Here is a 72,089-nt window from a genome sequence, read left to right on the forward strand (position 1 = left end):
CAAATTGTTTTCAACAGCAGCTGTTCATTTTACATTCCCACAAGCAATATATGAGATTTCCAAATTCTCCATATCCTTATGAACACTTGTGTTTGTTTTTTTTTTTCCTTTTATTGATTGTAGCCATCCTAGTGGGTATGAAGTGGTATCTCCTTGTGGTTTTGATTTTTTTCTAGTGATTGATGTTGCTGAGCACCTTTTCATATGCTTGTTGGCAATTTGTCTATCTTCTCTGGAGAAATGTCTATGTAACTCCTTTGTCCATTTTTAATTGTATTATTTGTCTTATTGAGTTATGAGTTATTTATATATTTTAGATACTAGATGCTTATCACTTATGGGATATATGATTTAAAAATATTTTCCCACATCTTGTAGCCTGTCTTTTCATAGTTGATAGTGTCCTTTATGCACAAAAGCTTTTAATTTTGATAAAGTCAAATTTATCTATTTTTCCTTCTGTTGCTTGTGGTTTTGGTGCCATAAGTAAGAATCAATGTGACACACTCACTGGAGAAGCTGAAGGTCTGTTTGTGGGAGAAATTTCTGACTTTACCTGGAGCTGAGTCAAGTTAGAGAGCTGAGTCAAGTTAGAGAGCTGAGTGAAATACAGGGGTAGAGGAAGCAGCAGAAAGGCCTTGGGAGCTCCCTGCATCCCCAAGCAGTCCATTCCTGCCTAGCACCACAGGGATCCATCAGGAGGATGGCCAGAGGAGCAGTGGGTAAAACTCCACAGGGAGACAGAATTCTCTAGCTGAACTTTGTAACAATTTGAATGGGATGCGAAGCCTCCTGGCCAGAACTCAGGGGAGGGCGCAGATCAGGCATGCAGACTTCACAAGTCAGGGAAGAAATAAAGCTCTTTTCTCTCAGAGCTGGAAGGCAGATAGCCTCAGGCAAGTTTTCAAGCCCATCTTGCCCACTGCCTAGAAAGAGACTCAGGGCTACTGCGGGCACGATGGGAATGAGACCGGCCCTTCGGTTTGCGTGGGAGCTGGGTAAGGCCTATGACTGCTGGCTTTCCCCCAATTCCCTGATGACCTGCATGTCTCAGCAGAGGCAACCATAACCCTCCTTGGTACACAACTCCAGTGACCTGGGAAACTCATCCCCATCCTCTACAGCAGCTGCAGTATGACCCACCCAAGGAGAATCTGAGCTCAGACATGCCTAGCCCCACCCCCACCTAATGGTCCTTCCGTATTCACCCTGGTAGAGGAAGACAAAGGCCATATAATCTTGAGAGTTCTAGGGCCCCACCCACCACTGGTCCCTCTCCACACTGTGCAGCTGATGCTTCCTGGAAAGTGCCACCTCCTGGCAGGAGGCCAACCAGCACAAAAATAGAGCATTAAACCACCAAAGCTAAAACACAAGACTCCTCATGGAGTCCACTTCACCCCCCTGCCACGTCCAGGCACTGGTATCAATGGCTGAGAGACCCATAGACGGTTCACATCACGGGACTCTGTGCAGACAACCCCCAGTACCAGCCTGGAATCAGGTAAACTTGCTGGGTGGCTAGACCCAGAATAGAGACAACCATCACTGCAGCTTGGCTCACAGGAAGCCACATCCATAGGAAATGGGGAGAGTACTACATCAAGAGAACACCCTCTGGGACAAAAGAAACTGAACAACAGCCTTCAGCCCTAGACCTTCCCTCTAACAGAACCTACCCAAATGAGAAGGAACCAGAAAACCAACCCTGGTAATGTGAATAAAACAATGTTCTATAACACCCTCCCCAAATCACACAGGTTCACTAGCAATGGATCCAAACCAAGAATAAATCTCTGATTTACCTGAAAAATAATTCAGAGGGTTAGTTATTAAGCTAACCAGGGAGGGACCAGAGAAAGGCGAGGCCCAAGGAAATCCAAAAAATGATACAAGAAGTGAAAGGGGAAGTATTTATGGAAGTAGACATCTCAAAGAAAAAACAATAAATTCAGGAAACTTTGGACACACTTTTAGAAATGTGAAATGCTCTGGAAAGTCTCAGCAATAGAACTGAACAGTAGAAGAAAGAAATTCAGAGCTCAAAGACAGGGTCTTCGAAGTAACCCAATCCAACAAAGACAAATTAAAAAAAAATAAGAAAATATGAACAAAGCCTCCAAGAAGTCTGGGATTCTGTTAAATGACCAAACCTAAGAATAATCAGTGTACCTGAGGAAGAAGAGAATTCTAAAAGCCTGGAAAACATATTTGGGGAAATAAGGAAAACTTCCCCAGCCTTGCAAGGGACATAGACATGCAAATACAAGCAGCACAAAGAACATCTGGGAAATTCATCACAAAAAGATCTTCACCTAGGCACATTGTCATCAGGTGTTCCAAAGTTAAGACGAAGGAAACAATCTTAAGAGCTATGAGACAGATGCACCAGGTAACCTATAAAGGAGAATCTATCAGATTAACAGCAGATTTCTCAGCAGAAATCCTACAAGCTAGAAGGGATTGGGGACCAATCTTCAGCCTCCTCAAACAAAAGAATTATCACTAACAATTTTGTATCCAGCGAAACTAAACATCATATATGAAGGAAAGATACAGTCATTTTCGGACAAACAAATTCTAAGAGAATTCACCATTACCAAACCACCACTACAAGAATGGCTAAAAGGAGCTCTAAATCTTGAAACAAATCCTGGGAACACATCAAAACAGAACCTCTTTAAAGCATAAATCACATAGGACCTGTAAAACAAAAATACAAGTTAAAAGCAAAAACAAAAAACAAAACCCAAAGCACACAGGCAACAAAGAGCATGATGAAAACAACGATACCTCACATTTCAATACTAACATTGAATGTAAATGGCCTAAATGCTTCACTTAAAAGATACAGAACTGCAGAATGGATACAAACTCACCAACCAACTATCAGCTGCCTTCAGGAGACTCACCTAACACACAAGGACTCATACAAACTTAAAGGGGGGGGGGGAAAGGCATTTCATACAAATGGACACCAAAAGTGAGCAGGGGTGCCTATTCTTATATCAGACAAAATAAACTTTAAAGCAACAGCAGTTAAAAGAGACAAAGAGGCAAAGTATATAATGGTAAAAGGCCTTGCCCAACAGGCCAATAGCACAATCCTAAATATATGTGCACCTAACACTGAAGTTCCCAAATTTATAAGACAACTACTAATAGACTTAAGAAATAAGATAGCAACAGAATAATAGTGGGAAACTTCAATACTCCACTAACAGCACTAGACAGGTCATAAAGACAAAAAATCAACAAAGAAACAATGGATTTAAACTATACCTGGGAACAAATGGACTTAACAGATTTATACAGAACATTTCATCCAGCAACCACAGAATACACATTCTATTCAACAGCACATGAAACTTTCTCCAAGACAGACCACATGATATGCCACAAAGCAAGCCTCAACAAATTTAAGAACACTGAAATTATATCACTCTCTCGGACCACAGGGGAATAAAACTGGAAATCAACTCCAAAAGAAACCTTCAAAACCATTCAAACACATGGAAATTAAATAAGCTGCTCTTGAATGAGCATTAGGTCAAAAAGGGAATCAAGATGGAAATTAAAAAATTCTTTGACCTGAATGACAATAATGACTCACCTTTCAATATCTCTGGGGTATAGCAAAGGCAGTGCTAAGAGGAAAGTTCATAGGCCTAAAAGCCTACATCAAAAAGTCTGAAAGAGCACAGACAGACAACCTAAGGTCACACCTTAAGGAACTAGAGAAACAAGAACAAACCAAACCCAAACCCAGCAGAAGAAATAACCAAGATCAGAGCAGAACTAAATGAAATTGAAACACACAAAAAATACACGAGATAAATGAAACAAAAAGCTGGTTCTTCAAAAAGATAAATAAAATTGATAGACCATTAACAAGATTAGCCAAGAAAAGAAGAGAGAAAATCCAGATAACCTCACTGAGAAATGAAACAGGAGATATTACAACTGACACCATTGAAATACAAAAGATCGTTCAAGACTACCATGATCATCTTTAACACATAAACTAGAAACCCTAGAAGAGATGGATAAATTTCTGGAAAAAATAAAACCCTCCTAGCTTAAATCAGGGAGAATTAGATACTGTATACAGACCAACAACAAGCAGTGAGATTGAAATGGTAATTTAAAAATTGCCAACAACAAAAAAAAGCCCAGGAGCAGATGGATTCACAGTAGAATTCTACCAGACATGCAAAGAAGAATTGGTACCAATCCTTTTGATGCTATTCCACAAAATAGAGAAAGAAGAAACCCTCCCTAATTCATTCTATGAAGCCAGCATTACTCTAATACCAAAACCAGGAAAGGACACAATCAAAGAAGAAAACTACAGACTGATATCCTTGATGAACAAAGATGCTAAAATCCTTAACAAAATACTAACTAACAGAATCCAACAGCATATCAAAAAGATAATCCACCATGATCAAATGGGTTTCATACCAGGGATGCAGGGATGGTTTAACATACACAAGTTAATAAATGTGATACACCTCATAAACAGAATTGAAAATGAAATAATCATCTCAATAGATGCAGAAAAAGCATTCAACAAAATCCAGCATCCTTTATGATTAAAACCCTCAGCAAAATCGGCATGCAAGGGACATGCCTTAATGTAATAAAAGCCATCTGTGACAAACCCACAGCCAACATAATACTGAATGGGGAAAAGTTGAAAGCATTCCCTCTGAGAACAGGAACAAGATAAGGATACCCACTCTCACCACTCCTCTTCAACGTAGCACTGGGTCCTAGCCAGAGCAATCAGATGAGAAAGAAAGAAAAGGCATCCAAATCGGTAAAGAGGAAGTCAAACTGTCACTGTTTGCTGAGGATATGATCGTTTACCTTGAAAACCCTAAGGACTCCTCTAGAAAGCTCCCAGAACTGATAAAAGAATTCAGCAAAGTTTCCAGATACAAGATTAATATACACAAATCAGTAGCTCTTCTATACACCAACAGCAACCAAGAAGAGAATCAAATCAAGAACTCAACCCCTTTTACAATAGCTGCAAAAAATAAAAATAAAATACTTAGGAATATACCTAACAAAGGAGTCAAAAGACCTCTGCAAGAAAAATACAAAACACTGCTGAAAGAAATTATAGATGACACAAATGGAAACACATCCCATGCTCATGGATGGGTAGAATCAATATTGTGAAAATGATCATACTGCCAAAAGCAATCTACAAATTCAACACAATCCCCATCTGAATATCACCATCATTCTTCACAGAATTAGAAAATACTAAAATTCATAGGGAGCCAAAAAAGAGCCCGCATGGCCAAAGCAAGACTAAGCAAAAATAACAAATCTGGGGGCATCACACTACCTGATTTCACACTACCTGTAAGGCTAACCTGGATACTTACTGATCTTTGACAAAGCAAACAAAAACAAAGTGGGGAAAGGACACCCTTTTCAACAAATGGTGCTGGGATAATTGGCTAGCCACATGTAGGAGAATGAAACTGGATCCTCATCTCTCACCTTATACAGAAATCAACTCAAGATGGATTAAGGACTTAAACCTATGACCTGAAGCTATAAAAATTATAGAAGATAACATTGGAAAAACTCTTCTAGACGTTGGCTTAGGCAAGGATTTCATGACCAAGAACCCCAAAGCAAATGCAATAAAAGCAAAGATAAATAGATGGGACCTAATTAAACTAAAGAGCTTTAGCATGACAAAAGGAACAGTCAGCAGAGTAAACAGACAGCACAGAGTGGGAGAAAATCTTCACAATCTATACATCTGACAAAGGACTAATATCAAGAATCTACAACGAATGCAAATCAGTAAGAAAAAAACAATCCCATCAAAAAGTGGACAAGGACATAAATAGACAATTCTCAAAAAAGATATACATACACAAATGTCCAACAAACATATGAAAAAATGCTGAACATCATTAATGATCAGGGAAATGCAAATCAAAACCACAATGTGATACCACCTTACTCCTGCAAGAATAGCCATGATCAAAACATCAAAAAACAGTAGATTTTGGCGTGGATGCGGTGAACAGGGAACACTTCTACACTGCTGGTGGGAACATAAACTAGTACAGCCACTATGGAAAACTGTGGAGATTTCTTAAAGAACTAAAAGTAGAACTACCATTCGATCCAGCAATCCCACTATCGGGTATCTACCCAGAGGAAAAGAAGTCATTATCCAAAAAAGATACCTGCACATGCATGTTTATAGCAGCACAATTCACAATTGCAAAATCGTGGAACCAACCCAAATGCCCATCAATCAACGAGTGGATAAAGAAACTGTGGTGTGTGTGTATGTGTGTGTGTGTGTGTGTGTGTGTGTGTATGTATGTGTGTGTATATATATATATATATATATATATATATATATATATATATATATATGATGGAATACAATGCAGCCATAAAAAGGAATCAACAGCATTTGCAGTGACCTGGATGAGATTGGAGACTATAATTCTCATGAGTGATGTAACTCAGAAATGGAAAACCAAACATCGTATGTTCTCGCTGATATCATATTTTTGTAGAGATGGAGCTAAGCTATGAGGACGCAAAGGCATAAGAATGATACAATGGACTTTGGGGACTTGGGGGGAAGAATGGGAGGGGGTGAGGGATAAAAGGCTACAAATATGGTGCAGTGTATACTGCTCAGGTGATGGGAGCACCAAAATCTCACTAATCACCACTAAAGAACTTACTTATACAATATATGTCATCTGTACTCCAGTAATTTATGGAAAAAAAATAAAAACTTAGGACAATAATATTCCTCCCAAAATGCCAGATATAAAGTTATTAAGATTTAGTCCTGTGCTTTCTTCTAAGAGTTTTATAGTTTTGTCTCTTACATCGAGGTCATCGTTCCATTTTGACTAAATTTTATTGTGTGAGGTGGCTATCTTCATTCTTTTGCATATGGATATGATCTAGTACCATTTGTTATAAATGGTACTATTCTATCCTCATTAAATAATCTTGCCATCCTTGTTAAAAATCAGTTTACCACAGAAGTGTAGGTTTGTTTCTGGACTCAGTTTTATTACATTGATCTATACTGTATGTCTATGCTTATGTCAGTATCATGCTGTTTTGATTACTGTAACTCTATAGTAAAATTTGATATTGAGAAGTGTGATTCCTCTAACTTTATTCTTATTTTCAAGACTGTTTTGGCTATTTGGGGCTTTAGCAATTCCATATAAATTTTATTATTATTTTAGAGGCAGGGTCTTGCTCTGTCACCCAGGTGGGAGTGCAGCGGCATAATCATAGCTCACTGTAGCTTTGAATTACTGGGCTCAAGAGATCCTCCCACCTCAGCCTTCCAAGAAGCTAGGACTACAGGTGCATGCCACCACACCTGGCTATTTTCTCAAATATTTTTGTAGAGATGGAGTCTCACTATGATGCCCAGCCTGGTCTTTAACTTTTGGCCTCAAGTGATCTTTCCGCCTTGGCCTCCCTAAGTGCTGGGATTACAAGTATGAGCCACCACACCTGGCCTCATATGAATTTTAGAATGCACTTCTCCATTTAGGCAAAAAAGGTAGTTGGAATTTTAACAGTGATTGCACTAAATCTAGAAATTCATCTGGGGAATATTGTCATCTTAACAATATTGATTCTTCTAATCCATGAACATAGGATTTTTTTTTTTTTACTTAAAGTTCTCTTTTATTTCTTTCAACAATGTTTTGTAGTTTTCAGTGCACAAAACTTGCACCTCCTTGTTCCAATTTTTTTCTTAAGAGTTTCATTCTTTTGGATGCTACTGTAACTGGAATTGTTTTCTGAATTTCATTTTGAGATTGTTAACTGCAAGTGTACATAAATATAACTGATTTTTGCATGTTGATTTTATATCCCAAAACTTTGCTAAATTTATTAACTCAAATGTTTTAAGCATTTTGAGGGCATATTTTCCTATGTAAGATCATGTCGTCTGTGAGTAGAAATAGTTTTACTTCTTCCTTTCCAGTTTAGCTGCCCTTTAATTCTTCTACTATGTTTGCTTTAGGTATAACTTTGAAGTGCAATGTTAAATAAAAGTGATGAGAACCAGCGTCTTTATTCCTGATCTTAGGGAAAAAGCTTTCAGTCTTTCACCATTAGGTGTAACGTTAGCTGTTAATTTTATAGATGCCTTTTATCCAGTTCAGGAATTTGTCTTGTATTTCCAGTTTTTCAAGTGATTTTGTCATAAAAATGGTTGGATTTTGTAAAATGCTTTTTCTGTGTAAATTGAGATCACATGTTTCTTTCTTTTCATTCTATTCATATGCTATATTATATTGACTCCTACTTCCTCCTGGGGGACCTTCTGCTTCACCTGACACCTGATCTGCATCATCTCACACATCATGTTCTTTGTAGGTAGAAGTAGGTGAGAAGGCTCTGCAGTGGCTCATGGGTGGCTGATCCCTGCAGGCGAGCTCAGGTGCCTAGCAGCCTGGTGCTAGTGATTGCAGCCCCAGTCACTAAGGCCTGCCCAGCTGTTTTTCATTTTTAAATGTGCTTACTCTCTCTCAAATAATTGCTCTTGGAAATCCTCTCTCCAGTTCCAATCCCAGGCTTGGTTCCTCTTATTTTGCAACTCATCTTCTTTAGTGTTCAGGACGGTCTCTTTGGGAACATGATATTTGAGCTGAGACATATTAGGTGAGAAGGGCCAAGCAATAAGAAATTTTAGGAAAAGAGGGTTCCAGCAGTGGCCTTTTCTCTGAGAGCTTTGTTCTAAAGCTTGGAGAAGTGCTTTTCTCTTGGGCACCCTTCATATTATCTGTTTTCTGCAAACTAGACTTGAGGAACTTCCTTGAGTCAAGTTTTTTCAGAGAATAAAAATATTTTCAGTCCTCAGTGATAATAAGTAGCTCTTAGTTATTAGACACATTAAAAAGAAATGATGGAGAGGGCAAAAAAGAGTAAGGAAGTCATATTATTCAAAGAAATTGGGAGATTAATAAAGTGTAAGGGAAGGAGAGCCAGAGAGATGTACACAGTGAAGAAATGCCCATTGTGTTGAGATGAACCCATATTATGAGCAATGGTAGATTTGGGCTGACAATTTTCTCTCCCTCCTAAATGAGTGTCACAAAAACGTTCTTAAAAATGACACTTGAGTCCTCTACAGATATGGAAAGAAACAGGCTAATTTACAATTTCTAATCCAACAATGTGTCAGTCTTTCTATTTGAAAAATGCAGTAAAGGAAAGTAATGGCTTTTGCTGTGTGCCTGAAAACTTTTCTAGCTTGCCAAGATTATTCTCTTTTTCATTCTTCCTTTCAGATGAAATCGGTGTCTTGAATCTGAGTTATTCTTATTCAGATTTTTAATGGAAAGACAACAAAGAAGCATGAAAAAATCCCCAAACTATACAAACAGAAAAAAATGACCAAAAATGAAACATAGCTCATTAAAATCTCCATCTGTGTCAAGACAGAGCTTATTGAGAAAGTTGGCTTTTATTTCTCATGGGTTTCCAACCATTAATTTTTATCGCCATATACTGCACTTTATTCCTTAAAATCTGTAGTTTATCCCATTCAAGGTCAGTAAAATAATTCAGGCAAACAAATGGTAAATTCAGGACTATAGGTTGAACTACAAACTTTTGGTTGAATGATCTAAGATAAAATAAAACTCGTTAATTTTTGACAATTTATAGAATCTTGGAATTTTAAGGTTATAAGCACCTTTAGTGTCTTCTAATTACTATTTCCTATTGGAAGTCTTATACTATATCTGAAATGAAACAATTATCCTTGTTGGTTGTGACAAAACTGCTCTTCTGGTCAACCTGATTTCTTCTCAATTCTCCCTGTAATTTTGACCATTAATTCTACTTAGAAAATATTCTCAGTACTCATTTTACACTTTAAATATACAAGTGTACCCCAGTTGATATCACTACCCTGTTCTGAGCATGAATGAAACTCCTGACAAAAAGGATAGCAAATAATGGTGACTCACAAATCACACTACAAAGGTAGAATTAACCAGTCTTTGTAAGTTACTAATTAAGAATATAATATTCTTAATTAGAATACCGCAACTCCAGGTTTCTTAGAATAGACAAGTTGTAAAGTCATAAACGAGAGTAATAAACTTTTGAAAAGGTTCAAAACATGTCCCCACACAATATGCCTCTCTGGCATACTGGTTATTTTGAGCTGAAGGGTCTTGTAAAGCAGCAGGTGCAGATAAGGATCTCTTACATTGCCTATCTATCTAAAAGCAGGTCATAACATTCTTAATCAGAAAGGTGCCCTCCCTGTACCAGAAAGAAAATAACATTTTTATCTCAGGAGACCAGGATTCATGTTGAAATGGACTTGTACAAACAAACCTACTAAAATAACACTTATCTTTCATTAGTTTTACCCGTGTATTTTCTAGTCACTGTACTGTCCCTAACCCAAGCCCATGTGTTCTGTCACATTTGCACAATTTATGCTTCTTTGTGTTAAAAAGGTATAAAGGCGGACTTTGTGTTATTGTGCTTTGTTACTGCACTTCATAGATACTGTGTTTTGTTTACAAATTGCAGATTTTTAGCAACCCTGTGTCAAGCAACTCTATGGCACCATTTTCCAATAGCATGCGTTCATTTAATGTCCCTGTGTCACCTTTTGGTAATTATTGAAATATTTTAACCTTCCATTATTATTATGTTGGTTGTTGATATGTGTGATCAATGCTCTTTGATGTTACCAATGTAATTCTTTTAGGGCCCACAAATTGGGCTCATATAAGACAAGAAACATTATCAACAAATGTTCTGTGTGTTCTGATTGCTCCACAGATTGGCTGCTCCCCAGCCTCTCTCCCTTTCCTCAGGCTTCCCTGTTCCCTGAGACAGAACAATATTGAAATTAGGTCAATGAACAATCCTACAATGGCTTTCTAAGTGTTCAACTGAAAGGAGGAGTCGCACATCTCTCACTTTAAATCAAAAGCTAGAAATGACTAATACTAATGAGGAAGGCATGATGAAAGCTGAGATAGGCTGAAAGCTAGGTCTCTTGAGCCAGCTAGCCAAGTTGTGAAAGCAAATAAAAATTTCTTAAAAAAAATAAAAAGTGCTACTCCAGTGAACACATGAATGATAAGAAAGTGAAATAGCCTTAGTGCTGATATAAAGTTTTAGCAGTCTGGATAGAAGCTTAAACCAGCCACAACATTCCCTTAAGACAAAGCCCAATCCAGAGAAAGTTCATAACTCTCTTCAATTCTGTGAACGCTGATGGATGTAACGAAGCTACAAAAGAAAAGCATGAAAGTAGCAGAGCTTAGCTCATAAAGTTTAAGAAAATAAGCCATCTTCATAATATAAAAGTGTAAGGTGAAGTAGCAAGTGCTGATGTAAAAATTAACTGTAGCGAGTTATCCAGAAGCTCTAGCTAAGGTCATTGATGAAAGTGGCTATAGTAAACAATAGATTTTCAATGTAATTGAAACAGCCTTCTATTGAAAGAAGATGCCATTTGGGACTTCCATAGCTAGAGAAGTCAATGTCTGGCTTCAAGTGACAGAATGACTTTCTTATTAGGGCCAAATCATCTGGTGGCACTAAGTTGAAGCCAATGCTTGTTTACAATTCCAAAAATTCTAGGTCCCTTAAGAATGATGGTAAATCTACTCTGCTTGTGCTCTGTAAATGGAAGAACAAAGCCTGGATGACAGCACATCTGTCTATTGCATGGTTTACTAAATATTTTAAACCCACTATTGAGACCCACTACTCAGAAAAAATATTGCTTTCAAAATATTACTGTTCATTGACTAGGCGTCTAGTCGCCCAAGAGGTTTGATGGAGATGTACAAAGATATTAGTGTTGATTTCATGCTTTCTAATTCAACATCCACAGATCAGGGAGTAATTCTGACTTTTAATTTTTATTATTTAAGAAATACATTTTGTAAGGCTAAAGCTGCCATAGCTAGTGATTCCTCTGATAGATCTGGGCAAAGTAAGTTGAAAACCTTATGGAAAGGATTCGCCATTCTAGATGCCATTAAAAACATTTGTCATTCATGGGAGGAAATCAAAATATTAAAAATTAACAAAAGTTTGGAAGAAGTTTATTCCAGCTCTGATGGATGACTGTGAGGAGTTCAAGATTTTAGTAGAGAATATAATGCAGATGTGGTAGAAATAGCTAGAGAACTAGAATTAGAAGTGGAGCTTAAATGTGATGCATTATTGTGAGATCGCTGCAATCTCACGATAGAACTTGATTGGTTGAGGAGCTACTTTTTATGAATAAGAAAAGAAAGTGGTTTCTTGAGAAGGAAACTACTCCTGGTGAAGATGCTGTGAACATTGTTGAAATGACAGAAGATTTTGAATATTACGTAAACTTAGTTGATGAAGCAGCGGCAGGGTTTGAGAGGGCTGATTTCAGTTTTGAAAGAAGTTCTACTGTGGGTAAAATGGTACCAATGGCGTGGAATGCTACAGAGAAATTTTTGTGAAAGGAAAAGTCAGTCAATACAGTGAACTCCACTAATGTCTTATTTTAAAGAAATTGCCACTGCCACCTCAACCTTCAGCAGCCACCACCCTGATCAGTCAGCAGCCATCAATATCGAGGCAAGACCCTCCACCAGCAAAAAGATTACAACCCTCTGAAGGCTTGGATCGTTGTTAACATTTTTTAGCAATACAATATTTTTAATTAGGTAGGAACAATTTTTTAAACAATGCTATTGCACACTTTAATAGACTGCAGAGTTCAAACAAGACTTTTATATACAGCAAGAAACCAAATATGTATGTGACTGGCTTTATTGCAATATTTACTTTATTGCCATGGTCTGGAACCAAACCTGCAATATCTCTGAGGTCTGCCTGTATAAGCTTTGGGGTCTAATAGTTTCTTTGGGTCTTCCTTTTCCTTCTAAAGACTCTTGTGTATACATAAAAAAAATTTGTATGCTTTTCTCCTGTTAATTTGTCTTATATCAGTTTCATTCTTAGGACCAGCCATAGAACCTGAGAGGGTAGAGAAAAGTTTTTCCCTCCCATGCATGGTTCTGGTTTGAGAGCACTGGTTTCATGGAGTTGATGCCACTACTAAATACCTGAAAAAAGTTTGTTGCTACAATTTAGAAAAAACTCCAAACAAACATAAATTAAATATCAATAGTAAGTGTTTGTGAATTGATCTCTTCTTTCACATATTAAAGGCACAAGAGATATTTGTTGGAGGCATAAATGAATCTCTGGTAAATATAACAAGTTTCCCTATTTTCTAAAAGCTGTCTTGTTGGAAACATAAATGCAATGAGTCGCAAATTTCCTAAAGCAGATTATTCCTTCAACTCAATATTCTTCTTTAGTAGGATTTCATTTTTATTACTAAATGCATCTTTCTGTTAGAGCACGTTATTGAAACAATATTGTCAATGCCAATAGTTGCTTTTACTTAAATTTACAATTCATAAAAGAAACTGACATTTTCTTTAGGTAGGGAGCATGTCTGTTGTCACTATTTTATGTGTCTAGTAATGCCAAGCTTGTTTTAAAAATATAACATTCCATTATTTACCCATCTATTTCATTTTTCTCTATCTTTAGTTCTCTAACTCTATTCATACATTTTAGTATGGCTTTGATTTACACAGCTTTCAAACTCCCTATATAAAAGAAAATGTCTTCCTACCGTTTTCACTTCTATAGGGCTTAAAGAGCACAACTCTTGATTTTCAGGTAAAATCCTTTGGCTACTATTTTTCCTATAGGATCTCACTGTTGGAGATTTCCATTTTAAATGTGGCTTTAATCACATTTAGGCATTGAATCTCAGGACTGCCTTTTGCAAACTCATCCAGTAGAAAATTTGCATATCAATACTTCTTATGAAAGCAAATGTGCTAAAAATGAAAAATGTATATAAATTTGAAAGATCTGCTTTGATCATTTGTTCATGGTAGCTGGCAGAATTCTTTGTTTTTGTTTTTGTTTTGAGACGAACTCTTATTCTGTTGCCCAAGCTGGAGTGCAGTGGCGTGATCTCAGCTCCCTGCAACCTCTACCTCCCAGGTTCAAGTGATTCTCCTGCCTCAGCCTCCCGAGTAGCTGGGACTACAGGCATGCACCACCATGCCTGGCTAATTTTTTTTATTTTTGATAGAGATCGGGTTTCCACTATGTTGGCCAGGCTGGTCTTGAACTCCTGACCTCGTGATCCACCTGCCTTGGCCTCCCAAAGTGCTAAGATTACAGGCATGAGCCACCATGCCCGGCCAGAATTCCTTATGTTTAAACTGAAGAACATTTATTTCTTTTCCTTTATAGCTATGGTAAATAAGAATGTGTGGGACTGTCTCATTTACAGTTAAAAACCTAGAAAACATCTTCCCTATTCATCTGGTAATATGGCTATTATTACTTATTCTACATTGTGAGGAAAAAAGACAAAGAAGAGAAACATTGAAACAGTCCAAAGGGTTTAGGAGACAAAAAACTAAGGGTATAAAATAGAGGAGAACTTGCCAAGAGGAGGAGGAGGAGGGTAGGTAATCTTCTAAGGGGACTGCCAGTTTATCAGTTATACATCCTGAAATTAAGATATAATATTCACATTGTAGTGCTTCAGCATTATGCAGATACACATTTTTTTGACTTAAAATTCAGAGACAAAAATAGGACATGCAGGTTTGTGAGAGGGGTATGCGTTTGGCATTTAATATTCTTGTTGGCTTGATTTGACTTGGTATTTGAGCCCTATAGACAGTTCCTAATTGTTTATGCCAGTAGAGGGACTCAGTGATAGGGGTAATTTAAAAATCATTTGTTTTTATTTTTTAATGAGCATTTTTTTTTAAAGTAAAATGGGTAAGTCACCTTCTTCTAGAATTTGGAATTCTTCAAGCAAAATATTTACCTCTATTGGCAAAACTCATTTTTGAAAAATTAATCCTCTCAACTTTAATCCTGTTTTCAGCTCAAATGTTGAAAATGCCAGGGTTGGACAGCATCATATTTCACTTATTTTGATTCCAAGCCATCACTAAGTAATGTTTATCTCCCTTTAAGCTCACTGTCTCTTTAATCCACATTTGTCTGAGTGAGGGCGAGGAAAACTCACTGGTTTTGGCTGGCAAGGTTGTCCTTGTAGTAGTGGCAGTATATAATCTATGCCATGCCTGCCTCTCATGAATTTTCTTTACCTATCTGCTGCTTCTATAATATAGTAGCTAAAAACATCATTTTTTCTTATGAAAAATTTTGCACACATAATTCTAAGCACAAATAACCTCAAATAATACTCTTCTCTATAAAGAATATTTAATGTCTGCAGTTACTATTTCTTTAGCAAATGTGAGCTGAATGCCTGTGCCAGGTGCCATTTGACTTATGGGGATGCAGCAGTGGCTAGAACCTGGCCCTAGCTCACCCTGAGCCAGCACCTGGTGGGAAAGACAGGCAACACACACTCAGAACAAATAACTGGAACCTAATTAAACTAAAAAGCTTCTGTACAGCAATAAATAAGTAAATATATAAATCATTAGAATAAACAGACAACCCACAGATGGGGAGAAAATATTTGCAAACTATGCATTCAACAAAGGACTCATATCCGGGATCTACAAGGAACTCAAACAAATCTGCAAGTAAAACACAAATCTCATCAAAAAGTGGGCAAAAAACATAAATAGACATTTCTCAAGTTATACATATGGCCAAAAAATATGAAAAAATGCTCAACATTACTAAGTATCAGGGAAATGCAAATTACAACCTCAGTGAGATACCACTTTACCCCTGCAAAAAATGGCCATTATTGAAAAGTCAAAAAAAAATAGACAAATGAAGTGCTTATACACTCCTGGTAGGAATATAAATTAGTACAAACTCTGTGGAAAGCAGTATGGGGATTTCTTAAATAACTAAAAGTGGATGTACCATTTGATCCAGCAATCCTACGACTGAGTATCTACCCAAAGGAAAAGAGTTCATTGTATCCAAAAGACACCTGTACATGTTATTTATTGCAGCACAATTCACAATTGCAAAATATGGAACCAACCTAAGTGCCCATGGACCAATAAGTGGGTAAAGAAAATGTGGCATATACACACTATGGAATAGTACTCAGCCATAAAAAAGAATGAAATAATGTTTTTTGCAGTAACTTGGGTAGAGCTGAAGAGCATTATTCTAAGTGAAGAAACTCATGAATAGAAAACCAAATACCATATGTTCTCACTTATAAGTGGGAGCTAAGCTATGTGTACGCAAAGGCATGCAGAGTGGTATAATTAACCTTGGAGATGCAGAAGGGGGATTAAGGGATAAAAAAGTACATACTACTTAGGTGATGGGAGCACTAAATCTGACTTCACCAATATACAATTCATCCATGTAACCAAGAACCACTTGTACCTCAAAAGGTATTAAAATAAATTAAACATTTTTGATATTATACTCATAAAAAATGAATCTTCGATATCAGGGTGAGAAATGATAGAGACAATTAAGCATGGGAAGGCAATGAGTGACTGGATGGGACAATCTTTTAGAAAAAAATGATGCTTTGGATACTTTGAATGCAACGAGCAATGAAACTCATGGATGTCTGGGCAAGATTATCACCATAAGAGGAAAGAGCGTGTGAACAGGCCTGAGGGGAGAGGAGGATCTTGTGTTAGGTAAATGGCACAAAGAAGGTGGGGATGGAGCTCCTGGATCCCAGGAAATGAGGCGCAGCATGAGCTCGGCCTAATCATTGAGAATCTGATAGGGGAATGGGAGGATCTGGATTTTATTCTAAGAGGGATGAACCATCATTTAGAGTTTTAAGAAAGGAAATGACACCATCTGATTGACGCATTACAGTTTACATTTTAAACTCTACTGGGAGAGTTTAGAAGACTTGTTCAGTATCACACGGAAAATATATGACTCAGCTAGAGTTAACTATTGAATTCATTCAATGAAATGTGGTAGTGAAGTAAATTTACAGATAAACTTATTCATTGAATTTCAGAACCTCAAGGTTGACTTCAGATTAGTCATCTGTTACTTGAGGTCATTCTTTTTTTTTGTTTTGTTTTTTTAAGACCAGGTCTTGTTCTGTCATCCAGGTTGCTGAAGTGCAGTGCTGCGATAATATCTTACTGTGGCCTCAAACTTCTGAGCTTAAGTGATCTCCCACCTCAGCCTCCCAAGTAGCTGGGATGTGAGCCACCATGCCTGGCTCACTTGAGGTCATTTTCTATTATTTCTGCCAACTGCTTTTGTAACCTTTTCCTAAACGCAAGACGGGGAGTTTCACATCACATTAGAGGGAATTTAAAAGCACTTTTGTCCTGTCCTGAATGTGAGATGTTTCTTTTTTTTTTTTTTATACTTTAAGTTTTAGGGTACTTGTGCACAACATGCAGGTTTGTTACATATGTATACAAGTGCCATGTTGGTGTGCTGCACCCATTAACTCGTCATTTAGCATTAGGTATATCTGCTAATGCTATCCCTCCCCCCTCCCCCCACCCCACAACAGGTCCCGGTGTGTGATGTTCCTCTTCCTGTGTCCATGTGTTCTCACTGTTCAATTCCCACCTATGAGTGAGAACATGCAGTGTTTGGTTTTTTGTCCTTGCGATAGTTTGCTGAGAATGACACTTCTCAAAAGAAGACATTTATGCAGCCAAAAAACACATGAAGAAATGCTCATCATCACTGGCCATCAGAGAAATGCAAATCAAAACCACAATGAGATACCATCTCACACCAGCTAGAATGGCGATCATTAAAAAGTCAGGAAACGACAGGTGCTGGAGAGGATGTGGAGAAATAGGAACACTTTTACACTGCTGGTGGGACTGTAAACTAGTTCAACCATTGTGGAAGTCAGTGTGGCGATTCCTCAGGGATCTAGAACTAGAAATACCATTTGACCCAGCCATCCCATTACTGGGTATATACCCAAAGGATTATAAATCATGCTGCTATAAAGACACATGCACATGTATGTTTATTGCGGCACTGTTCACAATAGCAAAGACTTGGAACCAACCCAAATGTCCAACAATGATAGACTGGATTAAGAAAATGTGGCACATATACACCATGGAATGCCATGCAGCCATAAAAATGATGAGTTTGTGTCCTTTGTAGGGACATGGATGAAGCTGGAAACCTTAATTCTCAGCAAACTATCACGAGATGATTCTTTTTTAGGTTGATCTGTATATTGGTTTGTTAGGGTTGCCATGACAAGTGCTGTAACACACTATTAACAGAGATTTATCTTCTCACAGTGTTAGAGCCTAGGAGTGCAAGGAGAATGTGTCATCAAGGTTGTTTCTTCTGAGACCTCCCTCCTTTGCTGGTAGATGGCCATCTTCTCTTACTTACATTAATGGTCTTCCCTCCATGTGTGTCTATATCATAATTTCTTTTTATGAGGACATCAGACATATTGGATTAGGACCCACCTTAATTACCTCATTTTATTTTGATTACTTATTTTAAAGACCCTATCTCCAAACAAAGTTATATTTGGAAGTACTGGGGGATAGGGCTTCAACATATGAATTTCAGTGAGACATGATTTAGCCTATAACAACCTGTAATCAGTATTTTACTTACCCCATACTTGCTAATCAGGGAGCCACATGGAAAAACATGAATGAGCCACAGCTTCCTCATTTTCAAAGTAACTTTCTGGCAGTATATGTAGGGAGGCGGGGGTGTCTTGTGTCCATTCCCAAGTTCTCCACTTGGACATTTTTTTCTTTGGGGCTCTTTCTCCTGCCAATTCCCTACCCCTCTTTACTTCACTGCTCTTCCCTACATAGAACTCCAAGGAGGTGCAACAGAGGTGCTAACCTGGGTTCAACCCCACTTTGGTCTGTTCCCCATGAAACTACCATACAAGGCCATATAGATATATTACCTCTTGTGGGAGAGGTGAACATAACCCCAAAGCATCACCATGTAGGAGGTGGGAATGTAAAAGTGGTCCACTCTGGACGATATTCCAAGAATTCAGAAGAATGAAAGCTGAGGGCAGTACAAACTATGCCAGATAGTTGTAATTCTATAACTGCAATGACATAGTGCAAAATGGTAGAAGCCAGCACCTAGAATTCTATCATCCAGAAGGCTGCGGCTGCTGCTGGGGTCAACAGCCTGAGGGGCAGAAAGAAGTGTGATTCAGCAGGTAAAAAACCATCTAAATAATAAGGCAAAAATATCTCACTGAGGCTCGGTGTGTGGACAGTGTTGCATGGCAGGTGAACAATAGAAAGCATCTAAGATAAAAGCCTTTCTAATCTTCATCCCTGGCAAGGATGAGAACAGAGATGCTCACATTGTCAGGCAGTTTTTCAGAGACAGGCAGGAAATGTCTGTCTGGACAGACATTTGTTGGATTGCTAACAATGGATTGTTAGCAGGCAGCAGGCAGTAACATCAGACAGCAGATAGCTGGCTTACAGTCACCCTAAATCCTGGAAGGCTGGGGCATACAGCAGATAAAAAGATCAGGGAACAAGCCAGAAACCCAGTCACCAGTGCTTAATGCTGAGACGCAAAGAGAGAGTGGATAATTAACATGGGTAATTTGATGGCATCTTTAAGAACCACTGCCTGAGGTCCTGTTGCCTAAGCCTAGGCTTGTCTTTAGTCCTGGGATAAAGCTGGACCTGTGTATGGGCTTCCTAAGTGAATGAAGGAGAACAACAGAAGTAGGGAGGCAGACACAACAGGATAGTAGACCCTAAAATAGGAGTAAAGAGAAGTTCAAGGCAATGGCAATTCATATTAATATCTTGATACCCAGTAGGTTATCTGTTCAGAAGATGTGAAATGGCCAATACTGAAACAAGTTAAGGTTGCATTACATTGCAGGAAAATCGAGCATCAACTCAGGTGCCTGGGTTTGAGTTTTGGAGTCCAGGAAAAAAGTAGGAGTAAGATTGTCATCCCCTTTTCTAAGGGCATTGTGATAATGTGCCTAGTTTGCTTTGTGCATATTTTGGAATTGAAATCTAATCATGTACAAGCTTAATGGTGTGTTTCTTAAGCATTACAGAAGGAAGTAGATAAAAAAAATCATTTGATGATTAAATTTGTACAAAAAAGAACAACCACAAAAGCACTGCAGGCTGTAGCTCTCCGCACCTGTTAGCAATTCAAAAAGAGCATCGAGGGGGGCAGAGAGGGAAATATCACACTGGAATCACAGCTCAATAAAAGTTAGACAGCTTGAACACTGCAAAAATCATTTAAACCCACCAGCCATGGGGGTTTAAAGCATACCCTATAAATGCCAAAACATTGTTACACCATCCACTTACACCAAACCGACTCATCACCTCCTTTTTTCCTGCTGACAATGTATCCTCTGCCTAATGAGTCATTTCTCGCATTACTTTGTTCAGCTGAACTAAAGCAAGCATTCTGAATTATTAATATTTCTATATATTTCTTTTGTAAACTACTTACTCAAATACACTTGTAGAACAATTTTACTTTAATGCCAGAAATGGCCATTGAATGTTTCATACTTAATTATAATTTAAATGTCGCACAGATGGGATGGTGGGTTACTTATGAAAAATGCTTCACTGCAGACCAGACAGAATTAATTAATATATTTATGATGCCCTAAAAAAAAAGAGATGCCTTGGTGCTCTAGGAAAAGACGTAATTATCTCTGTTCTTTCCTAAAGGGCAGCAGTGTTGGTGTGAGGTTAGTTTATGTTGCCCTTCAGAAAGAAATATAGCACCAATTCTGCTATTTATTTTTTACTTCTTTGTTCTTTGAAGGCCACACTAAAAACTCACAAATGTTAAATTTGAGAGTGGAAATAATTTTGGATTTCTAGAATCATGTGTCGTTGAGGTGAGGTATTTTAGGAAGTTCCATATTGATGGGTTTTAACTACTGTATTAGTCAGCATGGAAGCTAAGTCCCTCAACAGACCATCTGAAAGCTGGAGACCCTGAAATGCCAGTGTAGCTCAGTCCAGGTCCAAATGCCTCGGAACCAGGGAAGTCAATGATGTAATTTTCAGTCTGAGGTTAAAGGCCTGGGAACTCAGGAAGGCCACTGGTATGTAAGTCCTGGAGTCCCAAAGCCAGGGAGCCTGGGGTCCTAATGTCCAAGGTCAGAAGAAGAGTGTGTCCTATCTCCAGGAGGAGAGGAAACCTTTTCCTCTGCCTTTTTGTTCTGTGCAGATCCCCAGCCAGTTGTTTGGTGCTCACCCACATGGAGAGCAAATCTTCACCTCAGTCCATGTGGACCCAGATGCCAACCTGCTCTGGAAACACCGTCTCAGGCACACCCAAAATAATGCTTTACCATTTCTCTAGCTAGTCCTTAATCCAGTTAAATTGACACTTGAAATTAACCATCACGTGTACTTATTCCTAGCTATGTGCGTCCGGGCAAGTTACTCATCCTCGATATCCCAACATTCACTCTGTAAAATTTTAGGAGACCATAATACTTATCTAAAGGATGTTGCCATCATTATAGCAGCTAACTCATTAGAAGTGCTTAACACTCTTAAGTCAAAAGAAGTGCTCAGTAGATGTTTGACACTTTCAAAAGTATTAACACAATTTTACTGCTATTGTGTATATTTGGAAAATGATAAGAAAATTCTGCAATAGAGAAGCAAGAGTCCCTGAAGATTAAGATCCTCTGCAGTTTAGATCTTACCTCTTCAAACTATTACTCTTCCTCAGTTAGATTCTACATTTAGGCAAAGCCAGTTCATTATTCTCTGAATCTGATGTGCAGATTGTCACATCCACTGTTCTTCTACTCTGTTCCCTCTGCCAGTCTAGGTTACCCTCTCCTTCAACCCCTCAAGCAACCTAATCCACTCTTGTCTATCATTTTCTGGGGTGTAAAAGTTGTGACTGTCACTCCTTTGGAACATTTAGATAGAAACAGAAAAACAAATTATTAAAATTTTTTAAAAGGCAACAAGCTATCTACCAAGTTAGACTGCAAGCTTCATGCAGGCAATTTTCTTGTATCTCTTGGTACATGTGACACCAAACATGATAAACCACACTCTCAATGCTGATGATGATGATGCCTCTGCTCCTCTTGGTCTTTTCCTATAATGACTTTACTTCATTTCCTTCATTTTTGCCAGTTTTTTTGATTTGGAAGTACCAATATCTCACATTTGAAAACTGTTACTTGACTAGCAATGGAATCAAATATTACACTAATTCAATGTCTGAGGACATTTAGCATGGAAACATTGAAAACAAATATTAATGCTGTCTTATCTTCTAAGAGATTTTTATTGACTAAATAGCAAATTTTATATTTCAAAAAGTTAATCTCAAAATATAAAATATTGCAAAAACAGATTTTGAACCTGAAGTACCTGTTTAAGATGACTCACTTTTTTTTTTTCTAGTAGAGAAATTTTTCCTGGTGTTACCATACCAAAATCTTTCAGGAAGTAGGCAAGTTTGAACCATTGTTTCTATCAGCTGATTGAGTAGTCAATAACCGGAGTGCCTACATGAATAGATAAACACAAAATAGCCCTGGAGCAGCAACCAACAGCCTTGAATTCTAGATGTTCCTGGGAAGGTCAAAAGTATAAGATTCAGCATACAGACTTACTCTCAGCTGACTTCATATATCTGGTAGTTGCTGGGGGTGGAGAAGTGATTCTGAAAAGTCTCCAGAAGCTTTTATTGGTAGGATCAGCCCTCCACATACACGACATCATAGTATCTTGGTGGATCTTTGCAGCGCTAGATTAGCTCAAGTCTGTAACACGGAGGCCTATCCCCGAGTCTACAGAAGGATTCTAGATTTCTAAATACAGTGGTGTCCCTGGTTGCTTCTGGGTTGTTCAGTATAACCAAAGCTGGAGTGAACAACCATGGACCTTTATCTAGCTTGGATTTTAGTATGCTTGGTATTATGATACCTTCCTCAAGGGAGCTAAGGGCATCATGTTCTTTTCTAACGGAACACGTTTGAAAAACTAATAAGACCCCACAATTCTTGTACATGCAAACTAAGGTAAATGTAGCAAGTAATATAAAAAGCAGGAATAGTCAAAATCAAATAGAAAAATGATTTAAAGAAGGGGAAGTGAATTTTAAATCCTGATCCATAAGGTGATTTGGGTCAGGGCACTCTTAAAAGTGCCCTGTTGATTTTAAACATTAAGCTAAATGTTGCTTTATAGGAACTAGGGATTTCAAGCACTTCCATAAAGTTTTAGCTCATTAATTTTTATTCCCCTTGGGAACTAGCTTTTGGCTGATTTATCTAAGTCAGAACTTTTTGAATATGATATTCTTTTCACATTCATCTCATTACGTTTTTTCAAGTTCATCTTAAGCCATATATATATATATATATATACACATACATATATATATATTTTTGCCATTTTGTGTAAATGTGTATGGCCCTTGGAAGTCCTTACCAGGAAAGAGAAAATTTGAGATGTTAAGGAGCTTAAAATTTAGTACTCAGGATTTTCATAGAAAAAGTTATCACCACAGACTGTATTCATTTGATGACCACACATAACAGATTTTCCAGTTCCAATTTGAAGACCATATCCTACATCTTAAAATTTTCCTCCTTCATTTGCCTCCTTCTCTTTTATTGCTATGCTGTTAAGGCATGATTAAGACACTATTAAAAAAATTTTAGTGGTTAACACTGATAATGTTTTCTCCCTTTCAGAAGATTTTTGCTAAATCATAGAACACAATGGATTTTTAGTAAATGCTCATTCAAATGGCAGAACATTTTGGTTGCCATATTTAGGCTTGATTGAAAGTGAAATTGGTCATGGTTACAAAATTCATCTTTTCTTTGACTTCCTGAAGCCTACATTTCCAGATCGGCCACTACTTGCTTTGAGAAAAAAAATCTAATATTATACCCTTGATAAAAAGAAAGTAAATAATCTGTCATAAAGCATCAGTAATTAAAACTGAAAAGTCCTTAAAAATTCTAGATCAATTGCATCATGTGAATTTGTTTTCTCATTTATAAATGGCTTATCAATAAGTGGAACAAAACTAAAAGTGAATGAATTACTCCTTAGGAATAAGTATTACTCTGTCTTAATAATCAAAACAGAATGTGTAGTTTAAAAATGTGAGTTCAGATGTGTTGATACCAAATGTTGAAAAAATATAAAAATAGTATTTTATAGCTCATTTATTATTTGTGATAGCTACATCAGAAAAAACACTATACAAACATTGGATATGGTTTCCACCAGAGTACATAATTTTTGTGTTTTTTAAAATTATAACTAAGAATTTTTTAAAGAAACTGTAATATGGTTAAACTGTTAAGAAGGATTATAAAAATTAGTATAAAATATAAACTCTGTTCTTGCTTGACTTAGAATCTCATTGAATAAAAGGAGACCCACACAGCAGTAGTGAGTCAGTACTCTCAAAACTCACTTCAAACATATTTGTCTGTGTAGCGTTAATATCAATGTTTCTGTATAGAATCTCAATTCCCTTATTTATCACGTTCGACTATCCTTTTTTTCTACCCCCCCCCCCCCCCCCGCCCAAAAAAGATGAGGTCTTGCTCTTTTGCCCAGGCTGGAGTGCAGTGGTGTGATCACAGCTCACTGCAGTCTTGAACTCTTGAGCTCAAGTGATCCTCCCACGTCAGCCTCCTGAGCAGTTAGGACTACAGGCATGTGCCACCACGCCCAGCTAATCTTTTTTTTTTTTTTCTTTTTTTTTTTTTTATTATACTTTAAGTTTTTGGGTACATGTGCACATTGTGCAGGTTAGTTACATATGTATACATGTGCCATGCTGGTGCGCTGCACCCACTAACTTGTCATCTAGCATTAGGTATATCTCCCGATGCTATCCCTCCCCCCTCTCCCCTCCCCACCACAGTCCCCAGAGTGTGATATTCCCCTTCCTGTGTCCATGTGATCTCATTGTTCAATTCCCACCTATGAGTGAGAATATGCGGTGTTTGGTTTTTTGTTCTTGCGATAGTTTACTGAGAATGATGGTTTCCAGTTTTATCCATGTCCCTACAAAGGACATGAACTCATCATTTTTTATGGCTGCATAGTATTCCATGGTGTATATGTGCCACATTTTCTTAATCCAGTCTATCATTGTTGGACATTTGGGTTGGTTCCAAGTCTTTGCTATTGTGAATAATGCCACAATAAACATACGTGTGCATGTGTCTTTATAGCAGCATGATTTATAGTCCTTTGGGTATATACCCAGTAATGGGATGGCTGGGTCAAATGGTTTTTAAAAGATTAGCTGGCTTCCACTGTTGGTGGAAGCCAGCTAATCTTTTAAAAACATGTTTAAAGATGGGGCTTCACTATGTTGCCCAAGTTGGTCTCAAACTCCTGGCCTCAAGTGATTCTCCTACTTCAGTCTCCCAAGTACTTGGGATTATAGGTGTGAGCCACTGTGCGTGGTTGCAGCATCTTTTTATAGCACCTCCTCTCATTATTTTATCTGTACCTCTCATGTAACTTTTTCTTTCTACTCCCTGAGATTTATCAGCCTGAAATTCCTTTGGTAAGTTAGGGCTTCTCTTCTAATACTCTTATTGGAAACTGCATATTACTTTCTCTCAAAGCACTTTCTTCCTTCCTTTTTCTTCCTTTCCTTTCCCTTTCCCTTCATTCCCCCTTTTATTTCTTCCCTTCCTTCCTCCCTCCATTTCTTTCCCCATTTCTCCCTCCTTGTATTATATCCCAGGCATTATTCTAAGCACTTCACGTATATTGACTCTTGTAATCTTGTTAATAACCTGTAAGGTAAGCATGTAATTTTTTCCATTTTATAAATGAGAAAATGGAGGCATTTTGTTATCCAGGCCCCAGGCCTGGTTAGTTCTGTGATGCGGTGATGTCATCAAGGCCCAGGTCCTCTCCATCTCAGGCTTCTGCCATTCTCCTTGATGAAGGCCTATTTGACATTCAGTCTTTAACTCTACTTTTGTCTTTGAATCTGATCATCTTCCTTTTATCCAAAACAATCACATGAAAGCAAGGCTCTGTTTTCAAAAGTTTCTAAGACACTATGTAACAAAATATTTAAATAAAAATGTAACAACATAATGCAGGACAAAATTACCTAAGTGTCACAATGAATAAATCAAGCAAAAATAAGCATTCTCTATGACTTCAGTGGAAGTGGTCTGTATGTTGATAAAGGAAGAAAAGCTAAGTTCAATCAGTGTGTATCAGGGATACGTGTGGATAGTTGACCCCTCTGCTCCCATCCTGGAGAAGAATTTAAATAAAAGATCAGTTCAGCCAGAATCTTGTTCAAGTACAGCCCTCTGTCACACTTGGCCATAACTCTTTGTGTGTGTGCATATGTGTGTGTGCATGTGGTGTCATACTCCTTGCTTTTTCCCATTCATTTTCTGCAATCACACTGGCTATCACTGATGCCTGAGAAGATCCTTCTTACCTTTTTTCTGTGCACAGTAACAGCTGTAGGTGGTCTCAGCATGCTTCTGTGGGGTTCTGAAGTCTATCCCTGGCAGCTGGGGCTCCAGCTTTCTTGTTTGATATGTAGGCAGACCATCTATGAGTGGATGGCTCCTGCTTAGAGAGAAGTAAGGCTCACTCCATCCATGCATCCGTGAATAATAGATACTGCACCAGGTAGGACACAGTGGCTCAAGTCTGTAATCCCAGCACTTTGGGAGGCCGAAGCAGATGGATCACCTGAGGTCAGGAGTTCAAGACCAGCCTGGCCAACATGGTGAAACCTCATCTCTACTAAAAATACAAAAATTAGCCAGGTATGATGGTGGGCGCCTGTAATCCCAGCTACTCTGGAGGCTGAGGCAGGAGAATTGCTGGATCCTGGGAAGCAGAGGCTGCAGTGAGCCGAGATCATACCACTGCACACCAGCCTGGGTGACAGAGCAAGGCTGTCTCAAAAAAAAAAAAAAAGAAAAGAAAGAAACAAAACCACTGCCTGCAGATTCTTGCTCTGGACAGAAAAGGGTGAGTGTGCCTAGACTTTACTGCCACTGTCCTTAGCCGAGCTAGCTAGTCATCTGTTATCTGGGGTGAGGGAGATGTTTGCATTTCAATTTCATCTCCTGGTGTTTTGGAAGGGTACAGTTCCTAAGAAGAGCTCTTCACAGAACTACTTGTTGGCATAATTAGGACAACATTAACTCAGTCAGAAAGGTAACAGTTATGGAAAATTATGGGAAAATGATTTAGCTGTACTATTGAGTTTTCAATAAATATTCAGTATTTTCAACCTCTTAGTCTGTATTGGTTCTTTGTCTCTGTATATAATCTTCCTTAAAACTTACCCATTTTGAGGAAATTATCTCTTATTACTATGTGCTTCATTCTATTCAGTGCAGCTTGTTAGCCGAAGAATCTGTATTCTGTTTCTCTACTCCATCTCCCATTCTACTTCTATGTTCCCAGATGAGCCTCAATCAATCTGATGTTGGCTTCAACATTTTACTGAAAATTGGCTCTTCCTCTCATGTTTCATATTTCTAAAAAGTCATTTCATCAAAATCTCAGTCTTCTTTGTAATTCTATTCTCCAATAAATACATTAAATTTCTAGTTGTAAAATTTTCTGAACGCCTGTTTTTTCTTTGTGAAATGATTGACAACTAATTCCTTAAAACTCACTCCTCCTTGGGCTTGAATCATATTGTCACTCTTTCTAGTTTTACCATTACTTCTATAGTCATTACTTCTTGGCCTGTTCTTTGTTCACTAGCCCCTTAAACACTGCTATTAACAAAGCATCTAACTTTAGCTTTTTTCCTCCTATTTTTACATTTTCCCTTCTTTATTCGTTCATCCAATATCTATCCAGCTTTTATTATAGAAAAGTTCTAATCTAGGTATTTAGAATTCTTCAATGAACGAATCAAAAGTTTCCTGCCTTCACAGAGTTTTAGGTCTAAGTGGAAACAAACAGACAAAAAATATTATAATTTGGTAAACTATGTGATTTGCTAGAAGGCATTGTGAAAAAAAAATTTGAAAAGATCAGGGGAATATGGAATGTTGGGCTGGTACACTGAGTTTGCCTTTTTAAAAAGAATTCTCAAGGTAGGTTTCAAAGAGGAGACATCTGAGCAAAAACTTGAAGGAGATGAAATAGTTAGCTATGTGCATATCTAGGGTATAGCTTTCCAAATAGATGTAAGAGGCAATGCAATGTCCCTAAGGTAGGGCTGCTTGGCATGTTTGATACAGCCATATAGACCTCCTTGCTGTTCCTTGGAGTAAGAGAGAAGTTTTGGATAGAAAATCTAGGCATTCAAAATAGACTTGTAAGTCTGGGATTTCTTTTAGAAAGCCAAATAGAGATGTTCAGAAAATAGTTGAGTAAGTAGGTCTGCTATTGAAGAAAGCTATATAAATTGAAGATATAAATTTAGAAGTCTTTAGCATAGCCATTGTATGAGTTATAGAAAGCAATGCATTCCATACTATCTGTGGTAATGTGGGTGTAAGCAAACCCACTGTATTACCAGTCATATAAAAATATATAGCACATGCAATTATGTACAGTACATAGTAATTGATAATGGTAATCAACAATTATTTATGTATTTACTCTATTTTAATCCTTTAGAGTGCACTCCTTCTACTTATTAAAAAAAAGTTAACTGTAAAACAGCCTCAGTCAGGTGCTTCAGAAGGTATCTAGAAGAAGGCATTGTTACCATAGGAGATGCCGCTCCATGTGTGTTATTGTCTCAAAGAGTTGAATAAGATGTGAAGATGGAAGACAGTCATATTGATGATCCTGACCCTCTGTAGGTCTAGGTCAATGTCTTAGTTTTGGTTAAAAAAACTAAGGCCTATGTTTGTGTCTTAGTTTTGAAACAAAATGTTTGAAAAGTAAAAAAAAAAAAAAAATAGTAAAATGCTTATAAAATAAGAATGTAAAGAAAATATTTTTGTATAATTGGACAATGTATTTGTGTTTTAAGCTGTGTCATTACAGAAGATTCACAAAGATAAAAATATAAAAGGCTTATAAAGTAAAAAGTTATAGCAAGCTAAGGTTAATTTTATTATCGAAGACAGAAAACATTTTAAATAAATTTAGTGTATCCTAATTGCACAAGTTTTATAAAGTCTATAGTTGTATACAGTAATGTCCTAGGCCTTGACACTCACTTACCACTCATTGACTCACCCAGAGCAACTTCCAGTCCTGCAAGCTCTGCTCATGGTAAGTGCCCCAGAGAACTGTACCATTTTTGTATTGTATTTTTAGTACAGACAGGGTTTCACCAAGTTGGCCAGCATGGTCTCGATCTCTTGACCTCGTGATCCGCCCACCTCGGCCTCCCAAAGTGCTGGGATTACAGGCGTGAGCCACCCTGCCTGGCCCTGGATAACTTTTAAAAGTGTTTCCTCCAGACTCATCTGGCTCATTAACCTTTCTTTTTTTGTTTTTCTTTTTGTCTTACAAGTCTCTTTGATTTTATTAAGTGACATCATTTTTTTGTTCTGTTATGAATGCGTGCTGTTCAATAAGCCCATCATTTATTTTCACCGTGTTGTCTATAGACACTTTTTCTGCATTGTAAACATCATCATCATCACTATTGTCACAATCACCTTGCTTCAGAGCTAGGCTACCTTACCCTAGCTGACCATCAGTCAATGAAGGAACAATAGAAACCCCATTATTGATGTTAAAAACTTCTTTAATGTCCACTTCCAGATTGCTGACAAACTCTGAAGGTATATTTTTCGCACATGTAAGGAGGATAGACATCATTTTTCTCACTTGACGTACTCAATTCTTCATAGTCATCATCTTGTTCATCATGATCACTGAACATAGTCACAGGCCAAAGTTTGTGCCAGGCAAGCATACTGTGTCTTTAGTCACTGTGTTCCAAGCATTGATATCAGCATATATAGCCTCCTTCATGCTAAACTTTTTAATAGAAAGCCTTCCACATCCACAACTCACCTCTGTTTACTGCAGCTAGCATGGTGCAGTAATGCTGAGGTTTGGGGTATGAACGATCCTGTCACCCAGGTGGTAAGCTTAGTGCCAATAGGTAGTTTTTCAGCCCTTGCCGTCTTCCCCCTCTCCCTTCCTCTGGTAGTCCCCAGTGACTATTGTTCTCATCATTTTGTCCATATGTACCCAATGTTTAGCTCCCACTTATAAGTGAGAACACATGTATTTGGTTTTCTGTTCCTGCATTAATTCGCTTAGGACTATGGCCTCTGCTGCATCCATGTTGCTGCAAAGGACATGATTAAATTCTTTTTTAATGGCTGCATAGGATTCCGTGGTGTATATGTACCATGATTTCTGTATATAATCCACTGTTGATGGGCATCTAGGTTGATTCCATGTCTTTGCTGTTGTGAATAATACTATATGTCTGCATTTTGGCTGCAGCATGTAACATAAGATCAGGTGTAGAATTTTCCATTTGTGCCATCATATTGGTGCTCAAAAGGTTGTTGGAGCATTTTGGATGTAGGATTTTTACAATAAGGATTCTCTAACTGTACTTATCTCCTACTATCTTTGTATGTACTCAACTACAAAATTTATATGTATATTCCAGACTTCTCTGTACCTGATTTTTAAGCAGGATTCTCAAAAAAAAAAAAAAACAAACAAAACAAAACTACCAAACCATATCAATCATGTCCTGTCCATGTCCTTGTCTATTTTTTCCCAAGATGATTTATGAATTTGTAGGAACCAATTTTCTTCCTTTCCTTCTCCATTGTAAATCCAAAAAATCACAGATATTTGTGTCAGACTCTATGCACCTGATCTTCATTCAGAATCTCTCTAATTTAATGTTGGAGTGAAAGTGCAGTGACTGGAGTTTAAGTTTCTGTTTCAAGGAGAATTATGGGATGATGAAAACAAAGTAAAAAGCAGGGGTCAAATTTTGTGTCAAGGAACACTTCAGTTTTAGACACGTTGAGTTTAAGGTGAAAGTAAGACATTGATGCAGAAAAGGTAGAGATGTGACATGGTATCTTAGAAAGGAAAGTTAGAGGTAAGCCAAAGGTGAAAAGGTAAAGATTTTTCTTCTAACGTTGATGGTAAATAGCTTTATAACTAATAGATAAAAATGATATCCAGAGCACAATATTTAACATCATATCAATGATCCTATGTACACAAAATTACAAAAAAGAAATACCCAAAGCTTTCTAGCTTTCTTCATAAATGAAAGAATTCAATAAAAATATAAATACTATGTGTCATTTTAGTAAAATCTCCAAATATTGTGAAACGTATATAGGATATGAATGTGTTGTTTTCAACAGGGCCATTTTAAAACCTCGGTAATACAAATGAAACAGATTTAAATTGGGGAATTAAACTTACTGCAAAAAAAAAAAATTTAGCATAGTGTTTTTTTCCCCCTTCAGGAGGAATAGCGATCAAAGTTATTGTTATATATTTACTTTTAAATTTTATTTAGTGACGACTCACATTTAACAGCGAAATTTCCCACACTGTTTAAAATCTTAGAAGTTAAACCATGATTATTGATTTGCAGATGAATCCTATACAAAAACTTATTGAATCGTTTACTGATTGAGATGCTAAAAGTTTTCCATTTGGCTTTATATTTGTGGGGTCTCCAGGTGTCTCTTGTCAGGGAAAGCACTGTTAATAATTGTAAACTGTGATTATTAATTTTATTAACCCAAGGACAAATCAACCATTCTATCACAGATCAAAGCTCTTTTTTTTTTCTCCAAGTGGCAGGTGTGCTAGGGATCCTTTATTTCTTATAAGTAAATGTAGCTTTGTATGTTCCTGCTCACCACAAATATTACAAAATAAACATATCCATTTAAGTTTCATGTAATACTAAATACATACAAAAGAATGTGTCATATGTCTCCAAGCCGTGAAGCACAATATTAAATTATACGTTAAACCCATGATTTAACATAAGAATTCCAACATTACTGAAGCCATTGAAACAAACTGTCTTTCTGCACACCTCCACCCACTACTTTGCCTAAATATTTTTGAAATGTTCAAATTATCTTTATATTTAAAATAAGAAAAACAGGAGTTTGTTTTTACTTGCTCCACTTGTCAGAAATAAAGTATCAAAAACAGATTTGAATGGGTTGCTGTCTCTCTGTGTTAGAGAAGTGAGGATATCCAAGTCTCTATCACCATTTAAACTCTTCTAGGATCTAAGCTCTGATAATCTTCTGGGTATAATTTGATTGTTTTTGTAATATAGCTGCCTATAGTAACAAACGCCGTACTAGGTTTTTAAAATCAATTATCTAATTTTACATTATTTAATATTTATCATTAACCATATGATAGATAACAGATATTATCTTCATTTCATAGATTAGACTTTACGTGCTTAGGAAATTCAAGTAACTTGGCCAAGGTTCAACAGTTGGTAAATAGCAGATCTGGGATTTGAATTCAATACTCATTTAGTTCAATCTTATGTTCTTTCTACTCTCATGCACACAGCTTTAGTGTGTATGTGATGGGCTGATATAATAGCTGAACATAAAGATGTAATCATAAATTTCTGATTTATGGTTCCTTTTCAAGGGTTTACATTTAATATCAGCAATCTCAACTTAGATAATGATTTTTTATGTTAACATTTGAATTCATGGGATAAAGTGTAGTAAGTATCAATCCATTTCTGAATAAATGAGCTAATTGGTTATTTCATATTTGGCACATTATCTTCAAATTAGCCTTTTCCAATATTAAATGTGACACTGCAAATTTTAGAACAATTAACATTTTTGGTGATAACAAATTATCCTTTGGAGTACAGATATGCCCATGTATTATGTTCAAATATATTTACATAAAAATGTAATCAAACCCAAGGAAATTTTAAAATATGACTTAAGATAAAAATTAAGCTTAAGGCCTAGCTATGTTGATTGATAGAATAGCTGAAAAAGATAGAAAACTAGTAAGTCTGCATTTATTCATTTATTTTATATTTTTTAAAACAATAATAATTACCATTTTTGAGTGCCTATATGTATTGGGAACAGTTTTGTGGAATATAACACTCTTGATCTTATTTAATTGCCTTTATCCTTTAAAGATTCCCATTAGGCAAGTATTTTATTATTATGATTTAATTATGAGAAAATTAACTTCCACAAAATCTCACAGCTTAAAAGGAGTATAACCAGAATTCAGTCCTAGGTCTCTGCGACTGGGAAAGCCATATTTACCTACAGAACAAGCTTCTTGAAATTTGATACAAGGGAAACCTAGATGGGGAGCCAGAAACGGGGTCTCGGGCTTTACTGCTGCCACTGACTACACATGTGCCATCAGGCAGGCCCTCTGAGTCTACTTAAAAGGGTGGAAAGCTGATATAGTCACCAAGATCTGATCTTATTCAAACATAACTTCTCCACAAATCAGTAATTTGGCAATTGCATTTCCACCAACCATCTTTCTGTTGTAATGTTTATTCTTTTAAAATATATTAAGACATTAAAATGTGCTTATTGTAGTAAATGTACATAATAGAAACACACTCAATAAAGAAAATCAACATGCCCCTCAATATTATCACTCAGGAATAATGACTACCAATTGCTCATGACTTATGAAAGGTAATATGCAGGAGGTATATAAGTAAGACGGTGGTACTTTCCTCTAGATAATTTGTATCATGCTAAGTATTTTGTTTTGTATGTTCCTTGTAACATAAAACCCATGTCAATACTGCTTCAAAAATTGTTTTTAGTAATATCAAAATATTTAAGATGGGCAACAGAGACCTTGAGGTGGGTGGGGGATACATGGAACTATATATGGAGCTTCGGACATACAGTCTAAGTGCTAAGCAAGCTGCTAAGTGGGGAAAATTTTGTACCTTCTTCGTGCAAGTTGTGTCAATTGCTATGCAATTTTTAAGTCAACAAGTTTTGAAAAACACCCATTTCACCAATGAAAAAATTATTTCTATTATATCCTGCACATATTCATTGAACCTCTGTGATTTTTTTTTTTTTTTTTTTTTTTTTTGAGATGGAGTCTCACTCTGTCACCTGGCCTGGAGTGCAGTGGCCCGATCTTGGCTCCCTTCAACCTCCGCCTCCTGGGTTCAAGCAATTCTCCTGCCTAAGCCTCCTCAGTAGCTGGGATTACAGGCACCTGCCACCACGCCCTGCTAATTTGTGTATTTTCAGTAGAGACGGGGTTTTACCACGTTGGCCAGGCTGTTTGCAAACTCCTGACATCAGGTGATCTGCCCGCCTCAGCCTCCCAAAGTGCTGGGATTACAGGCGTGAGCCACCACTCCTGGCCATCTGTGAAAATTTTAATAGAAGTATGTGATGACACTTACCAGCTGTGTCTGAAGTGTATGCTTCTGACCAGCATCATTCAAATATTAACTAACCATCCTTTAAAGATTAAAGGATAGCCACAAACATCATCATATTCATACCAGAGTTTTTTTGTTTTGTTGTATTTTTAAATATTATTTTTTAAACTTTTAACTTCAGGAATACATGTGCAGGTTTGTTACATAGGTAAACTTGTGTCATGGGGTGGGTGTTGTACAGATTATTTCATCACCCAGGTATTAAGCCTGGTACCCGTTAGTTATTTTTCCTGATCCTCTCCCTTCTGCCACCTTCCACCCTCTGAAAGGCCCCAGTGTGTGTTGTTTCCCACCATGTGTTCATGCATTCTCATCATTTAGCTCACACTTATGAGAACACACGCCTTTTGGTTTTTATGTTCCTGAGTTAGTTTGCTAAGGATAATGGTCTCCAGCTCCATCCATGTCCCTGCAAAGGGCACGATCTCATTCCTTTTTATGGCTGCATAGTATTCCATGGTATCTATGTACCATGTTTTCTTAATCCAGTCTACTACTGTTGATGGGCATTTAGGTTGATTTCATGTCTTTGGTATTGTGAAGAGTGCTGCAATGAACATAGGCATGCATGTATCTTTATAACAGAATGATTTATATTCCTTTGGGTATATACCCAGTAATGGGATTGCTGGGTCAAATAGTATTTCTATCTTTAGGTTTTAGAGGAATTACACCACACATTATTCCACAAGGGCTAAACTAATTTACACTCCCACCAACAGTGTATGTATTCCCTTTTCTCCACAATCTCGCCAGCATCTGTTAGTTTATGACTTTTTAATGATAGCCATTCTGATTGGTGTGAGATGATATCTCATTGTGGTTTTGATTTGCATTTCTCTGATGATCAGTGATGTTGAGCTTTTTTTCATGTGATTGCCATACTGGAGTTTTTAAAAGTTCATTACTGTTCTTTGGTATTTAGCCAAAGGAGTTGAAAACTTAGGTCCACACAGCTTTATTTAATTGCCAAAATATGGAAGCAACTAAGATGTTCTTCAGCAGGGGAGTGGATAAACTGTGGTATATACCTATAGTGGAATTTTATCCAATACTAAAAGGAAATGAGCTATTAAGCCATAAAAAGACATGCAGAAAACTTAGATCCATATTTAAATTCAAAAAGTGAGAGAAGCCAATCTGAAGAGACTGTCAACTATATGATCCCAAGTGCATGACAGTCTGGGAAAGCCGAAACTAGAGATAGTAAAAAGACCAATGGTTATCAGCTGTTGGGGAGAGAGAGATAAATAGGCAGAGAATAGAGTATTTTTAGGGTTGTTAGAAACTACTCTGTATGATACTATCATGTTGGATACAGATCATTATATATTGGTCCAAACCCATAGAAATTACAACACCAAGAGTGAACCCTAATGTAAACTATAGACTTGGGTGATTATGATGTGTCAAGGTAGGTTCATCTATTATAACAATTGTACCACTCTGGTGGTGAATGTTGATAATGAGAGGTTTTTCATGTGTGGGGAAGGGGGTACATGAGAAATCTCTGTACTTTCTGGTTAATCTTGCTGTGAACCTCAAATAAACACGCTTTCTTCAAAAAATTAAATATCAAACAAAATAGAACAAAAGGTGTCTGATATTAGAAGGTTTTATCAGAAAGTTTATTCTCATCTACCAATATTTTCACAACAGAATAATGATGTAAAGTTTTATCACTAATAAACTGGAATTTTTGAGGGTAGGTACACCAGATCTCACATCAATGATCCTCAGACAGTTACACTTAGGAGGTGATGTGAGCCTTCCATTAGTGGTGGCTTCCTAACCTAACAATCATACTTCTAAAACTAATCACAATGAAATAATAAGGAATGGGTGTTTTTAGAGTTTGTGATACACATTGCATAATGTCCTCTAATGTAATTTTGTCAATTTATATTTCAACATAAAAGGATATAAAATCACCTACCTTACTACCTCCTCTACAATTGTGAAAATTAATTCAGCTTTTAAAAATGTGAATTTGATACCATAAAATTTATAGCAGCCATTTGTCAAAGGCCACTCCAATGCTATAATTAAATTCTTTTTTGCAGGCAACATTTATTTCCATTCCTTAAGAATATTCCAAGGGAACATCTGTTTGTACTTCAAGTTGACTAATGTAGACTATCTAGTTTCCCTTATTCCTTTGGTTAAGCCATAATATGGATATGTGATACAAGTGCATTTCTGGGGCCTTGATCACTATGCTGCAGTGTCCTTGCAGTAACTGTAGAGTTCTACTCCTTTCTTATTTCCACTAAAAGTGCTTTCTTTCCAGTAGGATTCTGTAAAGCAAAACAGCTTAGGCCAAATGCAAACGCAATGTGTTCACATTTTTATGCACTTTAAAGCATCGGTCCATTGAACCAAACTAATATGAACATTTGGATTTTTTCCTATTTTTCTTTCTCTTTGCCTTAGTGTATCACCACAATACAAAGAAATTTAAGAAAAATTGAGTGAAAAAAACATAAAAGAAATATAAAACAAGAAGTCAGGTAAGAAGCATTCATTGAAAACATATCATCTTTAATACTATTGGCTTCTAGATTAGCAAGAGAAATAGTAAAGGACAAAATAGCCTACAAGTTTTTAAAAAAGCTGTAGGAATAACATTTGATTAATGGAATAACTTTTTGAAAGATGGAAGAGAAGACAATACTCTGTACCATGTTCCGGTCTCCTTCCACTCCCTTTTCCTCACCATAAAGAAGCACTTGTCTGATGAAGTCAGATTCTAGGACACCCATGGTGCCCAAGTTTATTAATCTCACCAAGGTATAATCTTCAAATATCCCTCCTAACACATTTCAAGAACCTATGCAACCTGAAAGAAGGCAACTGCTGTGCAGAAACCTTCAAGACAGTCCATTGTAACTCCTCTGAACCACACTGCACCCTAAGCCGCCTCATATAGAAATTCCTGGGCCACCAGCAGGGTTGAGCTATGTGTTTAAAGCCCCTGCTCGTGGGTACATGTTTTATGGCATTATTTATTTGTTTGTTTATTTTTTTCATCAGTTGAAGTGGAAAGCCAATCCATAACCTGGTAAGCATTCTTCTCTTTCTCTCTCTCTCCCTCTCTCTCTTGCATTTCATTCTCTTTTCTTCTTAACCATGATGTTCAGGTAGTCTTTTGTTGGTTGAAAGGTGACAAGATGTCAGTTTGTGGATTTAGTAGGAGAGAGGGAGGGGCAGTTTGGGGCCTGTAGGCTAAGCCATGTGCTACAGCTCAGTTTCCTTGGAGGTACTTCACTGGGGTGGGGATGGAATGTCTCAGACACGGGATGGTACCATGCTTTCCATTTAGCATAATTCATATGTATTTCTCCCTAATGGACACTGCATGTGGAAGAATAATTCTCATTTGTGCTAAGTTTTAGATAAGCCAATGTCCTTAGCTACAGATAGCTCTAACTCCTAAGACCATAACTGGACAAATCAATCTTGATATGGCTTAAACAATGACTAATTCTACTGTCGGTAGTAAAACCAAGATAATCTGATGGGACAGACATTCCCTTATTACTTCATTCATGCTGTGATTCCACATCTCTCTATTTATTGATCATGGGTTTTCAGTAGGATGGCTATAGGTTGCCTTTATAACATTTCTGTGTGCAACCAATGCCTGACCCACTTGCTTCCCCAGTGACCACCATGGCTTCTATTGTCCTTCCCTGAAGACACTCTAGGTAGGACGAGACAACGATGGCTAGGCAGCGGCTCCTTAAGAAAGTTCTGCCCCGATCTGTCATCATTGCCACCACTGAAATAGATGCAGCATCAAGAATGCTCAAGGTGAGACTAAATGGGAAACCACTTTCAGAAGTCAAGAATATTTTATCTCTCTCTAGATTTTTTTAGTCTCTCTAATATGTTAAATATGAAATATGCTATTCCCTGTGGCAATAAAAATATGAGCATAAGGCTTTTCTTTAAGGGGCTCACATGCTAACAGAAAAGACAGATTGCACAAAAATAAAACAGCAAGGAAAGTGAGACTGCAATATGGAACTGGGGATTCCAAACAGGAATCTGAATATTATGGTTGGATAAGGTCTGAAGTCGTGATGACATGTTGTTATTAGATGTAAGGTGAATGGAGCAGAAATAGAATCCCCTTTCCTTGAGGGGAATGTTCTCATACAATTCTGTGAATTTCAGTTCTTTGCTCCTAATATATTTAAAATTACCTACTTGGAATAACCACTTTCTCTGCATCTGCTCTAGCAGCCATGGTCACTACAGTATCTTCATTTCGTGTACTTCAAGCTTGTTTCTTCCAAATCTCCAGCCCCACTCTCACTCTCTGCTCCCTCCTGTATTCATCCTAAATATACTTGCTTAAGCCTACAGTTTTAAACCATAACACTTCCCCAGTTGATACAATAACAATCCAACTAGAGCTGGTGGGGCTCCAAATCTCACTGGATGTGGAATGGAGCTTAGAGGTGGCTTGGGTAAGGCCTGGCCTCTGAGGGAATCTTGTTTTTACTTGAACAAAAGGAAGTAACTTGAATAGAGGAAGACTTGGAGAATAGAAAAACTAAGTAAGAGACGGTCTCTGCACTTAAAGGAGCTGAAGTCCAATATGGTACCATGGCATATAGGGGAGGGTGGTGTTATATGGCTCGTTCATGAATTATACACACCCTAACACTGTAAACCACTCCAGGAGAAGGTATGAACCTGAAGAAGGAGGAGCCAGGATTTCCTTCTGAGTATCTGAGATGACACTTGGAGGAGAAATAGGATAAACTGGGAAGGGCAGCCACCACAGAAGATGGGGTGTGCTCATAGCTCTCTTTTTCATATCTCTAGTCCCTGGGATTTTTCAGATTCATGAAATGAAAGAATGGACAGGAAATGTAGCAATGAAAAAAACATAACTGTGTCCCTCTACTGCTATAGACTATGATTGTTAGATTAGTGTATATTTAAATCCTCACATTCACTTTTGCTTCAAAATAGAGGAATTGCAGTGGAATTAAAATTTCAGCTTTAGTACCACTGCTTATGTGTAAACTTTAACTTCACTATTATCCTTTAAGGTAGTGTTTTCAGATGAATGTTGAAAGTGTTTCTTGGGTCTTATAATCAGTGTAGAACATTTAGATTTGAGTTAAGGAGTACCTTTGCATATGGCCTCTGCCCATGAGCATTTGAAGACCCTATAAATCCTAAGATAGTTTACTGGTAATCCTCAACCTAATATATTCTTTTGCTTTATTTTAAATTACACACAGATTAGAAAGTACAGTACAAATTTTATTGCTCAGTGGCCAAATCTGTAGGATTATTTTGGAGCAAAACATTTTACTCTTCAAGAAGTGGCTGTGGAAGGCTAGTTTATTGCGTGCCATCCTCTGGGGTTTGGTGGGTGCCTCCCTTCCTGCTTAAAATGTACCAGCATCACAGATACCTTTATTTTAGTTATTTACAAATATTGCCAGAAAACACTTCTGCTATGAATTTGGTTTTGAAGTTTAAAATCCTTGATAATCAACATTTGTACTCCAGTTCAAAAAATCAGCAATAAGTAAACAGCAAGTCATTTTCATGTGAAATGAGAAAGAATGCGATGTCAGTCCTGTACTTCTCTAGAAACAGGAAGCTAAATCTCTCAGTACAATATTACCTTTTCTGGACACTTCAGCAGACCCTGAATCCTTGTTTAAAGGGGGGCATAAATCCCCATTCTCTGTTTTATTAATATTGTTTAGGGATAATTTGGTAACAGGAAATTTAGCTTGACGTGGCAACTTAGGTTTTCCAGGACACTTTCATCCCTATAGCTGCCTTTTCCCACCCACCCCAAACCGAATTGCCTGTGTGAAATAGCCTGTTTGCTAAGGGAGATGAATCTTTCTGTGTCTGAGAAGTACACATAGTTTTCTAACTCAGCATCTCTCTTTCTTCAGCACCTGTTTTTCTCTCTAGAGGAGTTTCATTTCTACTTCTGCACAGGGAGGATGAACAAACCTTTAATTAAATTACTTGAAATTTCAGTGATGATATCTTTAAAAATGATTATACATCTATTCTTTAAATATTTTCCCTTAACTGCTAGAATGAACTCTCTACATTTCAATGGTGGATAGTATAATATAATAAAGCATTTATTAGAATATATTTAATGAGGCTCTGATTTCTATGTTACGAAAGCACGCAAAGTGTCCAATGCTTATGAATAACACGAAAGAGACATTGTTAAGCTTTTAATAAGGACTTTTCTTTTTGTAAATCCACAGTGCCTACAACCTATAACATAGATTCATATTTTATGGCCAAAAAGTAGCATGACATTGGAAATAATACAGAGACTGGGCATTTTTTCTCATTAAAAATCATAGGCTTAAATTTACACAATGGATATTCTCAACCAGTACCCTACATAGAAGAGAAAGCTGTTGCAGAAGTACAATATTCAGGTAGGGTAAGAATGAAAAAGTCTCTTATGCATGTTCCTATATTGCGTGCTCTGTCCCCATTTAATATCTGCTAGACAAGTCACAAAGGCCTCCCAGGGGATAGCAACAGATGATCTCTTTGAAGGTTTTCCTCAGTTCTTGACTCCGGAGTGCATAAATCAGAGGATCGATGATTGAATTACACATGATCAGTATGAGATACAAGTTAAAGTGAGACATGAAGCACACACAATATGGATTCTGAGGACAAGAGATGTAGAATATTAAGTGGAGGAAGAATGGGGCCCAGCAGACAACAAAGACGCCAATCAGGATGGTCAAGGTAATCGCTCCCTTCATATTGGCACCTTGGCGGATGGCACCAGTGCCGGGGAGGACAGCAATCCTCTTAATGTGAAGCCTGGCCATCAGGAACATGTGGACATAGAGAGAAGCCATGAGAGCCAGCATGGTGAAGAACATGGTGATGAGGCAGATGATGACAGCACTACTATCTGAGTAAATGATGAACAAAATGCCTGAAACCGTGCAAGCTGCCCAGATACAACTTATGATGATCCCAACCCTCTTAACTGTCATAATGTTATGGTACTGGAGAGCATAGAAGATAGTAAAGTACCTGTCCACTGCAATTGAAAGCAGGCTGCAAATGGATGCAAGCAAGGAGCTACAGATCACCGAGTCAATGACATTATCAATATTCACTGTGAAACTCTGTGCATCCGTATCTGTACTGTTTAATAGGGTGATGACAATGGTTTCTGATCCATTTGAAACGCTCACCAGCATATCAGCCACAGCCAGGCTGCAGATGAAAAAGTACATGGGTGAATGCAGATTCTTGTTCTTGGCTATTGCCACAATCACTAAGATATTCTCCAACAAGCTGATGACACCCAGAGTCACAAACACCTCAGGAGAGACAAAAAGTTGCTCGTAGCACCCTCCATCAGAGTAGCCTTTTCCAAGGGACTCACTGGCATTGCTGTGCAGTCTGTAACTGCTGCGGTTCCAGAGGTGCAGAGAAGTGTGCATCCCACGGTGGGTGGAGTTCACCATGCTGGCAGGAGAATTCCAGTGTCCCCCTGAATTGATTTAACCTCCTGGGTCAGGGAGTCGTCTCAGTTATTTACTCCAAGTCGTTATCTGTCTGAAAGTTGTGAGGCTAAAATTGCCATGCCTGCTGTGAGTAAATGTCACAAGTCCAGAGCTTGACATGGAGTTTTTAGTCTCTTTTAGGTACGACTCTAATCATCATCACTTTAAAATCTTGGGCTTCAAAATATTCATTCTCAGTTGAAAGAGTCTGCTCTTTGCTTTCTTGTTCTCACTTCTGCTTTAACTTTAATCTTATGCATTCAAGTCTGTTCAAAATAATTTTCCTAGAAGCTGCCATGCCATTGGGAGACGAATCTGTGCGCACATGCTCACATCGGCTGCCTCTCGGAAGCTTCTGTTTCCAGCCTGAGCGTTGCTTTGAGTGTTAGGGGCTGTAGGCGCCAGCTGCTGATTTTTATGATGTGTGGAGAGAAAAAAAACATGTTCACGGTGGCTCCTCCTCCGCTTCCTTCTGACCAATCCCAATGCAACGGGAGTCTGTGAGACAGGATTATGTTTCAGAGACACAAATTGCAGGGTGACACAGATTCAGATGCAGAAGCTCCTGAAGTCTGAAGTCGAGAAGCAAGCCGGATAAGAGAGACTGAATTTCCCTTTTTAAGTTTTCAAGGGAAACAACTTGATCCCTAGAGGCCATTCTGTGATATCAAAACAAGCTATCTTGAGGCAGCCAGGTTCATTCTTATGTAAAAGACATCATGTGTGTGTGTAAAATGAAATGGAAAGTATACTGTCCTATGTTCCTGAAACAGATACTCTGCTTTTTGGCTAGGATACTGAATTTATTTACCCTCTTAATTTTTTGTTTTTATTAAGAACCCAGCCAGTAGTGGTTCAATTAAAATACCTGGATATTTAATGATACAGATAGACATGGTATGGCTGGAAGAACTATGTAGGTAGCTATAAATTATGAATGGGTTCAAAAGGGGTTGATTTTAGTGCACTAATATCCCATATTTCTCTATTGAAGGGTTTGTGTTATAGCTGAAAAAAGGTGCTTTTTATTTACAATATTTTAAACTCATACGGCATTAATGTAACTATGCTTACACTGAACTCAGGAAAATAATAAGCTGCATTCTGTTTTTTTTTAAGCAACTTTTTTTTAAACCTCCATAGTTTAACGTATTGTAAGTTGAACCGACAAATACCTAGTAACTTTACTTATCAAGCCAAGACTGGTGATACTAGTTATTTATTGAAGTTTCTGAATATTTTGCTTAAGGTGGTTTGAAAGATGGCAGCAAAGTTACTTTCCAAATTAATTGAACAACAGATTATACAAAATTTTGTATATTCTTTTCTTCTATGATTATTTTTGGTTTTAGTGCTCTATAGTTTGTAGCTGCTTATTTCAGGGTTAATTCTGAATCTCAATTACTTAGGTTGGGAATGTATCCTCTTTCCTTTTGTGACAGAGACAATACTAAGTATTGTTCCTGAGCATTGAGATAAATTAACGTCTTCCATCCACCTTTGGAATTGGGTAGGACCTTATGACTAAATTCTAGCTAATGGCATGTTGACAGTGAGGCTCATCGCATTAGCTCTTTCATAATTTTACACAAGTTTTCTCTCCTGTCTTTGAAATCGCATGTTACAGGTGGCAGGACCATATCATGAAAGGAGCCTGTCTCTTGAATGATTGCACAGAGCAGAACTCACACCTCCAACTCCCTTCCCCTGTATTTCTGAATGCCTAATCATCTGTATATTGTAAAATGCTGGAATGGGCTTTCCTGAACATCATGAGCTGGAAATCTTACCTTCTTCTTGCCTTATTTTTTCTCTTTTTAAGAATTGACATATAATTCACATATCAAAAAAAATCACCTCTTTAGTAATTAAATGGATTTTTTTGGGGAATATATTCACAGAGTTGTGCCATAATCATCACTTTCTATTTCTAAAACATTTTCATTATCCCGTTAGCAGTTGCTCCCCATTTTACCCTTTCCTTATCCTCTAGAAACTGCTAATCTACTTTCTGTCTCTATCAATGTGCCTATTTTAGACATTTTATATGATTGAAATAATGCAATATGTGGCCTTTTGTGGCTCACTGTTTTCATGTAGCATAATATTTTCAAGGTTTGCTTACACTATAATGTGAATCAGAATTTGATTTTTTAAAAATTGAAACAGGATCTTGCTCTGTCACCCAGGCTGGAGTGCAGTGGCATGATCGTGGCTCACTAGGTTCAAGTGATCCTCCTACTTCAGCCTCCTGAGTAGCTGGAACTAAGTGTACCTCCACACCCAGCTAGCTTTTAAAAAAAATTTTGTAGAGATTGAATCTCATTATGTTGTCCAGGCTGGTCTCAAACTCTTGGGCTCAAACGATATGCCCATCTCGGTTTCTCCAAGTGCTGAGATTACAGGCATGAGCCACTGTGCCCAGTTTTGATTAGTTTTTATGGCTGAGTAATATTCCATTGTATGTATACATTTATATATATATACATAAATGTATATATATATTTGTATATATATATGTAATATATATATATATATATTATTTTTTTTTTTTGAGATGGAGTCTTGCTCTGTCACCCAGGCTGGAGTGCAGTGGTGCAATCTCAGCTCACTGCAAGCTCCGCCTCCTGGGTTCACACCATTCTCCTGCCTCAGCCTCCCAAGTAGCTGGGACTACAGGTGCCCGCCACCGCACCTTGCTAATTTTTTGTATTTTTAGTAGAGATGGGGTTTCACCGTGGTCTCGATCTCCTGACCTCATGATCCGCCCGCCTCGGCCTCCCAAAGTGCTGGGATTACAGGCATGAGCCACTGCACCTGGCTGTATACATTATATTTTTAAATGTATTCATCAGTTGAGGAACATTTGGGTTATTTCCAGTTTTGGCTATCACGAATTATGCTGCTAGGAATATTTATGGACAAATTCTTATGTGACAGATGATTTCAATTCTTTTGGATACACAACCAGGAATGGAATTGCTGAATCATATGATAACTCTGTTTCTTGTTTTGAGGAACTGCCAAACTGTTTTCTGAAGTGGCTACACCATTTGACATTTCCAGTTAGCAATGTATGAGGGTTCAAATCTCTTCACATTCTTGCTAGCACTTGCTATTGTCCATCTTTTTTATTTTAGCCATCATAAGGATATGAAGTGAACTCTCATTATACTTTTGATTTTCATTTCCCTAATGCCTAATGATACTGAAGATGATTTTACATCCTTACCAGTTACTTGTGTAATAATCTTTGGAGAAATGCCTATTCAAATCCTTTGCTCATTTTTAATTGGATTTTTTTAAATTATTGAGTTGTAGTGGCTCTTTACATATTCTGGGTACTTTTGCCATTTCAATTATTGATAGTGTTCTTGAAACCACAGACCTTTTAATTACGATGATGTTAAATTTATCAAATTTTTTTGGTTGCCTGAGCTTTTGGGATCATATTTAAAAAAGGATTGCCTAACCCATGGTTATTAAAGTTTACACTTATATTTTGATATCTTCTGTTTGATGAGAAATTGTTCTCATAATTTCCTTTAATTTTTAGATATAGTTTTCGCTAATCATTTGAACATGTTTGAACTGATTTAAAGGCTTTATATATTAAGTGCAACATCTAGACTTCCCCAGGAATAATTTCTGCTGACTTCCTTTTCCTAATGTGTATGGGCTATATTTTCTTATTTATTTGCCTGCATTTTATTTATTCATTTTTGTTAAAAACGGGGAATTTTGAATAACACAATCCAGCAACCCTGAAAATCAGATTTTCTCTCTTACCCAGGGTTTGTTGTTGTTGTTGTTTGTTATTGTTGTTGTTCAGTAATTTTTCTTAAATAATTCTAAAAAGTGTGTATTCTTTGTCTTGTATAATCAATGAGGTCTCTGCTCTGATAGCTGATTGGTCAGCTGATAAGTGGACAGAGATTTCCTTAGATGTCAGGAACTAACATCTCCCCTAGTCATTGCTGAGAGACTCTGTGTCCATGGTGGGCATGCCTTTGACACTTAGCCAGGCACTGGGCAACTCTGCCTTGGCCTTACCTTCTGCTTACACACAGCCACAAAGGTCAGCCAGAGGTGAGAACTCAAAGCCTTCTTAGTTTTTGTTGTTGTTGTTGTTGTTTCTGATCATAAGCACAGTCCTGCATGTATGTACGGCTTTCTAGATTCTCAGGAATATATTAGAGTTTTAATAAATTCCTATGGACATCTCATTTTCTTGAGCTTTCTCTTATAAGCTTTTTGAATAGCTGATTTTTTTCGCCAACTTCTATCCATTGCCTTAGGCAGCCATGATGTTAAGCAGTTGTTCTGATTGTTTCCAACAAATGTCCCTGAGGAAAAGACTGTTCTCCATGGGTGAGTTCTGAGTTAGGTCAAATAAGAAATCCCTGCAAGTAGAGTTTGTCAGGAAACCAACAGATAGGTCAAAATAATGATGGCATCTCTGGTAACAGGAATGGAGCTTTGAAGAAGATCCAACCCCATTTTGCACCCTCCATTTCCTGCTAGGCTGCTGCTTTTAAACATTTTTATAGGATGTTAGTTGTCAAAGCTACTGCAGAGCTGGTGAGTTGGGAATGGGAAAATGTGTCTAGTTAAAATCCTGCAAGTTTCACTCTTCTTACTTCAATTTAGCCACTTTCCTGAATAAATTTACCTTGGGTTATTTGAAGTATTGGTCAATTTTCAGAGTTCTGAAAGTGTTAATCCTGACAAGCTTTGCAAGTGCTCTAGTTGTTTTAACTGATGAGAGAATTTTCAATCATCCTGATGCTCTCATTTCCACTCTCATCTTCCATCTATTGCCTTTTATCTGAAAAAAGATTAAATTATATTAGATTCATCTATGGCAATTTTCTTCCTTGACAGACTATCTAATAAATGATCAAATAGTTATTTCATACTTATTCTAAATCCTATATAAACATTGCATATAAAAACAGAATAAAAGAACTGGTTAAAAATTTGAATAAAATAAAAATGTTAATTTAGAAATAATAGGTGAAATTAGTAATAATGAACAAAATTAATTACTCCCTTAAAATTTTTTTCCCATAAAAATGTTTTATTTATGAACAAAAGGATCACACTGAAGTCCCAGAAAATTACATACCCTCAACATCAAAAATTTAATCACTGGGTGTAATTGTGAGGTTAATTGTGCTGAAAAGATGATCTCGAATATGGTATTTTATTTGCCTGTCATGGTTCATATTTCTCTACGAGCCAGAAGAAATACAACCAGTAATATTAGACACATTGATAGTATTTTTGAAAATTTATTTCAGATTTCTTTTGTAATCCTCACAAAATTGAATTAGAGCATAATTTATTTCTGTTCTGAGAGAAAAATCTTGTTTTACATTTTATAACAATAAATGTGAAACATTAATATAGAAGAATGTTTACCAAACTATGCTACATGGAACACTGTTTTTAGTTGTTAAGAGTTTTTCCACCACAAAATATTAATGAAAGGGAATGCTCTAATGTCAAATAATTTTTAAAATTTTGCAAACTCATTGCCCTCTTGAAGTTTCAGAGTTTACATCAGCAAACAAAGTTTCAGAAATTGCCTAATACAAGAATAAACATTGCTTAACCCCCATATTTCTTGAACTTGTTGGAACATAGAACCCTCCTTCTTCCACTTTTATTTTCAAGTACCTATTACACTCATTTCTGTTATAATGCTTGTTTTGAAATGTAAATTTGTTCCAAACTTAATTCATATATCAGGGAACATTTTGGGCATAGGATAAATTGTGTATTTTTGCACAGTTTTGTCTAAGAGAGACAGTAGGTGAATGGGGAAAAGTGCATCTGGTTGAACCAAGACACGGGAGCATGCAAAACACACACACCTCAAACAATAGAGCTCACTGAGTGTCAGGAGGCACAGCCATCCACAAGTGGTGTTAGAATTTCTTGTGAGAATTTACATAATCATCCTTCTATCACTTTATAACTCATAAGCTACAACCCTTCTGAAACTGACTTCCACAAGCTAACTGCAGATTTTTTTTTAAGTGCTGTATGTATTGCAGGTTGATGTATTTTTAACTATTAGGCATGCTCCTGTTTTAACTATAAGACAATGGGCCTGGTTTTATTGGGTTCTTTTTTGTTTTTTGTTTTTTGTTTTGTTTTTTTTTGTTTGTTTGTTTTTTTAATTATACTTTAAGTTTTAGGGTACATGTGCACATTGTGCAGGTTAGTTACATATGTATACATGTGCCATGCTGGTGCGCTGCACCCACTAACTCGTCATCTAGCATTAGGTATATCTCCCAATGCTATCCCTCCCCCCTCCCCCCACCCCACCACAGTCCCCACAGTGTGATATTCCCCTTCCTGTGTCCATGTGATCTCATTGTTCAATTCCCACCTATGAGTGAGAATATGCGGTGTTTGGTTTTTTGTTCTTGCGATAGTTTACTGAGAATGATGGTTTCCAATTTCATCCATGTCCCTACAAAGGACATGAACTCATCATTTTTTATGGCTGCATAGTATTCCATGGTGTATATGTGCCACATTTTCTTAATCCAGTCTATCATTGTTGGACATTTGGGTTGGTTCCAAGTCTTTGCTATTGTGAATAATGCCACAATAAACATACGTGTGCATGTGTCTTTATAGCAGCATGATTTATAGTCCTTTGGGTATATACCCAGTAATGGGATGGCTGGGTCAAATGGTATTTCTAGTTCTAGATCCCTGAGGAATCGCCACACTGACTTCCACAATGGCTGAACTAGTTTACAGTCCCACCAACAGTGTAAGAGTGTTCCTATTTCTCCACATCCTCTCCAGCACCTGTTGTTTCCTGACTTTTTAATGATTGCCATTCTAACTGGTGTGAGATGATATCTCATAGTGGTTTTGATTTGCATTTCTCTGATGGCCAGTGATGATGAGCATTTTTTCATATTTTTTTTGCTGCATAAATGTCTTCTTTTGAGAAGGGTCTGTTCATGTCCTTCGCCCACTTTTTGATGGGGTTGTTTGTTTTTTTCTTGTAAATTTGTTTGAGTTCATTGTAGATTCTGGATATTAGCCCTTTGTCAGATGAGTAGGTTGCGAAAATTTTCTCCCATGTTGTAGGTTGCCTGTTCACTCTGATGGTAGTTTCTTTTGCTGTGCAGAAGCTCTTTAGTTTAATTAGATCCCATTTGTCAATTTTGGCTTTTGTTGCCATTGCTTTTGGTGTTTTGGACATGAAGTCCTTGCCCACGCCTATGTCCTGAATGGTAATGCCTAGGTTTTCTTCTAGGGTTTTTATGGTTTTAGGTCTAACGTTTAAATCTTTAATCCATCTTGAATTGATTTTTGTATGAGGTGTAAGGAAGGGATCCAGTTTCAGCTTTCTACATATGGCTAGCCAGTTTTCCCAGCACCATTTATTAAATAGGGAATCCTTTCCCCATTGCTTGTTTTTCTCAGGTTTGTCAAAGATCAGATAGTTGTAGGTATGCGGCGTTATTTCTGAGGGCTCTGTTCTGTTCCATTGATCTATATCTCTGTTTTGGTACCAGTACCATGCTGTTTTGGTTACTGTAGCCTTGTAGTATCAAATAGACACAATAAAAAATGATAAAGGGGATATCACCACCGATCCCACAGAAATACAAACTACCATCAGAGAATACTACAAACACCTCTACGCAAATAAACTAGAAAATCTAGAAGAAATGGATACATTCCTCGACACATACACTCTCCCAAGACTAAACCAGGAAGAAGTTGAATCTCTGAATAGACCAATAACAGGAGCTGAAATTGTGGCAATAATCAATAGTTTACCAACCAAAAAGAGTCCAGGACCAGATGGATTCACAGCTGAATTCTACCAGAGGTACAAGGAGGAACTGGTACCATTCCTTCTGAAACTATTATAATCAATAGAAAAAGAGGGAATCCTCCCTAACTCATTTTATGAGGCCAGCATCATTCTGATACCAAAGCCGGGCAGAGACACAACCAAAAAAGAGAATTTTAGACCAATATCCTTGATGAACATTGATGCAAAAATCCTCAGTAAAATACTGGCAAACCGAATCCAGCAGCACATCAAAAAGCTTATCCACCATGATCAAGTGGGCTTCATCCCTGGGATGCAAGTCTGGTTCAGTCAGGGTTCTTTTTTGTAAATGTATCACTGATAAAGTTTTTGAGTTTTATGTGCCTAGTGCCATTTTTTCCATAAGCTCTGTTGTTTTTATTTTTACTTTTTGCATGATTTTTCATAGCACACTGATTTTTAAGGAACATATATATTATGTTACAGCAGAACTAAATGTAACTATAATTTGGAATTTATATTCACTGAATCACAATTTGGGAAACATTGACCAAATTATTCTGACTATAAAAATTCTGCTCACTTAAAAATGGGTAATAATTACCTTATGAAATATAATCCTAATTTATTAAAATGTAGCTCCTATGTCTATAGGCTGATGCTTACATGTCTCCTAGTTTGCATAATTGCTGTCCATATATAGAATGTCCCAGTAAAATGTATATAATTAGGTACTGATACTTAACATATGAACATTTTATACCCCATTATAAGATAAACACAATTTTTCTCATTATGATTTTTAACATATATTTTAGAGAAAAATTATATAAAATATGATAAAATACTTTTGTTGAAGCCCATATTTATTATTTTTAATATAAAATAACTATGGTTCTCTAAGGAATTAATTATATAACTCCTTTGTTTCTAAATATTTTACATTAAACAACACTAAGATCACATAATTTTATTAAAATATCTTTAATCCTAATGAAATATTACTAATTTGTTTATAAACTTGACACTATGAAATATGATTTTATCTTAAAATTTTAGAAAATTTAGCATTTCAGTATTTCCTTCCTATTTAGCTTATAGCAAGATTCATTGTGCAGTTTTGCTATGGCTGTTTTAAACTCCTCTCCAGTCGGCTTAATTTTCCTTTTTTCTTTCACTCTTTCTATCAACCAGTATTTTACTGAGCACCTACTATGTTCCCAATATGAAGGCAAACAAGATATATGTGCTCTGTCATGGAGGAACTGCAGTGTAGATACCATCAAAATGCGGAGTCTTAATGCAGAACTCAGGCTGCAAGGGAGTCTAGGCCTAATTAGTTGTAAGCTAATAATTCCTACATTCGTGATCAGTGATATAATAGCCATCAGTTCAAGAAATCTCTGCTCAACTGAGTCTTAAATTATTACTGGGGGGGGAATTTATTTAGATAAATATTGGAGCATTTAACTCTGTAAAAGAGGTAAAGAGGGCTAGAATTCAAGGCAGAGGGAATAATTTCCACAAATTCTGGTTGTATAATATGATATTTCAAATTTGGGGCATAGCAAATATTTTGGAATGGGTGGAGTACACAAAGAAGAGACATAGGAAATGAGTGGAGATGTCAGCAAGCAACAGGTTATCTAAGGCTTTGCACATCATGCCAGAGTGCCAGGGGCCCAGGACATTCCTTCCAAACCTTGAATGCGTCCTACATTGCCTTTTGGATAAACAGCCTTGAGACTGAAGGAGGAATATAACATTTACACTTTAGGAAAAGCACTGCATGGAATTATGAAGGGTAAAAGTGAAGAGTTAATATACTCTTTGACACTACCAAGATACCATTTCAGAAGCCCAAATAAGAGTTTGTGAAGGCTTGAGGTAAGCCAGTAACAGCTTAGGTAAGAACAAGACTATTTATCCATCAACTGAATGAGGACGAGAAAGGACTCTTCAACACCCTCTACTTTTTGGCTTGGGCGAATTGGTTATGTTGGTGCCATTAAGTTAGCAGGTACACAGGCTGGCTCTCTTAATCTCCATTTGGATCTGTTTCAGTTTGGAGTTTAGAAAGCTAAAATCTATATTGCCTAGGGTCCTTTGCAGCCTGAGTTTTGTATGTGAATTAATTTTTCCCAGTTAGATACAGTCTTCATAGACTTGTTAATAAGTGAGGCAGAAGTCATCTTCTTGCAGCCATGGTAGCTGGCTAACAGGTTCTGGCAGACGTAGGCTTTGGCATTAGGCAACTCCACTTTTATGTATCTGGTTACCCTCTTTATGTATCAGGGATAGCAGTACCAATGGCAGCTTTCTGATCTGCAGATCACAGCCCAGGTGCTATAAAATTGGAATGAAATAAAATCGTTGAAGGTCTACAACCATCCCCAAATTTGTAAGCACCTTTATTTCCTGTATAAAGTCCCCTTCTACTTGATATGCTGAGAATATATCTGTTTTCTGTATTGAATCCTGATTGTTATATGCAGTCAAAGAATATTGAAAGAGAAATTTATTAAGAGATAAAGCACATTTAGTTTTTGAAATTTTGAATTTGCAGTGTTTTTGCCATCTCTGAATGAACATATCTATTTAGCAAAACTAGATGTAGAGGTCAAAAGAATGATCTAGTATGGGGCTGAACATGGTATCTCACCCTTGTAATTCCACCACTTTGGGAGGGTGAGGTTGGAGGATCACTTGATGCCAGGAGTTTGAGACCAGCCTGAGCAACATAGTGAGACCCCATGTCTGAAAAAAAAAAATTAAAATCAGCTGAGCATGGTGGCATGTGCCTGTAGTCCCAGCTACTCAGGAGACTGGAGTGGGAGGATTGCTTGAGCACAGGGGTTCGAGGCTGCAGTGAGCTATGATCACACCACTGCACTCCAGCCCAGGTAACGGAGACAGACCTCATCTCCAAAGAAAAGAAAAGGAATGATCTAGTAGGAAGACATATTTTCGTTGCAGTAGATATATGCTGTAGGGGAAACGGTCGGCTTCTACTAGGATGGGAGGAAACAGGGCACTATAAACAGAATAATGAGGAACACATGTATTTTTGAGGCAAATGTGAGAAACAAAATAGGCAAAGGAGTGTATATCTTTTCAGTTTGTGGTTGTATAATATGGAGTTGTATAATAAGGTTCAGTTTGTTGTTGTAATTTCATGCATCTTTCACTAGTCTTTTATAGTTTACTTCATACAGATTCTACCCACATTCTGTTAGACTTGTACTTATATATTACTCTTTTGGTGTTATTGCATTTAGAACTGGTCCTTGGGCAGGGCGTAGTGGCTCACTGTGTTAGTGCGTGTCTTTTTCAGAAGAGGATACCAAAATGGGATTAAGCATGTAAGATTTAACTAATAAAATAACGGTGAAGAAGAAAATGAGGAGCCAGGACAAGCTAAAAGAAAAAAAAAACTTGTCAAATCATGAAATGAACTTGCCCCTGAGTGGAGAGAGGGAAGAAAGGGTGGAGGGAAGCGTCCTAGACCTCCTATAAAGTCTAAGGAAGGTTGGCATGACTTCTGGGGAGCACTCAAACTAAAGCTGGCTTTCAGATGGGTCCCGCGTCTCCCTGTGATAGACCTGATTTGGTATCCCTGCTGCACAGTTATTGTCTGGAAGCAGCCTGGGGGAAGAATAAGTATGCTACTGTTGAACATTTCTCCCAGGATCTTGAGTACAAGAATAGTGGAAATAAGGAACAAAGAGTGTTTATGTAATTCCCTCCTGCCTCCCTTACCCTGGAATAATGTCATCTCAAATGACAACTCGTTTCTTGCCTTTAGCATTTAGTGTTCTCTCACACAACTACCCTACCCCAGCAGAGTACAATAAATGTTGCCTGAACTCTTCTCCTCAGCACTTTATTGCATGACTGTGCCATAATGATTACTCTTTTGTCATTTGTTGCTTGTATATCTGTCCTCCTGAAAGGCGTATGACTTTTTCCAAGTCAAGGACCAGTTACTATTCTTAGGATGTTTTCAGTAATCCACAGTGTTTTACAAAATTAAGAAAAGACAGGAGAAAAATAGAGTTTTCCAACCTTGATTGATTGTTGGATGGATGAATTATAATTTCTAATTTCTATATTTCTTTATCATATTTTAAAAATTTATTTTGAAGTTTACCTACAGTAAGATTCAGTTTTTGGTTGTAATTTCATGCATCTTTCATCAGTCTTTTATAGTTTACATCATACAGATTCTACCCACATTCTGTTAGACTTGCACTTATATATTTACTTTTTTGGTGTTACTGCATTTAGAATTGGTCCTTGGGCAGGGTGCAGTGGCTCACACCTGTAATCCCAGCACTTTGAGAGGCCAAGGCAGGTGGATCACTTGAGGTCAGGAGTTCAATACCAGCCTGAGTAACAGGGGGAAACCTCATCTCTACTAAAAAAAAAAAAAAAAAAAAAAAAATTAGCTAGGCGTGGTGGTGCATGCCTGTAATTCCAGCTACTTGGGAGGATGAGACAGGAGAATCGCTTGAACCTGGGAGCCAGATGTTGCAGTGAGCTAAGATCGCACCATTGCACTCCAGCTGGGCAACAAGAGTAAAACTCTGTCTCAATAATAATAATAATAATTCATTATTATTATTATTATTAAATAAAAACTGGTCCTTGCATTGTAGGTTTGACATTATTTCTTCATAAATGTTGGCAGAATTCACCAGCAAAAACTTCTGGGTCTGGAGTTTTTGTTGTTGTTGGAAAGCAGTTAAATATAAATTTAATGTATTTAATATGTATGCATCATACGATTCAGTTTATTTTTTTCTTGAGTGAGTTTTGGTAGTTTCTGTCTTTAGATAATTGATCTATATTATCTAAGATTTTGCTAAGATCATTCTCATTTTGTTAAATGAAAACTATGTTATTGATGTCCACTTATTTATACTCACACAATTTTAATTTAGATAGGAGTTTAAAGATTTTCTAGACTAATTTTATTATTTTAAAAATAAATTTTTAAGTAACAAAGAAATTATGTTAGTTGTCCCAGTTCATACTCCAAATGAATGTGATAGTTAGAATTACAGTACTGTTTCTGTGATTCCAGCTATATTTCACTCCCTTTAATTATACTGCACTCATATTAGTTCAGAGATCTGACTTACTCGTATATGAAATCAATCTGCAACAGTAATCTAATCCTCCAAATTCTCAAGCCAGGTCCAACTATCTCTGAATATCACAAATGAAAACCTCTTAAATAAAGGAGCAAGGTGGAAAAACTTTGAGGAGAATAAACTTTCAATCAGCAGTACCTTGGAGAGATCAGCCTTTCTGCATAAACTCTTGGTTCTTGTTTTCTGAAATCAGTGTGGTCACTGATTTTTGTGTGTGTCTGTTTTATTCACAGTACCATTACTGATCAAAATCGGACATACAAATATAGACATATAATTTCCACTAGATTAGCACATTCTCAGTAATCCTGATAACACTTAAAAATAAAATAACATACTGCTAGTTAGGTCTGTCAAAATAACTGTGTGTATGTATAAAAAAATGTAAGTGATTGTCTCAATTTCATCTCCACAACGTTAGGATAATCATCATCATCGCATCAAAGGGTTACTGTAAGAATTAAATGAGCTAATATGTATGAAGCACTTTGACTTGTGCCTTGCACAGAGTAAATATTATACAAGAAGTAGCTATATTTATTTATATTTTTCTAAAACTATGTTTATGCTGCTAAATAGTTATCTGGAGTTTACCTGGGAATTGCATATTCTTTTCAGGATTCACCTTTTTTGGCACACTTAGATTATGGGAGCAGTTTTAAAAAATATTTTTGGTTATGAAATCCAATTTCTTATCCATGTAAGCACTGAAGCAATTCCTCTTTATGTGCGAACACTCAGTGATACTTCACATACCATTAAACTTCTATTCTCAGCACAGCTAGCTCAGAGTGGCACTGTTTAATCACTTTATACTAAATAACATGTAGGTTACAATTAGCCACCCAGTGGGCTCATTTGCTTATATATAAATGGAGTCTTGTAATCAAAATCTGGAGATGAATCCTTCTTTGTAAGGAACCTGATGTGGTCTTTGTACCAATTAGTCACTTTTGAGAAAACCTAGTTCTTGCTCTTTGATGGATTTTCCTTAAATATGGGGTGTGGGAAAAGAAGAGTAGGATATTTAAAATCTTGTCTTGCCTTGGTAGGGAAAGACATTATGGTAGGGTGCCTTGTTTTATTAAGTTTCCTCCAGTAAATATTCAAAAAAACTAATATATACTTAAAGTCATAAGTTTCTATGTGCAGTGAATACATTCTCAAAGCTTTCTCATAAATCTAAACTTCAAAATTTTCATTTGTTTTTAATTGAGTCTTCTGCCATTATCTACTACAACATTTATGTTAATAATCTGTGCTTAGACATTATAGGTAAATCTCTACATAGATAAAACTATAACAAATTTATAATAAAACCTGGTATTTCTCCATTCCTGATTTTATAAATTTGGATTTTCTTGTATAGCCTGCCTCTGACCATGCCTGTGCTGTTTCAACTGTTTTTGAGTACATCTGGTGAAATAGAGTTGATAGTTTTGTACGATAGCACACACAAGTCTCTTGGATTTTCCTATGACTTGAAAAATGAGAGATTATGCACATTTTTTGCACTTTAATTGATCTTTTATAATAGGAAAGAGAAGCGTGAAGTCATATCCTGTAAATAGTGAGTTTTGCCATTTCGTGGATTTGAGACTCCATCAGATGTCCTACAACATCTAACAAACACATCTTGCACTTTCTTTTATAAATTATTCGTATTCAAGTTGCATTTGTGTTTGGCAAGAACCTGTTCAATTTGTTTTTTAAAATATCAAAAGGGAAGTTAAGGATGTGTGATGTTTCTTCTCTTGCTTGAGCTCGGTATGTGTCTGACTGTGTATCCTTCACTGGAGAGAGAAGGTGGTATTGCCCATAATTCCTTAAGCCAGATGTTTGCCTGGATGAAGAAAAAATGGTGATAGCATTTTGGTTTGTCGCAAGGTATGAGATGTCAGAGATGACCACATCTGAGTTCGTGTGTGTGAGGCACCTGGAGACTGCAGAACATTGGGTCCTTACTGCCTCCCATATATTTTTTTCAAGCAAGCTATTTAGTAGCAAGGAAGAATGAAGTCTACTCAAATTACTTCAAGTGCAAGGGTGTAATTGTGAGGCTCTATTAAGGGTTGAACTTCTGTTCTAGGGACCAAGCACAGCTTCTTCAATCTGTTCCATGTGATGCCATGGTTTTTTTTTCTCTCCATTCTCCATTTTCATCTTTGTTTTTTTCTGTCTAGGCTCCTCATCCTGCACCTCTACCTTCCGTAGAAACTAACTTCAGCCTTCCCTGGATTCCTCATGACCTCAACACTTCCTTACAGAAACTGCATGTTCAGCACCCACTGCTAACCTTTAGGTTTATTCTGTGTTTCAGTTCAAATATCTGAGAGGGTATTGAATGCCACAGCACATCACAGGCCACAAGCCAGCACACAGAGTAGCCCTTCTCATGTTAGGTATCACCTCCACATCCTGTCAGCTGTGATGGCCACAAGGGCAAAGTGATTCAACATAGGTTTCCATGAGCAGGAACGGTGGTGGCCTGGATAGCCTCACCTAAAGGGGATGGTTGTTGGGGGCAGGTTCCATGATTGGAGCTTAGTACACAGTCTCTGCTGGGCCCTCTTTTGGTCATTACGCAACTTGTTCAAAAGGCAAGAAAGGGAGTTTTGTCTCGCTTTGGGCTATGATTTTAAATAAGAAATGGCTTCACCGTGGAAGTCTACTTAGCTGTCACAATGATAACCTGAGACAAGAACCGCAGGGAAAGTTAATCTCAGCAAGTTATAGTGCAGGTGGCTAGGTCACACCCGTGTTCCTACCTGCAGTTTCTTTTTCTTAGGGACCTTGGTTCCATATTATTTTTAAAAAACGTCTGTATACCTTCAAAGTGGATTACTACTACAATTCCTTTCGACCTTTTACACTCTTGGATTCTGTTCGTAAGAGCGAGCCAAAGTGTGGCCACAGATAATGTGAATGTTTTAATTGCCAACTCAGAGATGAAATAAGATCTAAAATAGCAGTCTATTCCAGAATAGTTGTTAAATCATATACTAATCCTAATCAAAATGGGGATCTTTAAAAATCAAAAATTTGATAATGAAATGTTCTACGTCTTCTTTCACCCCAAGAAGCAATATACTTTTGTGACAATTTTAGATTAGTACATTTTATATCTCCTTCCAAATATCTGTTAAAGTGTTAGGACAATATGTCCTTTCGCTTAAAATGTACATTGCAAAAATTTATCATAGATACAGTGTTTTCCATGCAGACTCAATTAAAGTGTCTTCTATTGGTATATCATTTGTTTGCAAAGATGGAAAATGTGGCCAATAATGATTTGGAAATTTAAACTAAGGCCTAAGATGTGGGCAGATTGGATTCTGAGAAAATATGCCGCAAACCTGCTTGAAATCTTTTAGATGCAGAGTAGATTTTCCCTCTACCCACACTTAGGATAGTCATCTTACAAGCATTTTTTAACAGCTTCTTCTCTCCATCTGCAGGAGTCTTTCTACTTAGTGCATGTATGTCCTTGAAACAGATCTGACTGGAAAAGTAATAATGATTGCACTTCTGAAGAGAATTTCCAGGTACACAGTGTCTCAACATTTTAGCAGAGTTTCAAACTATAGCATCAGAAGTACAAATGCTACAAACATACAAAAAATCATTTGAGAGGTTTAGATTTATTTTATACATATTTCTTTAGTGAATTTTTAATAATTTTTTTCATTGTTTACCATCTTCAAAAAGCACTAACACAGAAATTAAAATTAAAAATCAAATATAGTTAAGTATTTTCCTCCTTTGAAAATAGGTAAATAGTTCCTTAATAGTATCTTCATTTATTAAATTAAGAGATTGTATATGTTTAGAGAACATGAGACTCTGAAATTAATTAGAATGATTATTTTGTCCTGTTTACTAGAACATATTTGGGTTATTATTTATCCTAATAATTTTCATCTGTTTTAAATTTAAAACATAACACACTATTTTCAGATAATTTTACTTAGGTATAGGAAAGCCCAAATGATCTTAGGCAAAGATCTTTAAAATTTAGAGAAAAAAAATTACATCTTTTATAGGGAATCAAACGGAGAAAATAATAGCGTATCTATTGCAATTATCTGTCTCTCCTTAAGCCATCTACCCACTCATTCATTTATTCATTTACTCACTATTTACTAAGTGTCTATGCTATACTAGGCATCATGCTAGTACCCTTAAGAGAAACAAGTAAATAAGTTAACAGTTTTTCTTTCAAGCTCTTTGTATACTAGTATAAACAAGTAGGCTCCAATAAAGTAATGTGGAAATTCAGAGAAAGATACTTAACAGAGATATTAAGAGAGTACCATGTGTGAATATGTAACCCAGCTCAGGAGGGATCACAGAGGGCTTCCCTAGGAGATAATACCTGCACCAAATCTTAAACCTTAAGTAAGAATAAGTAATATGGAAGAAAAGAAAGATGGGGATTTCAGACCCAGGGAAAAACTTTAGCAATGGTCAGTGTTATGGAAGTAAGAAACAGCATGGGATGTAGTGGATATGAGTCACATAAGGATTATTAGAATATAAAGTAAGAGTCAGAAAGTGGGAGGAGAGGGGAATTAGGTTGGCATAAATCTTATAGAAGACTTTTCTGAAGATGTTTGACTTTATTCTAAAAGGATAGATAAAATTTAAAATAATGTTAGATGCTAGATAAGCAACAAGAACTTGATATTGAACATTGGTAATAGGACTGTAGATGAAAAGATTTTTTTTTCATGTAAGTAGTAATAAAATGAAATTTGCAACATGGTGATTTATTGGATTTTAAGAGTAAATAGAGGAAGGAGTCAGGAATAAGTTCATTTTCTATCTTGGCCTGCTATATGATTAGATGTGCCATCACTGTACAGGGCTAACAATGTAAGAAAAGATTACTGATTCAGTTCTGGACATTATAAGTTTTTTGCAGAGACAGAGAAGGCCAAAAGCCAGTTAATTATATGTCTATCAAGAGGTGAAGTCTGACCTATAGACTTGAGAGCCAATAGATTGGTGATTTTGCCTATAGATTACATAAATTGAGAGAGCCAGCACGCAGGTAATGGAAGCAGATGATGACATATTCATTTGCCATAATGTCTGCATCAACGATATCCTGATACATGAACACATAGTTGCAGCTTATTTTGGAGACTTTAATTAGGCATCCAAGAAGTTTCCCCGGTTAGCATACAGAAGGCCAATATCATGGTGATCTATGCTCCAAAGTTCCTGAGATTCAAAACACAATATTGCTAGAGTATGTGGCATCATATATGCTTTGATTTTAAAAATACTTCAAAGTTGCATCCCAGCTTGAAAACTCAAAGGCGATCTCAAATAACCAAAGTTTTCTACCAGATTTTCATTTTCCCTTCCTCCCCTCCCCTCCCCTCCTCTTTCTTCCCTTCTTTGTCTCTGTTGCTCATGCTGGACTATAGTGGTGTAATCAGGACTCATTGCAACCTCCAACTCCTGAGTTCAGGTGATCCTCTCTCCTCAGCCTCCTCAGTAGGTAGGCTTACAGGCACATGCCACCATTCCCAGATAATTAATTTTTTTTTTTTGTAGTAATCGGATCTCATTCTGTTGCTCCGGCTGGTCTTGAACTCTGGGTCTCAAGTGGTCCTCCCAAAGTGCTGGGATTACAGGCATGAGCCACTGAGCCTGGCCCCATTCTTATATATTGACTAGCATAGCATGTCCATTTCATATTGTACACATATTGCATCCACTGCCTTGATGCGTTGACATTTCATAATTATATGCACCATCATTTTGCCTGTTGATGTGATAATTAACTAATGAACTGAGAATAAACTAAGTATTTTTGAAAAGTTAATGACAGTCAACTGTGTGGAATTATGGATGCAAAAAATTATTGCATTGTTTTAGCTTTCAACATCATATACAATTATATTTAATAGGTGTAGGCATTTGGATTCTTTAGTTAATAGAGAGACTGTTCTTTTCTTAAAAATTATGTGAGAGAAAAAGAGCCTGTTTTTATTATTTAACTTTCTTTCCTTTGGCTTACTAACAGCCCCTTTTGGTATTAAACAAAAGGCATACGAACTTTTAGATTAGTGCCTCAATTTAATTGTTGTTTGCAAATGTGACAAGCCACAATCTTCCAAAGCAAGTACATAGTTCTATTTATGGATTTTCTGTCTAGTGCAATTAGTGGGATATAGTTTTACCAAGATGACTCTAACACTAGACTCAAGTCTCTTTAACAAGATTAATAACAGATGTTAGTTCTCTGGCAATTAAATAATATCCTTTGGCTTCAGTTGCTCCTCACACTTCCCCAGTCAACAATGTCATTCAATGTGAATTCTGTTACTCTAGGACATGACTCTCATTTGGCTTTAAAGTTTTAGAACTTTGAAAACATATTACTCTGTAGCTGGTTTTGCAGCTAGCCATAGCTTTTATCTTGGGGAAATTTCCTTACACAAGATTTATTAACATTAAACGAGTTTTGTTGCCTCTTTAAATGAACAGTATATTGAGTGATTATGTAAACATTATTATTTAACCTCTGCACACTCATTGGATATAAAATCACCCAAAGTTTTTTTTAATCCAAAAAGCATAAATATTCCCAAGTCACATTTTTATTGTAGCTCAATTGTCTTAGCCTTCCATTCCTCCAAAATTCCATAAAATTATTTATTTATGCATAATAGGGGAGACCAAATTTTCTATAAAAATTAAATTTAGTCACAGTACATTCGACTGCTGCTTAAAAGTCCAAGTAGTCAAGTACGCTTACAATTCTGATCTGATATTTTCCATATCATAGCCTTTGCTTCTGTTTGGCTTCTAGTAATTTTAAATATAATGCCTGCTCCTGGATTAGGCAATAACATTTGATATAGGTAATATTCTGCTTTTATGATCATTGATGATGGATTATATCAGGATTACAATGTTTGGCATAGTTTCACAAACCTCATTTTAATACAGTAAGAGGGGTAAAACCTTTTAATTCAACATTAGAAGGACTACATAATATTTCATAATCATAGCTTGATTATTGCTCCATGATGAAATCTAACATTTGTAAAAAAAAAATTACGATTTTTCCTGAAATTCTTTGCATGTTTTTTTAAAAAATTCTATCAACCAGAAAATTCATTAAGTTTGTATATTAGTTTGCTAGGGCTATCATAACAAAGTATTGCAGACTGGGTCACTTAAACAATAGAAATTTTTTTTCTCTCAGTTCTAGAAGTCCAAGATCGAGGTGTCAGCAGGGTTAGTTTCTTGTGAGGATGCCCTCCTGGACTTGTGGATGGCTTGTCTTCTCCCTTTATCTTCACATGGTCCTCCCTCTGTGTGTGTCTGTGTCCTTATTTTCTTTTCTTGTAAGGACACCAGTCATATTGCATTAGGGGTCACTCTGATAATATCATTTTGACTTACTTACCTATTTAACAGCTCCGTCTTCAAATGCAATCACATTTTTTAGGACTTCAACATATGAATTCTGGGGGTTTACAATTGAGCCCATAACAGTATCTCTTCTGCCTTTGTCACTGGACTATAGGTTAATAGTCAAATAGTCACTCTTTCATTCAACATATGTTTAGTAAGCCCAGGAATATTTTAGGTGCTGGGAATGTAATAGAGACCAAAACAGACAAGTAATATTCTAATGGAGAATGTAGAGAGGCTAAATGAGTCAGTGATGCTGATAAGTTGCTGTTGCATTTTATATTAAACTTCAAAGGTGTGGAAGTCAATATGAAAAGATTATGTCAGGACTTATAAGCAAATCAATATTTAATCCCAATAAGGCATGGCCATTGCTAGCTGACTAGAAACTTCTAAATTTATTACTGTTTACTGGCAGTATAAACTATAGTAAAATAAGTTTGGAGTCAATGTAAAATAGTTTATTAGGGTACCTTGATTTTTATTTGCACATTTGTAAGGTGTCAGGTATTTGACAGAACTTGAAAATGTAAACTGCAGCTTTATTAATGTGATATTTCATTTAAATGTGTTTCATTACTAATGACAGGTTTACAGTATCTACTGCAAATCTGCTATAGTCACAGAGCCAACATTTCTAGTTTTGGATTTTTTGTTGTTGTTGTTCAATGAATAAGCATTTACATATTCAATATAAAAGTGTTAATGAAATGTGAATTTTAAGCTAAAGTTCAGATCTTCATATTTCATCTATATTTCTATAACCCAATTATAGTTTTCTATCATAAACTCACATATCTATTTATCATTTATAACATTGATAAGTTTTGCATAAGTGAAAACAACATTTAAACATTCAGCCCTACTCAAGGGTTTCCTTTATTTCTCAGGGTTATACCTACTCATCTGTCTAGTCCTGACTCTACATCCTCTGCACTTATTCAGTTGTCATGCTGTATTGCTGCGGCACAAATAGCCCTCTTTGGACCCTCATCTGGCCTGAGGCCTATGTTGACACCTGCTGCTGGTATCATGGTCCCATCAATTTCTCATCAGGAATGATGCTGGGTGTTCAGGCCAGCAGTTGACTGGGTAGCCTGTGGGCATTCAATATACTCCGAAGCAGCCCTCTTACATTGCATTGCTCGGTTGGCAGATCAAGACATCTTTTGATGTTGCCCCATCTCCCTATTTTTGGACAACCTTCTGATAAACAAGTCTGTTCTCATTTACAGCTAACTTCTTTGCCTAACTGAAGACAGTTCAAATAATTCTCATTCCATTGATTCAATTTCTCTTCCTCTTTTGTGGTCTGATATACACATAGCTTGGCGATGGCAAATGATAGCCAGATGGAGGGAAATAAGTGGCCTATTAGTAAGCCCTGGAAGGGTTGTGTGGCTCCCAGTGTTTGGAGCTTCCTGTAGAAAGTGCAATAATTGACCATTGCTTTTCTCACCAGCATTTGGTCAAAGTTCTAGAGAAACAAGAAACATTCAACCTAGTTTTGGTTACTTGGATATATTTCTATGCTATTGGATTTTCTTTAAGATGTATAATTTGATGCATTAAAAATGTGTCAGAATTTGTGAATTTGTATCAACTCTGGAATAATTGTCTGTCACCAGAAGAATAATGTTCCCTTGATCAAAGTGAGAGGCTTAAGTCTTTTGATCAGTGGTTTGAGGTAAAAATCCTTGATTATGTCTCAATATGCAATATGACTTTAGTGAATAACTCGATGACCTGATCCATGATTTTATAATTCTTCAGTTATTTGTTGACAGGGGATAAATTGAGATGGAAATCGGAAATGACTAGCTGTGAAATCACTGAAAAAGGAGTATCTCTGTTAAAATTAAAAGACATATTTTTCTGTTACCAAGTAAGTTTTAAAGAACAGTTTCAGTTACTGATGAGTATGCACTTGTCTTATTTTGGTCAGTGTACTGGGCTGCCCTTTGGTCAGAAAAAATGAAATAAAGGAAGTTCTCCGGGGCTTATTTTTCAGATATTGGTTTTAAGTAAGCAAACTTATAGCCTAATAATATTTGTCTTAAGAGTCTCATAGATATTTATTGCTCAAAGGAATTCGTATGCTCAATGTGATATGAGGATGGCAAAAATGAATTAGCTGCAAAAGCAGAGTCTAAGAATTTACTGCAAATTGAAAATAAATCTACTTTTAAACCACCACAGCGATAGCTAGAAAAGTTACTTGCTTAACTGTCTGATATAAACACTGCTCCACAAGAGAAATGAAAATAATATAGCTGGAAAAAAACCCCTCAACTATTCATTTTCTGCTCTTTGATCTTATTTTTTGGAGAGGGACTAAGATTAAAGTTTATCCTATCCCCAATATATACTATAAATATGAATAAATAAGCCAATTAAAATGTTTCCTCATAAGATACACTTGAATTATTAACCACTTAATAGAATGACATACTTAAACACATATAACCTAGCTTTTTATCTTTTTTGTGGGGGGGAAACATCTAGTTATAGTAATAGGACTTGAATCATCAGTATTATCTGTTCTCTTAGATTTCCTCACCAATTCATATATCTGTGTAGTTATAATTAGTTAAGATCATTTTAAGGGCATCCTCTAATGATTCTCTTTCTGTTGTTTTCAATAAACTTGTTTTGACTATGACAAAAATGGCTTCAGAAATTATGCTATTCATGGTTCCATCATTAAAAATTCAATGACATTGGACAAGACAGCATTTATCTGATCCTTAGTTTCCCCATCAGTCAATAGAGAAGACGAATAATACCTAACTTAGTCATTGTGAGGCTCAAAAATAGTGTATGTGACAATCTATTTTCAGCTGCAAAGCACTCAACAAGTGATTACTTTTCCTAAGGTAAGTACAGTATCTTGAAGAAGCAAGCAGTGCGTTGTCACCTGTCTTCATCAGGTCTGCCTTAAATCCATAACAAACCAGAGGCGTTTCCAAACCAGAACTTGCAATTGATGTGACTTTTTTGGTGGTATTTCGTCTCTAGACTGTTTTTTTCCATGGTTAAGCCAATGTACTTTTACATCTGTCTACAACTGGAGCGCAAGTGGATAGTTTCTCAATTATATACTGAACCGCATCAATGTAGGTAGTCAACCTGAATGCTTAGGCCTCAAAGTCTTAGGTTTCATATATTTTCAACATTTTTATCTCAGTAATTGTTTCATCTTACTAGACCTATCACTCTGCTTATGACCTGATGAATTAATGAAAGAAGAACTACATTTTAACGCTATGAAAGCAGTCTTTTTATTTAGAAAATTTTACCTGTTTAATGATTCAAGTTTGTTATTTTCTCTTTAGTTGTTGAAATGGTTTTTTTAAAAATAATGAATTATTATAATTAGGGCTACCCAATGAAATATTTATTATGGGAGAAAATAAAAATAGTAAGAGAAGAATCTCTTAGACAAAAAGACCCAGGAAAGAAATAAAGATTTGCAATACACATCAAACTTTTTAGAATTAGCTCTATGGAAATATTTGAAATTATAAGGAAATCAAATCCAAATATGACCATTTCAATTTCATGAATTTTTAAAAATGAAAAGGCCATAGTCTTAAGAGGTTGTCATCTTCAAGTACCAATACAGGGTATTAATTAGAATTTTATTTCATGGATCAGTGCAATAGGTAAATAAAAAAAATTAATGCTTCCTCACTTTTGACCGTATACCATAAATTTTAGGACTTACAAGTGCAAGGACATTTAAAATAAGAAAAAAGATTACTGTGTGTCTTCAACAGAAAACTGCATTATTTAGAGCATACCTTTCTGTGCTGTCAGATTCTAGTTCTATGGAGGATATGAACTTTTCTTGCCTTTTACAATTTTATGACTCTGTAAGTAGTTGATAAATAATAGTAATGCAAATAATTCTCAACTATAAACTGACAAATAGATTCTGTCAGAGGCTCAATTTAATTTTCTTCCTTTCATGGAAGAACAGTTTTGAGTCAATTTACAAATTCACTTCAGTGTTCCTAATCTATACATGTATCTGTTCTTTGGATTCCCCTTTGTATTTGTTATTAACATATGCTTGGCTTCTTCATAATAATGAATTAATAAAATCTTTAAAATGTGTTCATTTTATATTTGCATGAAAATCATTATTTTATTTTATTTTATTTTATTTTTTTTAATTATACTTTAAGTTTTAGGGTACATGTGCACATTGTGCAGGTTAGTTACTTATGTATACATGTGCCATGCTGGTGCGCTGCACCCACTAACTCGTCATCTAGCATTAGGTATATCTCCCAATGCTATCCCTCCCCCCTCCCCCCTCCCCACCACAGTCCCCAGAGTATGATATTCCCCTTCCTGTGTCCATGTGATCTCATTGTTCAATTCCCACCTATGAGTGAGAATATGCGGTGTTTGGTTTTTATTTGAAAATTTCCCATTGAACATTTTGTATGTATCCAATACATACAAAAGCACTTAGTGATTCTGCATCTCATACCATTCTTTAGAATTTGTTTTCTAGAAAATTTTAAAAATTGAATTTAAAAATTGAATTAATTAATGTAAAAATTGAATTAAGGTTTTATTTAGTTTCATTGGTAATTGCATGGATAACAAATAAACAGTGAACTTTCAGTTACAGGACGTTTTCAAGACAACTTTGGCTATTAGAAAGTACTTTTCTTTATCAAGCCAAAATCTTGATGCAATTTTTAACTGTTGGTTCTAGTTCTATTTCTTATGGCTTCACAGACCAAATATCCTCATTGCCACATCATGGTACTTCAAAATAGTCACATTTACTATTAGCTTTGTTCTTCTTTCCAGGATAAATCTCCTGTGTTCTTTACCCATTCCTCATTTGAGATGGATTAAAATTCCACAATTATCTTAAACACTCTAATTTGACCCTACTTCATGCGTACACCCCATCCTAATTCTATAAATATTCATTGAAGATTGCATTAGCAAATCTGGCAAGAACATCACTATGGTTATTCATGTAGACAGAAAACCATAGGATGGCCTGCTGCTCATCCATGTCTTCTGCACACTGCACTTCAACACATTTTTGCAGGTTTACATTATTACTCAAGTTCACCCTATTAAATTTAGCCTATTATTTTAATCTCTTAACAACATTTTAAGTCATTAGTCTTGTTTTGTTTTTTCATTTTTCCAATATTTGTATGCCTATTTTGTGTCCGACACTGCCTTAACCCATGGGAATAACAAAGATAAGAATGTAAGAGATCTCTCTTTTTTTTTTTTTTTGAAGTCTAGTGAGGGAGGGAGACTGATTGATTAGAACCCAGACTCTTGAATGCTAAACAGATAAATGCTGCCATGAGAAAATAGAAATGATCTTATTCTTCTCTTTGGGAGACAAAGGTGGCCATTTGATTTTCTGCCCAGCTTTGTGAAGATTAGCATATTTTATGTAGAAGTTTAAGTGTAAATATATTTTTTTGAGGTACCAGCTGTGGTATGTTTAGAGATCTTAAAGTATGGACATGAATAAAGCCAAGATAAATTAATTGCTTCTTTCTCCATTGAATTTCCTGATAGTAGTGACATTTTAAGAACTAGTGAAGTAAAACAAGGGAGAAAACTAGTTCAATAAGATACAGCTTAATTAGGTCTTTTTATCAATTTATTTGAACAAATGAGCTCAGAGTATGCTCATATGACTTCGCATTTAAATACTGGAATTCTTCTAGTTCCATTTACAGTTGGCCTTGAACAACATGGGTTTGAACTGTGTGGATCCACTTACAAGCAAATTTTTGTCAATACATATATTGGAGGGTTTTTTTTTTTTTTTTTGGAGATTAGGGATCATTTGAAAAAACTCACAAACCATATAACCCGGAAATATTTAAAAAATTAAGAAAAAGTTAGCTATAAATGCATATAATATGTGTAGATACTAGTTTATTTTTATCATTCCCTACCATAAAATATAGTTATTATAAAAAGTTAAAATTTATCAAATTATACACACACTTACAGATTGTACATGGCACCATTTGCAGTTGAGAGAAGTGTAAACAAATGTGAAGATGCAGCAATAAGTCATAACAGCATAAAATTAACTGTAGTATATACTGCACTTCTGCAATAATTTTGCTGGAGTCATCTCCTGTTGCTATTATGTATGTGAGCTCAAGCGTTGGGAGTATTCACTTAAAATGCCCTGTGAGGCCAATCATCTCTGATGAGCAGTTCATCTTTCCAATAAATTGCATATCACAGTAAAAAGTGATCTCCTGAGGTTCTTTATATTTTTTTCTGTGTTTTGTGCAATACTACAAACCTTGAATTACACCATGTACCTCTGTGAAGTGCCACTAGTGATGCAGAAGTATTCCCAAGAAGCAGAGAAAAGTCATGACATTACAAGAAAAAGGTAAACTGCTTCATATCTACCATAGATTGAAATCCGCAGCTGCAGCTGCCCACTATTTCAGAAAATCCATCTTATAGACAAATGACATAAACTGTATCAAAAACTATATCAATAAATGCAGTACAGTACTGCAAATGGATTTTTCTTCCTTTTTTCATAATACCATTTTCTTTTTTCTTTATTGTAAGAATACTGTGTATAATACATACACAAAATATGGGTTAATTGCCTGTACGTTATCAGTAAGGCTGTCAGTCAATAATAGGCTATTTGTAATTCATTAAGTTTGGGGGGAGTTAAAAGTTGTATGCAAATTTTTGACTGCACAAGGGTTGGCGCCCCTGACCTTCAAGTTGTTCAAGGGTCAACTGTACTTAGTCTTCCTCTTTGTAGGCTGCCAAAAAACTATCTAACTTGAGGTAAATAGAGAAGTCGATTTGAATAAGATCTCGCTTGGTATGGCTTCAACTCTATGTGGATTAACAACCTACAGCATGTTTCTCTAAAGAGGTGTGTGGTGCTAACCTTGCGCAGATGATTTTTACACCCTTTCCCTATTATAAACCAAAAGTTAATTTGAAAAAAATGTGGCATTTTGCTATAATATAGTCCAAGTTTATTCATGCTACTTGGCTTTGAATACATTTATTTTTATCATTTCCTGTTTTCTTCTACCAGAAAAGGCAATTAATACCATATTTCTAAATGTTTTGATATTTAGATTTTCTTAGTGTTTGTATCATCTTCCAATGATTTGTATTTTCCCCTTGCACCGCATTTAAAGGAATTGGAGATGTGTTAAATATTTTCATAACTCAGGTGTCAGCGTAGGCTGCCGTAACACATTACCACAGACTAAAAAACAAAAATTTAATGTGACCTTTCCTTGATGCTTATTTGTGGACAGAGAGAGAACGAGAGGGAGGGAGAGGAAGGGATATTTTTCTATGTACCTTTTCTTCTGAAGCCACCAATCCTATGAGATTAGGAACCCACCCTTATGGCCTCATGTAGCCTTAATTACCTCCTAAAAAATGATATCTTCAAATATAGTCACATTGTGGATTAGGGAGTCAACATAGGAATTTGTGGGGATGGGGGAACACAGGCCCATCCACGGCACCCATCACAGAATGAGAGTATGCACACATTGGATCATATTGTGCCCAGCTCATTATCTCAACAGCAACTTAACATTTTTATGTCAGGATTTGATTTTAAAGGACTTCTAATCATTTTCCATGAAACAGAAAACAGTTATTATATCTGCTGCTGGTCTATTGCAACCTAATATAGGGAAGTGGATTAGTGTAGGACTAAGAGAACTCCCAAAATATATACATCTATGCACCCACAGAAATTAAAAATGTTTTAAAAAGAGAACTCTGCCAGAATCTTTACTGTGCCACTTGCAAATGACGTGACCTCTGCAAAGGTAGAACATTAAATCGGTTAATGTAAGTTAATATATGTTAATATAAGTCAAGAGCACTAAACAATATGTGACGTAGTAAAATTCTATAGGTGTTAGCTTTAATATCATTAATATTACTCTTATTATCAATTTTTGTAGGCAAATTGTTCCTATTTCTCCACCATTTCCCATTTGACAAGAATGAGAACATTTTTTGCATTCTAGTCACTAACTTCTGGAAGCCTTCTAGTTTGTCTTTGATGCTTTCAGAAAACAGTGTCCCATAACTGAACAGGCATAGTATATTTCATAATACAGTTAAAAATTCAGAATTGGCCAACTATGTACTAGATCAAAATAATAGCTCATAGAAAAAGAAAAGTACTTATGCAATATTTTCTTGATTTCATTTAATTTTTATAAAAGATAGCATTTCAATAAAAGTAAAATGGCAGTTTAAAAGTATTTCAAATATTAAAATATTGGTATTTAAAATATATATTAAATATTTATATTTTTATACAAAATATTACTAAATTTTACATTTAAAAATTTTATTTTAACGAGAAACAAGATATCACTTAGGTGTAAATGTTAGGAAAATCCAATCAATTGATAGATATTCACTAAATAACTATACATTCTGGATTTCCTAATAATTCACTGTATGACTATTAAAGTATGTTATTTCTGAGGATTCGTTAGAATATTAACTCCATCAGAGCTAATATTTGTCTACATTGTTAACTTTTTTATTTTCACCACATGTAAGAGTGCCTGGAACATATGAGGTCATTAAGTAGTTGTTGAATGAGTGAATGGTCAGTAGTTCACTATAAGTACCATTCATTTGCCAGAGTTTACGACTTGTCCTGGGGATATAAAGAGTACGTGTGCCCATGGAGGGAAAGTGCAATGGGAAAGATGAAATAAGCACAATTCAAAGTAACTTGTGACAGAGACATATCAACTAAGTGCAGGAAGACCACAAAGAAAGGCATCTCTACTTCTACCTGAAGTTGACAGACAAGGTCAGGAAGTGATTCAATGAAGAGGTGATGGTTTAGAAGAGTATTGAAAGATGTATGAAACTTTACCAGTGTGCAGGGGCACAGGAATGTGGTAATATTTATGTATAAAAAAGAATAAATAATAAGTCTTGTAAGTAGAAAGCCAGTAGTCTCTGAAGAGCTTCATGTACTTTACTAAAGAGTCTAAACTTTATCTCATTGGTAAGACACTGAAGAATCTAAGCAAGATGTTTTTAGAAAGGTCACTCTAGCTGTGGAGCAGACAACACTTTGAATAATGTAAGTCCCTGAGCTTTGCAACTGCTCAGAAGTATAGTGGAATACTCGAGTCCCCAAATCCTATAGGTTTCAATTAGAGTGGCCAGAGGTAGGGGTGGAAGTGAAGGGTATTTTGTCATTCCAGAGACATTCAGAAGCTAGAATGGCTAGGCTCGAATGAGGCAAATGAAACATAAGAAAGACTCTTGAATAATTCTGAGATTTCTGTTTTAGATAACTGAGTGGGTGAAGGTGTCAACAATTACCAATGAAAAAAGGGCAAATATGGCACAGAAATCGGATGGTAATAAGCTTGGTTTTGATGAATTAAAGTTCAGGTGAAAAAGCTAGACTATAATATTGGGGTACAGAAGAGAGATCAAGTTTAAATTTAAAATATATATGTAGCTGGTGAAGGCACATGTTTAGACAAGATTGTCCATGAAAAGTGGGAAGGGCTTTGGGTCAAAGGTGAAACCCTGTGAAAAATCAACACTTCAGTTTTTCTAGATGTGGCGAATGGGTAGAAGAATGTATGAAGAGTCTATGGAGGCAGGAAGAGAATCAGGAACAAAGGCATTATG

The 72,089-nt window shown here is 36.5% G+C and overlaps 1 protein-coding gene across 1 annotated transcript; it reads right to left on the reverse strand.

The window, feature by feature from the left end:
* Positions 1-40,652: 40,652 nt before the first annotated feature.
* MC4R (melanocortin 4 receptor) lies at positions 40,653-45,383 on the reverse strand. Its single transcript, XM_003827262.6, has one exon. It carries the CDS (start codon positions 41,937-41,939, stop codon positions 40,941-40,943), a length of 999 nt encoding a protein of 332 aa, XP_003827310.1. The 5' UTR covers positions 41,940-45,383; the 3' UTR covers positions 40,653-40,940.
* Between the last annotated feature and the right edge of the window lie 26,706 nt (positions 45,384-72,089).

The sequence above is a fragment of the Pan paniscus genome, chromosome 17 (assembly GCF_029289425.2).
Source record: "Pan paniscus chromosome 17, NHGRI_mPanPan1-v2.0_pri, whole genome shotgun sequence".
Lineage (NCBI taxonomy): Eukaryota > Metazoa > Chordata > Mammalia > Primates > Hominidae > Pan > Pan paniscus.

Bases quoted from the DNA above. Each gene is read 5' to 3' on its own strand.
- MC4R (XM_003827262.6), bottom strand. From the start codon at position 41,939: ATGGTGAACTCCACCCACCGTGGGATGCACACTTCTCTGCACCTCTGG.